Raw genomic sequence first — 72089 nt, 5'->3', positions numbered from 1 at the left:
TAAAATGAGAATAACCTTGACTCTCGCCTACCGGGACAACGTTGGATTCTTATTTTGATCGAATAAAAGGTTGCTAGAATGTTTAACATTTTAGACGAGCTGACAACTCTATTCAATGAATGGTAGCTTTGACTCTCGCCTACCGGGACACTGTATCAGTTTGTTGAAAACCTTGGAAATTATATAGGATTGTATGTTTTAGTATTTTCACTAGTCATTCCTACTTGCTATATGTTTATAATTTCTGAATTGTGTATGAATTTATATTGAACCATGTTATTTTCTGTTATTAAGTTGTAGTTTAATTTCGAATCTTCATTGTTGGTCTAACATGTTTGTTTTTCTAATGAGATAAATCCCTAATGGATTTTCACCATTAGACATACATAATAGTGTAAGATCTCGAAAGATAAGTATTGTATATGCGACATCTAACTGTTCATCAATTGATGACACCTTAGACTAGTATTTTTACAATATGAAACAAGAAGATTACATAAATAAGATTACTTTGTCTTTCGCTAATCGAAGCATCGTTGGATTCTTATTTTAAACGAAATTATCCTAATTCCTCTTAGCTTATTCATTTCGAATTAGCTTCAAAACATATCATTGGATGAATGGTCTATAAATCATTTCATGTCATTCTATATTTTCTCTTAAGAAATTAAATGACGCATATGATTATAATCCCGAAATTCTATTCCCAATTGATATAAATCCTCAATCTTAGAAATCTCCTACTTGTATGGGCAAATCTGACTTAGAGTTTGTATTAGTAGTGCTGGTCCAAGATAGAATTACTCATTATATTTGGTATAAATTTAAGTCTTTGACTTTAATTTTAGATTCCAAATAGAAATTTTCTTAAATTTCTAATTCCAGAATACAATACAGTTACACTTTCTCAAGGTTTAATATCCATCTTTTATTAATGGATTAAAACTGTATGGAATATGAGTTAGGTATTCTGTGACCAGGATCCACTTGAAGTATTCTAGAACTCTTTGATGTAACTAAACCTATGTCATCAATAGACACTACCACATTTTTTTTAATCTATGGCATTTGTATCTTGTTCATAGTGGATTTGACAAGATCAATCTCTGCAAAGAGTTAATATGCCTATATCCACTGAAAGTAGTTCATCTCATTCGCAGATGGATGTACATTCAGGGGTGGATATGAGTTTTTCGTTGTATTCTTAAAACGATAACTCTAGATTATACCTTTTAGCAAAGAAATTTGAAATGTTTGAAAATTTCATTAATTTCTAGCAATGGTTAAAACCATTAAGGTAAGTGGTTAAAGATCTTGCGAACTGATAGGGGTGGAGAAATAGTTAGTAGATATGCAGTTCAAAGATCATTAAATTGATTTTTGAATCATATCCAAACTTACCTCCCCAGAAATTTCGAGTTGCATATTGATGATTAGTTACTAGTCGTTGCATAAATCCTTCTATGGTAATACAATTTCAGAATGATGTAATGGTTGTATACTTAATGTAAATCATTACTAGATTCATGGATGACCTAATCAAAATCTTAAGAAAAGCTAGAACTGTTAACCATGGTTTGTTAGCTATTCTAAGTGATTAGGGGTGGACCATCCCATTGTCAATAGATAAGAAAGTGTTTGTTCAAACAAATACTACTTTTCTAAGATAATGACTAAGTCTGAAAACAAGTAGCAAATAAAGGAGATATTTATTTCTTGATTCCAAAAGTGTTCTATCATCTTATTTGACATATGATGATCACACTGCCCCTGTTGTCTTGTCACAACCGAAGAGATAAATACCATTTAGTTTTTCTTAGACATAATTCACGGTACCTTGTCGTAGTGGGAGAGTTTCTAGGAACTCACCTTCTTATGACTTGGGAGACACTAGTGATTTAAATCCATTGTGAGTTTAAACAAGTAATGGATTGTCAAGATAAGAAACTAAGAAGAAAGCCAATAGAACTATGGTTTAATCCATTCACATGGAATAACCTAAAGTTTTCTACTACAAGGACATAAAAGGAAATTTTCGTTTATAAGTCTATTCAATAGACTTAACAAAACTTCCTGTTCCTAGTATTATAGGTTTAAGTTTATCTAAACCTATGGCTTGTGGTATACCTGGTAATTACTTACTCTAATGCAAGCAACTTACTTTAGTAAGATGCTGAAGCATTTTCTTTCTAATGGCAATCTATAGAAGCTTCACAACTTCTTAGGCATAGATTTTATTTATCTAAGGAAAAGTCTTAACTATTCTAGAAAAGTTAAAGCCATGAAAGAATTTCTTATATCAACAGTGAGAGGTCTTAGATATGCTTTTGTATGCCTTAGACCAGACACCTGCTGTTGAGTGGGAGTAATGAGTAGGTATCAGATTAATCCAGGAGATGAACATTGGAAGACAATCAAGTAAATCTTAAGATAAAGAAGAGGAACTATATGTTAGTCTATAAGGCTGTGTTTAAAACTCTTAGACTACACCATATCAGATTTCGAAATTTGCCTTTGTGCTAGTAAATCTTTCTGATAAGATGGTGGTTACTCTGGGGGTGGAATAGTGATTTTGGAGAAGTGTAAAAACCTATCTGAAGTCTCTAGGTCTACCAGAGAGAGACTGAATGTTAAAGCTGCAGGAAAGGTACTTATTCAGTCTAAGGAAAGTTCTATACATCTTTGGCATCATTCCAAATTGCCTTAAACTACTAGTGTTAATTTCCTGATTAACCAAAATTAGTTGCCAAAGATATAGAATCCAGTATCCCAAGAGAGTAGACATATAGAGAGGAATTTCACATTATCAATGATTTTGTGATAAAGGAAGAGTAATGGTGGAGAAAAGGTTGTGGTTAATTCAACCTTTCAGATCCTATTACGAGAAGTTTACTTCTACTACACTTGATTTGTATATCGAGGTGTTTTGAAACGCACTTTTTGTTTTATATTAGTGCAAGTGGGAGTTTGTTGGGTTTTATGCCCTAAATAAAACTCATTTCAATATAATCAGATTTACTTATTAATATAGATCAGAAATAACATTTAATGTTGCATGGTTCACATGATTTATTTCATGATTATATGTACATAATGTATAAATTCATCTGAAACCCTTTTCACATATTTGATCCTGTTTATTGTGCCGTCAACACATTGGAAAGTAAACATGACTATGTGAATAAAGTTTCCTAGATTTATTAGACATAGGGTTTTACTGATATGATAATCTACAACAGAGTTTACTTGCATTTGGAGAAATGCTATGTTCTTTTAAGAGCATTGGTTAAAGTAAAGCTCAGGTTGGATGCATGGAGTATGCATCGGAAGGGACCGATATTTAACTTTGACTTAGATTTATTAAATTTACCGTAATATCTATTCAAGTCAATATCGCCTAGTTGATCCTAGATCAAATGATCTTAATCCTGTTATGATTAGGCTCAATCTTGAAAGGCTATTCGTGTTCTTTGATTTGTTAGTTAAGCCTACTTTTAGGTCAGGGTGACACGTACATTTTGGGAACACGGTAGTGCAATTGAGTGGGAGCGCTAGCATAAACATGGAATCTATAGCTTCTATCTGGCGAATAGTAAGCAAAGGATGATCTCCTTCGAGCTTGACCAAACGAACATAAATGGTGGAGTACTCATTTCACATAAGCTGAAATATCATTTATACGGGGTCAAGTGTTTTAAGGAATAAATACATTGTAGGGTGTTACGGTAATCTAATCCCTTTACAGTGTAGATCATTCATATAGAGGATCATTGATCACATTAGGATTATAACAATGGATAACTAATGATGTGTCTATATGGTGGAACATATAGAGCATTCTATATACTGAGAGTGCAATTCTAAGTTCTATGCGTGGATTCAACGAAGAATTAATAAGTTAGTGAATTTTAGTGCTAAATTCTTGATCTACTTATTGGAAGCTCGGTTATATAGACCCATGGTCCCCCCACTAGTTGAGATAATATTGCTTGTAAGACTCTTATAATTGGTTTTGATTAATCAATTATAATTCTCAAATTAGACTATGTCTATTTGTGAATTTTTCACTAAGTAAGGGCGAAATTGTAAAGAAAGAGTTTATAGGGGCATATTTGTTAATTATGATACTTTGTATGGTTCAATTAATAAATATGATAAATGACAATATTATTTAATAATTATTTATAGTTATTAAATAGTTAGAATTGGCATTTAAATGGTTGAATTTGAAAATTGGCATTTTTGAGAAAATCAGATGCAGAAAAGATAAAACTGCAAAATTGCAAAAAGTAAGGCCCAAATCCACTTGTATAGGGCCAGCCACTTTTGTAGGAAATTTAAACTGATTTTTTCATTATTTTAATGCCAAATAATTCAAACCTAACCCTAGTGGAATGCTATAAATAGATAGTGAAGGCTTCAGGAAATTTACACTTAAATTTCTACACTTCTGATTCAGAAAACCTGAGCCTTCTCTCTCCCTATCTTTGGCTGACCCTTCTCTTTCTCCTTCCCTCTTCAATTTCGAAAATCTTAGTGTGAGAGTAGTGCCCACACACAGCAAGTGATACCTCAATCATAGTGAGGAAGATCGTGAAGAAAGACTTTCAGCAAGAAGGAGGTTTCAGCATAAAAGATTCAGAGAAAGAGATCCAGGTTCAGATATTGATAATGCTCTGCTACAGAAAGGAATCAAGGGCTAGATATCTGAACGGAAGGAGTCATATTATTCCGCTGCACCCAATGTAAGGTTTCCTAAACTTTATATGTGTTTATTTTATCGTTTTAGAAAGTTCATATTTAGGGTGTTAATAAACATACTTGTGAGTAGATCTAAGATCCTGGTAAAATAAATTCCAACAGTAACTTAAGCTCCTTGAGTTCTGCTAGAGCCATCCTATATGGAGCTTTAGAAACAGGTTCGACTCCAGGTGCCAAATCAATTACAAAGTCAATCTCTCGCTGTGGTGGCAATCTCGGCAACTCCTCGGGAAACACATCAAGAAAATCTTTCACCACCCGGACTACCTCAGGCCCAAATGTTTCAGGTCTGCTGGAGTCAAACACCACCGCTAGAAATCCTACACAACCATTGCATAGTAAATCCCTAGCCCTCAGCAGAGAAATAACCGGGATCCGAGACCCCTGAACTGATCCAACATAAACAAATGGATCTTCACCTTCCGGCTGAAAAGTCACCATTTTACGCCTACAATCTATACTGGCTGAATACTTGGATAGGAAATCCATTCCCAGTATAATATCAAACTCAGTTAATTTCAATTCTATGAGGTCAGTACTCAATTCCCTATCTTCGATCCTAATCGGCATAGACCTAATGCGCCTATTAGAGATAACCAATTCCCCGCTAGGCATTAGGGTTCCAAACCCTCTTTCTAAAATATCACAAGGCCTACCTAAAAGGTCAATTACTCTTGTAGCCACATATGAACCTGTAGCTCCCGAGTCAAATAATAATGCAAATAACAAGTTGTTGACGGGAAGCTGACCTGTCACAACAGATGGACTGGCTGCAGCATCAGCTTGGGTAATGGCAAACACACGAGCAAGCACCGGTTTCACCTCAGCTTTCGGCTCCTCTTTCTTTGCCTGGGGGCAATCTTTCTTGAAATGCCCCACCATGCCACACAGAAAGCATGTCTTCCGGTTACACTCTCCCGGATGATGTTTCTTGCATAGTGGACACTCAGAGTAAGAGTAACCCTGGCGTCCTCCTCTGCCTTGGTTCCCACGGAACCGCTTGCCTTGCCCCGAACCACTAGAAGCCGGAACAATTTTTCTTTTCTGCTCAGTGGTGGAGTCACCACCATCCCTACCATAAACAGAAGTAGGAACAGTGGGGGTTCCACCAACACTCGGAGTCACCCGGGGCTCCTGAAGAAATTTCACTGCACCCTCGGCTCTCAAAGCCTTCTCAACCATCTCCGCATATGTGGTTGCTTCAGTAGTAGTAATAACCAGATCACGCCGAATCTTTGCACTCAAACCCGCTAAATATTTTTCTTTCTTGCTAAAATCAGTCGGCACAATTCCCGCCGCCAACTTAGCCAACCGATCAAACTTTGTCGTATATTCAGTGACTGACATTCCCTCAGTTTGAACTAAATCAGTGAACTCTTTCGGCTTTGCACTGCGGACTGCTTCATTGTAATAGTTGGAGTTAAATAACTCCTTGAATTCTTCCCAAGTCATCAGCGTGACGTCTCGAGTGAGGGTTATCAACTCCCACCACACGAGAGCGTCTTCCTGAAATTGGAAAGTAGCGCAGGTCACCCGATCATTTCCAACCACTCCCATAAAATTGAGGATGCGTTCAATCACTGAAAGCCACTGCTCGGCCTTCATCACATCAGGACCTCCCAGAAACAGTGGAGGTGCCTGTTTCCGGAACCTTTCATACAATGGCTCCATACGGTTGCCAACAACAGGTTGTTCTGCTGGCACCGTAGGAACTGCAACGGCCTGAACTACTTGAGGAGGCACGGCAGGAGGACCCTGCTGCCTCAATCTTTGGATCTCTTCATCTTGCTGGCGGATTCTATCTTGCATCTCAGCAAATCTTTGCTCCCAATCAGGAGGAGCTTGAGGTGGATTTACAGGGCGACCACCCTGAGCTCTTCCACGGCCACGACCGCGACCACGAGGATTTTGAGGATTCCCCTGACCGCCTCTGGTCTCGACCATGCCACCCTGACTTCTTGTATTTCGCGGGGCGTCCATTTAATAGGACTTAGATTGCGAATCCATAAGCCAGTCAGGTTAGACAGCGATCAAAACTTAACACCGCTCTTTAAAGACTTAAAAGGCAACACACTTTTTTATAATTAATTAATTAAAATCTAATATGCTTCCTAACATGCTTTCACATTCACATTTATTAAAGTACTAAACAAGTACGGGCTTACTGAACCGTGAACCGAGCTTTCTCTGATGAAGATTGTACATGTCTTGGCAAGCTTCGGTAGACAAACCTAGCGGCTCTGATACCAAAATTGTAACGCCCTAATGCTAAGGCACGCTACAGTGCTTTTTCAATTATTGTGCAATCTTTGCTAATCAAAGAAATTTCTCGAAAAACGTGTCAAATTAAAACTTTTGCTTTAAATATTAAACTTTGTAATATAATATAATATTTACAAATTCCAGGATCCCGATTTCAAACTTTGTAAAATTTACTGTTCAAACTTTACATTTCAAAATACTTAATTTTCAAGTCGCACAGCGACTTTCAAAATACATCTCCCAGATGTCCCGAGACCGAACACTTCAGGTCGCGCTGCTTGACATGTACAATCTCACCCGAGCTCAGGTTCATTCTTGTTCAGCCTTCGCCTTTCCTTTACCGACACACGGAAGCAGAAACTGTGAGTCAACAGACTCAGTAAGAAATGCAAATAACATACCATATAATTTCCGACCTGTAAATAGGCGCCCATACACCTATTTACAGAGCTTAACAGATGAGTATGAACGTTCAATACCAGGGTACAACCACTATACCACATACACATCATACCTCACTGTACGAGTGTTGGTAGGGTTTACCCCGATCACTTGGTAACACTGAGTGATGTACCACACACCTTAGCATTTCCCCGTGCCCGTGTTGGTATCACTGTGTCGTACTCACAATGACAAAAATCACTATACCAATGCACTCTATAACTTATTCATACAAGTGTTGGTAGTGCATAACATAATTCAAGCATGCATATACAATCACATATACACACATTCAGATTATCACATCATACATTATACACAGTTCTTACCTGTTTTCCGAATTCAAGTGTGCTGGCCGACCTGAACGAAATTCACGTGCTAGATGGATGCCCTAATCACAATAATAGCAACACAGATGAGTGACTCGCTAAATCACTTTCCGGGACATAAACTTGAAACTAAAAGTTTCCCTATCGATAAACCTCATGGCAATACCCTAAATATCTCAAAATTGGCCAAAACTAGGGTTCTGGAATTTCCCCCAACAGGCAGACCAGTTCCCAACCGGCAATCCGGTTCTGGGTGACCAATCGGTCGACCGGTTGCCACTGGTCCCCCAGAACCAGTCGACCGGTTCTGTGCTGGGAACACAAAAATCCATCCCCTTAACTCAATTTCATCCAAAACCTTACCAAACTCTCCAGTACACCTATACAATGCATAAACAATAGAATCCAAGCAGTAATTCACAGAACAAACCAATAAATCCAATTATGCCATTAAAGCTCAAAGCTTGAGTTTCAAAACTTAAGCTTGCTTAGAACTAAAATCAAGCATCAAAACCAGTAGCTAGGGACTCAAATCAACTCAAACTAACCCTTGAATTCTAACCCTAAGCAATTCAAACCTTAACAGCTCCTATTACCCCAAAACACCATTTCAACCTAACTTAAAAAAACTTGAAAACTAAGAAGGGTTCATTGGAACTTACCTTAGATTGATTATCTCCTATGAAATCCTTGCTGAAATCCAACAATCAACAACAAACTCCCTTGGTTTGTCTCAGGCGAAAGCAAGAGAGAGAGAGAGAGGTTCAAGAGAAAACTCCAAAATTCAATCTTTTCTTTTTCCTTGATTTTTCTTCAAATGAGACAAAAGGATTAAGTTAATCCCTTGCTGAAAATTAAATTGCTAGGTGTCAACTACTTGGGCAGCCACCTCACTCACCCTTAAACAAAAGACTAAAATGCCCTTTAGACTTAAAACTAGGGTATTTCTAAAGCTAGGGGTAAAATGGTCAATTTCCATAACCCCGCTCAATCCCGATAATTTATTTTCTCTAAACTATTTCCCACTATGAAATAGGGTTCTAAACTTACCCATGTGATCAATCTAGCCATCCATCGCATTTTCCGTTGTCGCCGAGCAAAAATTACAAAATTAACATATTTCACATATAAGCTAAATAATACCCCTAGAGTTTAATAAAATCTCGAAATTGAGAAATTATAACTCTAACATTTATTTCTAAATATTGGGGTCCACATTTAAAATTAATTCACAAATAATAATAAAATAATAAAAATTAGTGCTAATTGCCTTTACTAATCCACATTACTAGAGCGGTCATTACAAGACTTATTGACCAGGTCGATTTAATACTTTGGTATTTGTGATTATGAATGTCTTTTGTTGAGTTAAAAACAATATGACTGTCATAGTTCATTATCAAAAGTTAAATTGGACCGGTATGTTTAGATGCTATCAGAGAACTATCATTTTTAAAGTTGCCACAAATGTTTTCCTATTGTTCAACCCATGAGTCGTTTTCAAACAAAATTATTTTGATATATAATATATATGTATTAAAATTAATGTAGCCCAAGTTGGAGAATGTTAGACTTTTTATTTGGGCTTACATTAACTTTTATTGGTTTTATTAAAACTTGGGTTGATTGGATAGTTCTTTGCTGTGTTAGCCCATATTGTTGGTGATCAATAGTTAATGGGCTTAGCATCTGTGTGTAAAGTGTTGGAAATTATTTTACCAGGATCTTAGATCTACTGACAAGTATGTTGATTAACACCCTAAATATGAACTTCTAAAACGATTATGAAATAAACACATATAAAGTATTAGAAACCTCACATTGGGTGCAGCGGAATTAAATGTCTCCTTCCGTTCAGATCTCTAACCCTTGTATCCTTTCTATCGCAGAGTATTATCAAGATCTGTACCTGGATCTCTTTCTCTCATTCTTTAGTGCTGAAACTCCTTCTTATTGAATGTCTTTCTTCATGATCTTCTTCACTATGATTGAGGTATCACTTGCTGTGTGTGGGCACTACTCTAATCACTAAGAGGTTTCGAAATTTCAAGGAAGAAGAAAGAGAAGAAGGTGGCAGCTAGGTATAGAGAGAGAAGGCTCAGGCCTTTCTCTGAATGAAATCAGAAGTAAGTGTAATTTTTTCTGAAGCCTTCACTATCAATTTATAGCATTCCACTAGGGTTAGGTTTGAATTATTTGGTATTAAAATAATGAAAATATTAGATGATAAACACTATAAAAGTGGCAGGCCTAGGCAATATGGATTGGGCCTCAGTTTTTGCAATTTTGCAGTTTTATCATTTCTGCATCTCATTTTCTCAAAAATGCCAATTTTCAAATTCAACCATTTAAATGCCAATTCTATCTATTTAATAACTATAAATAATTATTAAATAATATTGTCATTTATCATATTTATTAATTGATCCATACAAAGTATCATAATTAACAAATATTCCCCTAAAACTCTTTCTTTACAATCTCCCCCTTACTTAGTGAAAAATTCACAAATAGACATAGTCTAATTTGAGAATTATAATTGATTAATCAAAACCAATTATATGAGTCTTACAAGCAATATTATCTCAACTAGTGGGGGGACCATGGGTCTATATAGCTGAGCTTCCAATAAGCAGATCAAGAATTTATAACCTAAATTCACTGACTTATTAATTCTTCGTTGAATCCACGCATAGAACATAGAATTCCACTCTCAGTATATAGAATGTCCTATATGTTCCACCATATAGACACATCATTAGTTATCCCTTGTTATAATCCTAATTTGATCAATGATCCTCTATATGAATGATGTACACTGTAAAGGGATTAGATTACCGTTACACCCTACAATGTATTTTATCCTTAAAACACTTCACCCCGTATAAATGATATTTCAGCTTATGTGAAATGAGTACTCCACCATTTATTTTTGTTTGGTCAAGCTCGAAGGAGATCATCCTTTACATACTATTCGCTAGATAGAAGCTATAGATTCCATGTTTATGTTAGCGCTCCCACTCAATTGCACTACCGTGTTCCCAAAATGTATGTATCACCCTGACCCAAAAGTAGGCTTAACTGACAAATCAAAGAACACGAATAGCCTTTTGAGATTGAGCCTAATCATAACAGGATTAAGATCATTTGATCTAGGATCAACTAGGCGATATTGACTTGAATAGATATTACGGTAAGTTTAATAAATCTAAGTCAAAGTTTAATATCGGTCCTTTCCGATATATACTCCATGCATCCAACCTGAAATTTACTTTAACCAATGCTCTGGAAAGAACATAGTATTTCTCCAAATGCAAGTAAACTTTGTTGTAGATTTTCATATCAGTAAAACCCTATGTCTGATAAATCTAGGAAACTTTATTCACATAGTCATGTTTACTTTCCAATATGTTGACAACACAATAAACAGGATCAAGTATGTGAAAAGGGTTTCACATGAATTTATAAATCAAATAGACAAGCAATTGATAAGGTGAACCAAAACATACACAAATGAATGAAAAATACTTTTGTTTCTTTATTGATGTTGAATAAAATGGATTACATTGAAATGGAGTTTTTTTAGGGCATAAAACCCAACAAACTCCCAGTTGCACTAATATAAAACAAAAAGTGCATTTCAAATAATCTCAACACCTTGATATACAAATGAAGTGTAGTAGTAGTAAACTCCTCGTAATAGGATCTGAAAAGTTGATTTAAACACAACCTTTTCTCCACCATTACTCTTCCTTAATCACAAAATCATTGATAATGTGAAATTCCTCTCTATATGTCTACTCTTTTGGGATACTGGATTCTATACCTTTGGCAACTACTTTTGGTTAATCAGGAAATTAACACTAGCAGTTAAGGCTGGTTAGAACTGTGCCACAGTTGTATAGAACTTTCCTTAGACTGAATAAGTACCTTTCTTGCAACTTTAACATTCAGTCCTTCTCTGGTAGACCTAGAGACTTCAGCGTTAGGTTTTATGCCCTAAATAAAACTCCATTTCAATGTAATCTATTTTATTCAATATTAATAAAGAAACAGAAGTATTTTTTCATTCATTTGTGTATGTTTTGGTTCACTTTATCAATTGCTTGTCTATTTGATTTATAAATTCATCTTAAACCCTTTTCACATACTTGATCATGTTTATTGTGTTGTCATCACATTGGAAAGTAAACATGACTATGTGAATAAAGTTTCCTAGATTTATCAGACATAGGGTTTTACTGATATGATAATCTACAACAAGAGTTTACTTACATTTGGAGAAATGCTATGTTCTTTCCAGAACATTGGTTAAAGTAAAGCTCAGGTTGGATGCATGGAGTATGCATCGGAAGAGACCGATATTGAACTTCGACTTAGATTTAATTAAACTTACTGTAAAATCTATTCAAGTCAATATCGCCAAGTTGATCCTAGATCAAATGTTCTTAATCCTGTTATGATTAGGCTCAATCTTGAAAGGCTATTCGTGCTCTTTGGTTTGTTAGTTAAGCCTACTTTTAGGTCAGGGTGATACATACATTTTGGGAACACGGTAGTGCAATTGAGTGGGAGCGCTAGCATAAACATGGAATCTATAGCTTCTATCTGGCGAATAGTAAGCAAAGGATGATCTCCTTCGAGCTTGACTAAACGAACATAAATGGTGGAGTACTCATTTCACATAAGCTGAAATATCATTTATACGGGGTCAAATGTTTTAAGGATAAAATACATAGTAGGGTGTTACGGTAATCAAATCCCTTTACAGTGTAGATCATTCATATAGAGGATCAATGATCACATTAGGATTATAACAATGAATAACTAATGATGCTTCTATATGGTGGAACATATAGAGCATTCAATATACTGAGAGTGCAATTCTAAGTTCTATGCGTGGATTCAACGAAGAATTAATAAGTTAGTGAATTTTAGTGCTAAATTCTTGATCTACTTATTGGAAGCTCGGTTATATAGACCCATGGTCCCCACACTAGTTGAGATAATATTGTTTGTAAGGGTGAATTTGTAAAGAAAGAGTTAATAGGGGCATATTTGTTAATTATGATACTTTGTATGGTTCAATTAATAAATATGATGAATGCTAATATTATTTAATAATTATTTATAGTTATTAAATAGTTAGAATTGGCATTTAAATGGTTGAATTAGAAAATTGGCATTTTTGAGAAAATCAGATACAAAAGTGTTAAAATTGCAAAATTACAAAAAGCAAGGCCCAAATCCACCAAGCCATGGCCGGCCACTTTTGTAGGCATTTTCAACTGATATTTTTATTATTTTAATGCCAAATAATTCAAACCTAACCCTAGTGGAATGCTATAAATAGATAGTGAAGGCTTCAGGAAAATTACACTTCTGACTCAGAAAAACCTGAGCCTTCTCTCTCTTCCTTGGCCGCCACCCTCTCTCTCTCTTCTTCCTTCATATTTCGAACTTACCTTAGTGATTAGACTAGAGCCCACACACAGCAAGCAATACCTCAATCATAGTGAGGAAGATCGTGAAGAAAGATCATCAACGAAGGAGTTTCAACATCAAGGATTCAGAGAAAGAGATCAAGGTTCAGATCTTGATAATACTCTACTACAGAAAGGATACAAGGGTTAGAAATCTGAACGGAAGGAGTCATTTAATTCGGCTGCACCCAATGTCAGGTTTCTTAAACTTTATACGTGTTTATTTCATCGTTTTACAAAGTTCATATTTAGGGTGTTAATAAACATACTTGTGAGTAGATCTAAGATCCTGGTAAAATAAATTCTAACAACTGGCCTCAGAGCCATGGTAATTGATTTACTTGCAAGAAATTTGGACTTTAAAACGATTGTTTGTTTGTTTTTGGATGGTATCATGTTGTATTGAGTGTTATTTGATGATTGATTGGTGTTTGGGAATTTTCGTTAAAAATAATTGAATATCTGTTTCTGGAATTATTTTTATTGGATATTATGGAAAAAATTAGAAATTTTTACATGAAAAATCACTTTTGCACAATTTATTACCAAAATACTCCTACACGCCTATATAAATTTTTTTACTTACAATGTTGGTTTTATTACACAAATACCACTTAGTCATCATTCCATGCACATACACGTGTGCTTTCCCCATCCATCATCAATCAAATCCTACTCTCTTCCCTCTCTTTTTTCATTTTCTTTTCATTTCATTTTCGATTTTTCATTTCTGTTTTCTAACTTCATTTGAATACAAGTAACCTCCCTTCATAAGATTAACCACCCATTATTGATCACGTTTTTCCCTCTTCTTTTTTGTTCATCCACGAATTTTCAACTTCCTCTTAGCCCACGATTTATCAACTGTTTTTCCCTTTCTGTTTCAGTTTTTTTCAATTTTATTTATAAGATGGCAATCACTCGTTCATCATCATCCCCTTCTCCAGTTCTCAAACAAAAATCAAAAATGGGCAAGAAATCTTTGGCCAACAAATCCAAGGGTAAACGCCCGATCATTGAAGATTATGATTCTGATTTTGAAGCTTCAATGCCCAAGCGTGGGAGACCCCATTCTTCGAAGAAAACGAAGCTCAACTTGGAGGAGCACACGGTTCCAGAAATTTCTGGGAAAAAAACTCTTGTATCTGCTGAAGATCGAACTCAGGTTGGTTTTCAGTTTCATTATCGTTTCCCCCTTTTCCTTCATTTACACTTTTCCCAGATTTTGGCATTTTTATGTTCATTCTGCTTTGTGTAATTTTAGGGTTTCATTTGCACATTTCGTTTCATGTTTTTAAATTTTTTAGTTATTTATTGTTGGTTTTGAACGTTTCATTTGGTTCTTCTCTGGGTGTTGTTCTTTAATTTGGTTTTGTTTTCTTTATTTTCAGTGTTTTTTTGTGCTTACAGGTTATGTGTTTTGTTTTCGTTTTTAGTGTTTTCAATCAGTCGTTTGTAGTTTCTTATAAGTTTTTTAATAGTTTGATAATGGTATGTTTTGATGTGTTTTCGATTTTCATTAGGTTTAGTTGTTTGCTGTTATATTTTGGGTTTCAAAACGATTTTCAAATCTTTGCTCTATATTTTTCTATAGTTGTATCTGTTTTGTAGTTTGTTTATTGTTTTTATATAGTTTTATTGTTCTTTTCATACTGTATTTTTGGATTTCCTTTAGGGTTAGTTGTTTACTGTTTTTTTTTATGTTTCAAAACGATTCCAGGTCTTTACTATTCTTTTCTGTGTAGTTGTACGTTATTGATAGTTTGTTTGTGGTTTGTTTATAGTTGTATTACAGTTTTCATACTGTTTTATTTAGGATTTATAATTTATTGTGGCCATTTTCGTTATGTTGTAGGTTTGGGACTACAAATTTAGTCCTTCTGATTTTTACAGATCTAAGTGTGTATGCAACAATGTTTATTCCGTGATAGATAATATTAAGAACACTTTATCTGTTAATTTGCTTTATTTGTTTCGTCAAACTCAGTTTGGGCATTTTCTGGATATGCCTGAGTTTGTTTTTCATCCGCAAGTCGTACATAGTTTATTACTAAGGGAAGTTTTCCAGCCCAATCCTAAAGAGTTTTGGGCTAAGGTTGCTGGCCGTTGCATACGGTTTAGTGCCGAAGAATTTTACCTGATATCTGGTTTAGATTATTTCGGTGATTGCAACAAGTTGTTGTTTTCACAGGAAACAAATCAATTGGTAGAAACATGTTTCCGTGGTGTAAAAACTATTGACCACAAAGCCATCGAGGATGCTTTTTTGGGTAGTCGGTGGGGTTTGGATGAGTCTATTGGTTTGAAAATGGCTGTTTTGTATTTCATTCAGTGTTTTCTTCTTAGCAATACTCCTGACAAAGAAGTGTCTAGGTTTGATCTAGATGTAGTGGATAGCGGTCGGTGGGACGAGTATTGTTGGGGTAGGGAATCATTTGAATTGACAATTGACTCATTCAAAGGTAGGATCCAGCATGGGATCATTATGAAAAATAGGAAGGCAGAGAAGGGAGGCTAATATGATGGCTGGTATAGGGCATTGGGATGTCCTTGGGTTTTCACGGTTTGGTTTTATGAATGCTGTCCTGCAATGGTGAACTCTTTCTGTAAGAGAGTTTCATCTTCTATACCAAGGATTCTGAACTGGAGCAACACCATCGTCACCAAAAATCCAACTCTTCGAGACTTGAAGGGCAAGATTTTTGATTTACCTTTGGACAAGGTAATTTACAGTATCTTTACAGTTTCTTTTCAGTTTTATTTATGTTGTTAATTTTTGGTTTTTCCAATTGTTTTAATTTTTTTCATATTATGTTTGATTATGTTGTTAAGTTGAAGATAAAAAACATGCGTCCTACTGATGAAGAGAGGCAACAACTTCAACTTGACGGTTTATTTCTCGATGAATCTATTGATGACCGTGGTGTAGCGAAGCAATCCTTTGAGGGTGGGTCATCTTCAAAGAAGTCTGATTCAGCAGATATTGATTGGATGAAATCTAAGTTGGAGATGGTCATTTCGAATCAATCATCATTGGCCGAGGATTTCATTTCATTGAGGTGCTTTGTTGATTTTAATTTCAAGTCCGTAATGACTGTAATTAAGGATATCCAGGAGAAGGTTAATGCCATTCATCGTCGTCCTTCTGATGAGGTATTTATTCATATTTTATTGTTTAGGTTTTTTGCATTTTTTTTTAAAGTTTCTTTACTGTTTTATTTAAGTTTCATTTATGTTGGTTGATAAAGGGAAAGTCATCGGATGAATTAGTAACTTAAGATTCTGATGATGATGCTGATGATGATGATGATGATGATGATGCCGAGGATGATGAGAAGCAATTGCCTGATCCAGAAAATATTGATTCCAACTCCGACGATGGTGGTGAGTGTGTTAAAGTTGGTGGGGATGCTGATGATGCTGACAAGGTTGTTACTGCTATTCCCGTTGCTGATGTGAATCCATCTGAGGCTGTTGGAGGGAGTGATAAAAATGTTAAGGATGTTGAGAAGCCGAAGGGCGATGAGTCTCGATTGAAGGGGGACGATTTCTTTGATGGGTTGAGCCAGCTTGAAATAGATGATGATCAAGTTGTGTTGGCTGGCTTGGAGGCTGTTGGTAAAATCCATGTAAGTTTATTTTTAATTGTTTTCAAGAAAACTAGGTTTTTTTTTGGTTGCTCAATAGTTTCTAGTCTGTTTTGCAACTGTTTTAATGCATTCTTTCTTTTTTAGGTCCCCGCACCCAATCCAGATGTTGTTGGTCAAAAGTCAGATGCCCTTCATACTGATGAAGAAACTGAGGACACTGTCTTTGATACACCTCTGTTGGATAAGAGGAAGCGTGCTCCGGCCTTGAAATCTCCATTTTGTTGATTTCGGGTCTGCTAATGTCGGGAGCACTCCAATGGAGCTTATGTCCTTAGGTTCTCAATCAGCTGGGGATGATAGGGATTTCAAAATGGTGACTTATGTGAAGGGCCTTTATGCTCTTAACGATGCGTTTGCTGATCCTGTATCTACCGAGATTGAGGCAAAATTTGACGCTTGGATTGGTGAAGGATTGCTTAAACATCCAAGGTGACTGTTTTTATTAAATCTGTTTTTGTATTATGTTTTATTTTTCAGTTTTGTTCCTGTTTCAATGCTATTTTTTTGCTGTTTTTTTGTTGTTGTAGGCATTATAATTGTTATGAAGATGGCGCAAAGAAATTTACCCCGGGTGTTAGGCTAGGTGTTGATTATGTTGAGGATAAAACTTGGTTTTATCATTTGGCTACATGCGACATGTTTATGAACGACTCGATAAAGTTTCCAATTTATATTGTAGTTATGATAGTTTGTTTTCAGTTGCTTTATAAATGTTTTTAAGTTTTGGTACTACATTTCAGTGTTTTTACAGTTGTTCAACCTTTTCATTTGTGTTTCTGTGTTGTTTTTTTTCTCAGCATATGAACACCATATTCTATTACCTTCAGAAAAAAGGTAAATATTCTTCCGCTGTGACGTTGAATTTCGCAACTACTGATTGTCTCTTTGATGATTCCATCCAAGCTTTGTACCACAAATATAACAAGGCCAAGTCAATGAAGACTAAGATGTCACACATTCACGCTGCCCACCCAATAGCGCATTACATCCGAGGTATGCACATTCCCTGTTCCAAGCCTTGGTATGAAGCCGATCATGTGTTATTCATCATCAATTTAAGAATGGAAAGTCATGGGGTTTTTGGGCGTCTTGACTTGAACGAAGGGATGTTGTTTCTGTACAATTCTTTGAGGACCGCGAAGATGAATGCCGCAGCTAGGAATGCGATGAAGGCTTATTCCGTGTTGCTGCCTTTGTTTTTCGATTTACTTAGGTTCTGGAAGAATAGGGCACAAGCTCCTGCCTCAGGTTCTGACCCTACAGCTCCCTTCAGAATCGTGGAGCTTAGTGGTCTTCCGTCTCAGCAGAAGAAGTGAGTGTTTCTTTTAAGTTTCTTTTATGTTGTTTTTTAGTTTCTAAACTGTTTACTTTTTCTTCTGTTTTTTATAGTGATTGCGGGGCATATGTTGCTGCCTTTGCTGAATTCTTTATCCACGGAAAGGATGTCCCTGCAGACTTTGACATCGAAGTTTATCGTACCCGACTTGCTTCACTTTTCTTCTCGTACGGCCAAAGGAAAATTGACGAAAGCATTGACAGCGAGGATGAGAAGCAAACCAAGTCTTCTAAGGCATCTAAATTGAAGAAATAGGATCTTTTAATTTGGTGACTCTTTTCTGTTATTTGTTGAATCTATTACCAGACAATTTTTAGTGTTATTGGTTGAATGTAAGTATTATATTTGATTTTATACTATGTACCTGGTTTAAAACTTTTAGGATATTTGACATTTACTCCTTATAATATCTTTATTGTATAGGTTTGTATTTCCCAAAGTTGTTTGTTTTTTTTAATCGTTCAAGTTCTTATATACGGTCGCACAACTATGGAGAAACTATTAACCAACTGAATACAAACAATGTTTTTATTTTTTCTAAATTGTGCTATGAATGTATTTTTATTCTTCGTATTCCATTAATCCTTTTCCCTTTATTTTAGTTATGTTTTATCAATTCTTGACTGACTGCCTTTAAAACTGTAAAGAAGAAGTCATTCCGGTACTTAATATTTACAAAGGGTCACAACTGTAACAAAACGATTTTGAAACTATTAAAAAACTGTTTCAAATTTCATAAAAATGAAATCCCATGTATTTAGAACATCACAGATCAACCTGTTTGAATTTGCACACAAAATTAAACAATTCAAATATTTCATATGTATCTATTTTATTGCTTGATTGTTGCATGTCTTTCGATTGTGTCCGTGTTGTCCACATTTGCTGCACCTGTTATGTTTTTTTGTATCCCATTCAGATAAAAACCTTCGTTTCCTTGGTCTTCCAGATCTTATTTTTTGGTTTGGTGGCAGAACAATGATATCTTTTATGTTTTGTGGCACATCCCAAGTTGTGTGATTGTGTACCGGATATGTTGAGCCGCTGTATGTTTCAAGCCATGTTCGCGTGGTGTAATAACCTGAACAGTAGTTGTAAACATTCAAGTTCATCTCTTTTATAACAGCAAGCACATGAGCACACGGTAACTCATCAAGTTGGAATCTGCTGCAACTGCATATTTTCTCCTTGAGGTTGATGACCCATGATCTGGTTAGTTCAACGACTTCGAACATGGTCTCGTTTATTGGTTTTACCTGCGGATTAAGTGTAAAACTGTTAATATGTATAACAACGACAAACAAACTATTAAGAAACTATAATGCAACTAAAATATTAAACATTTCATTACATTTTCTGTCAATGAGTCCACAAAGTTGTCGACTAATTTCTTCTCTGCTGTAGGTGTTAAAAATGTTGTTGTTTTCTGTGCTTTTTTCCTGTTTGTGTATGTCCATTGTTGTGATTGGTAGCTCTCTAGCTGCCAAGTTTGCTGCATTTAGAGATTCAGCAATGTTTGAAGTCATAGTTGAATACCTATTGTTTTTGCAGTGGTATCTTGACCATTTGTGGTATCCAACTTGTTGTAAATATGGTCTTACACGGATGTCCAAGCTGTCCAACTCGCTCATATGGTATTCAAATTTCCTCTCTGTGTATGCTCTGGCTAGCCGAAGAATGGTTTATCCGGCTTGCTTGCATTCTTCTTGAAGGTTGCTTTTAGGTTGCTTAACAGGTGGTATACACAATAGCAATGTGTGATTTCTGGAAATACTTGACAAGCTGCCTTACTTATGCTCTCATGTCTATCTGAGATCAAGCACTGTTCCTCTCTAATCCCATATGTTTCTCTCACTTTTGTGAAAAACCATTGCCATGAGTTGTTGTTTTCTGAATCCACAACAGAAAAAGGTAGTGGAAAAATGTGCCCATTTGCATCCTGTGTACAAGCAGAGAGCAATGTACCTCCATATGTTGATTTAAGGAAAGTTCCGTCAACAACTATTATAGGTTTGCATTTCTTCCATCCTTTTATTGATGCATCCAAAGGCGACAAACAAGTACTTGAAGCCGTTGTCATCCTCTCGTTTCCATGTGCACTATTGTTCGGGATTAGTTTTTTGCAACATGTGCAAAAAACCGAGCAAAGAACTCCGTATGATTCGTTGGCTTTTCCTCGTAATTCTTCTTGCGCGTGCTCTTTGCTTCTCCATGCTTTCATGTAGTTCATTCTCACCCCATACTTGTGTTTCATTTCTCCTCTGATGTCTTGTGGCGTTTGAGTTGTTTTTATGTTGGTGAACCGTGGCTTGATGTAGTTTCCAATCAATTTCGTTGTAGCTTGTCTCTTGTCGGCAAATCTGATGTTTAGATCACAAGTGTGTATCACCTTTCTGTCGTACTTTCGAATGATGAATGACTTTGTTGGCCCGTTTCTGGATGTTGTTAGTGCCCACTTGCATTTTGGATCCAAACAACAAATCTTGTATGTTCTTGCACATGATTTTTTAACTCTGAATTGGAAGTTGTTCCTAATTGCATAGAAACCAAGCACACTCTACAGTGTTTCTTTGTCTTTGTATATTTGTGCTTCTTCTATTTCAGGATGATGCGGATCTGTGATTAGTAGTTCGTCATAATCTGTGATTTTTGGTTCCTTTTTTCTGTTGTTTTCCAGTTGCTCAACCATCTCCTCTGCCACAAGTTTTGCATAGTCCATGAAGTCAAAACTTTCTCCCCCAAATTCCGGTACTGTAGCTTCAATTATATGTTGTTGATTTGTTGAGTCTTCTGTTGTTGCTGCATTGTATTCGATTGGTTGGAAGGCGCTTGTATGTGTAATTAATGAATTGTCATTTCCCAAGAATGATGCATCGATGGTTCTTGTTGGGTTGTTGATGAGATTCACACACATTGGGTATGTTGTGAAGTCGGGGTCTTTCAGTTTGAGTTGTATATAGAAATGCAGGCTTTGATCATCCTTTATCCTAATTGGTTGGTATCCTTCTTTCACTTGATATTTCAGTTGCAAAACAGTGTTTTCTTGGTTGCACTCCAGGACATCTTTGAGTTTCTGTTGCAAATCTTCATAGTTACAATTGGCTGAAATGTAATGTCCACTGGCTTCATAATTTTCATAATTCATTCGATCATCGAATTGTCCATAGTAGAAGACTAGGAATGGAATGTATTTCCTTTCCTGTGTTTTTGCAATGGTTATTAGTCCGAGGCAACGAATTTTAAAACTGGTTTGATTCTGTTATGAAATAGATTACAAACTTACTTCTATCTCTGTCCCTTTGTTCAAGCATTGTATTTCCTGTCCTGATTCCTGATTTTGCAATTTTTTTGTTGTTAATAAACTACAAAGAAACGAGAATAAAACTATTAAGAAACTTCATTTTAATTTTGCGAAACTAACCATTTCTCAAACTGTTCTGTCCTCTATCTTTTCCAAAGTAAATTCCTGCAAAAAAACGTAACGAAACTATTATTAAATGATTATGCAACTGTAAACCAACTTAAAAACCACAATTCGATCCCCAAAATTACGTAGTTCTTACTCATTGTCATTTTTCATCATGTTTATTCGAATCAGATCGATTTACAACTATTATAAAACTAATTTGCTACCATTAACATAAATCTTACCTTGTATATATGCTAGCTCTTTGTACTTGTCATTTGACCCTTCTTCATGATTTCTAAACCATTTTAAAATAATAATGCAACTGTAAGCCAATGCAAAAAAATTAAAATACCTTATTAGTATCCCGTGGTTCCTTAATCAGAATCAGTTCTTGTTTATTGTTTTTACCATATGAATTTCCTGTTGTACACCAGTGAATCAACCAGAATGCAACTAAAAATGACGTGTATCATTGTTGAAAAAAATTTCAGTTCATACCTTTTTTTTTGGATTTGAGGGGGAGCTCCAGATCTGTTAAATACAGATTTACATTGCTTCAATCTGAATTTTCGACGCTCGTTTGAGTGATATTGCACTATAAAAACCGAAATCAAATGTTGAATTTCAGTTTCTCCACGGTTTTCCTGGTCTTTTTTTTTTTAAATTTCTGTTTAGCTCGTTGGATTTGTTCGTTTCCTATTGAAATTCGACGGGATTTACAGTTGTTTTACGTTCGATCTGGTTTCATTCTGGTTGCGTAGCCGACTGCATCGATGGAGGTTCATTCATCCTCTCCGTTTGTGACGTGCGGCTGAAGGTAAGGGCAAGTGGTATTTTTGTAATATTTTCATTTAGGGCTGTACGAATGTTCATTGGGCCGGCCCACAGTATTGTTGTAATATTTTTCCCTTTTTAGAATATTCCTGTTTTTTTCCCAAAAAATTAAGCAAGTTACTTTTTTACAGAACTCAATTTCGATTTAATTTGAATTAGTTATGATTTTTTGAAGATTCAAAAAAATCGGAGTTGTGCTGAAACTTGCATGCGCGCGCGGAAATCATGCACGACATGATTCCGCCGCACAAACTCGCCCAGATCACACCCTTGCGCGCGCGGACGGGTATGCACATCATCCCGTCCGTACAGGTCGCATTTTTTTTCGTTTTTCTTCGTTTTTTCATGCTTTTTCATGGAATTAACTTCCAATTTTTTGTGTAGTTCTGTATTTATACTATTACTATTCCTAATTCAATTCTAATTATCATTATGAATTAGTTTAATATTTTTTAAATTTAATTCAAGATATTAGTGTAATTTGAATTTGAAAATAGTTAGTATTTATCTTTTTTGCTTAATAATCTATCTTATTTTTAAATTTAATTATATCTTATCTTATTTTTAAATTTAAAGTCAGATTTCAAATATTTTAAATTAATTTTTTTAAAATAATTTGACCTTATTTAAATTTAAAATAAGATAACTATAATCATGTAATTTTAAAAAAGATGTAAGATATTTTGCTAACTTTTAAATTTTGTTATTTTATTTATTTAAATTACATTTAAAATCTGAAAAAGATATTCATTTATCTTTTTTAATTTTTTATTTATAAAATAACATTTAAATTTTAAAAGTAGTTAGCAAATTTTAAAATGATATTTAGGTTGGTTGAAACCTAATTTTTCAAAAATTGTAGGTTTAATTTTAAATTTTAATTTTAATTTAATTTCAAAATTTTTTATTTCAATTTTTTTTTTAAATTTTCGAAAATTATTTTTTTTTTAATTAATTATTTAATTTCGAAATTAATTATTTAATTTAAAATTAAATAAATCCTACATCCAACTATCCAGCTAACCTTCTTGCAGGAGTATGTGTTATAGCTTGTGTGTAAGTTTACAAAACCTATTATTACTTGATTGCAAATAGCCATGGTTACTTTTTGCCAGATCTAATGATCTGATGGCTCCCCTGGTCAAGTTAATAATTTGTAACAGGTAAATTTACAATCTTCTTTCATCTGTGTATGACCTAGCAACATGATAGGACCCATCAAAAGTGTGCCTGTGTGAGCCTATGTGTTTAATTTTATTATAGATGCATATAGGTTGTTGTTGCTAAAAAAAATTATCATAGTTCTTGATAGAATTTATTTAGGCCCATTTAGTTTTTGGGCCTATTCAATTAATAACAGTTCTTCATTTTAAGGTTAAATTCCTCTCTTTTGGGCCTTGTGTGAGAGTTGGGAGCCATAGAAGTGGGTACGACATACTGAACCCAGCACCACCTCACATGAACCACCCTAATTGTGAAAGCCCATTTGCCTGATTTGAATAAACTGTACTAGGTTAATTACACTAGTTTAACCTAATAAAATTGATTAGCAACATAATTAATTTCATTTATTTTGAAATTAATTTAAGAAAACCATAGTTTAAAGAATTTTATATTCTAAGCTAAACTATATGTATTTTCTTGTATTTAATTAAATATAGAATTATAACCATCTAGATTCTTTCTGAAGCTTAATTTAAATTTTTCATTAAGTATTCCTATTTAAGTTGATAATTAGTTATCTACAACTAACCAACTTTAATCTGAATATCTTTTGGATTTAAAATTTCAAAATTAAGTTGAGGAATTTTAGGCATTGGTTATTAAGATTCTTTAAATATTTTTTTTAAGTTAATATCTTTTCGAATATTAACTTAAAATGGAATATCTTCAAAATTAAGTGGTTACAACTTAATTTTAAATTTAATTAAATCTGATTTGAAAGTATTTAAGTTGATTTTCTTTAGATTCTTCTAAAACAACTTAAACAAGATATTTTCAAATTTGTTCCATTTATTTTTCGAATTTAAATAATAATTGAAAATTAATTAAAGTTGATTTTTTATTTAAACCAACTTTGATTTGTAATTTTTCATTATTACATTATGGAACTTGTTCGATATTTATTTGAATTTATTTTTCAAATTTAAATAATAATTGAAAATTAATTAAAGTTGATTTTTTATTTAAACCAACTTTAGTTTGTAATTTTTCATTATTATAATATCGAATTAAATGATTATACAAAATACAGATTTATATATATATATTTTTTAAATAATGAGCTTTTAAACAAGAGACATTCGATCTCCATTGTGGGTTTTACACCGCGTTTGTTTTAGTGAGTAATCCTCCCTAATGGAGGAACGTTCATTAGCAATTTCGCACCGTTTAACCTTGCATGATAAGTAGTTTGTAAGTGTTTTGTATGGTATAGATCACCCTAATGGTGGCAACCATACTTGAATTGCAAATTATGAAATAATGGTGGAAGCTCATAAGATAGAATTGCCTTGACTCTCACCTAAACGGGACAACGCTGAATTCCAATCTTGATCGAATAAAAGGTTGCTAGAATGGTTATCATTTTAGATGAGCTGACAACTCTATTCAATGGATGATGCTTTGACTCTCGCCTAAATGGGACACTGTATCAGTTTGTTGAAATACCTTGGAAAATAAACTATGTTAGATTTAGTATTTCTATAACATATGTCATTAGTTGTTATTTTCTGAACAGCGTATGAATTTATGAGCCAAAACCTTACTTCTGTTTTATTGATGTGTTGTAGTGTCATTGTGAATAACCCTCACCCCGATCCTCTCCTAGTTACTATCTTAGCAAAAGAACTCTATAGTGTGAAAATGCATCCTGGTAGTTGCATTAACTCGCACCTGTTGATGATGAATCTGAAGTTCCAAAAGGCAAATCTACTAGGAATTGATTTATCAAGAGAACAATGGGTCCAACTCATCCTTAATAGTCTTCCTCCGGAGTATAATGAATTTGTTATCTCTTACATGATCAACAATTCTAACTCCTCCGACATGGACAAACTCGAAGCAGAATTACGAGCCCATGAACAGAATTTGATTGCAATGGGTCCCCCTCGGTTTGCAATCCATAATCGAAGGAAAAGGACTAGGTATGAAGGATCTAGCAAAACTGCTTCTTCAAGTACAATTATCAGACATGATCTTCTATGTTCGAATTGTAATGAAAAGGGACATCATGAAGAACGATGTCCTAGGCTTCTAAACAATTCAAACGAAGGTAATGCTTTTGTCTTTGAATCATGTGTTTTAGAGAACGACCAATCCATCTGGATTGTTGATTATGGGTCTACTAACCATGTATGTTCTTCACTGCAGTTGCTTAAAACTTGGGAAAATCGTCTCGGGAGAGTTAAAGCTTAAAGTTGGCAATGGCGAATTAGTATCGGTCAAAGCTAGAGGAAAAGCCCGCATCAAGTTTCAACAAAGATTTTTAATTTTAGAAAATGTTTTATTTATTCCAAACTTTAGTAGAAACTTGATTAGTGTCTCATGTTTGCAAACACAATCTTATATATTGAATTTTTCGAGTACAAATTGTACAATTTCTCGTAATGGATTTCAAATATGTGTTGCTATAATGGAACAAGGGCTTTATGTTTTAAGACCGAGTACTCAAATCTCACTAAATAGTGAACTTTTCAAAGGTAGCTAGACCTAGAAACCTCAAAAGAAAAGAGATTGATAATGATGATCAAACTTATCTATGGCATTTACGTTTAGGTCATATAGGCTTTGATAGACTCAATAGGCTCACCAAAGACGGTCCATTGAAAAATGTCGTCTTAGGTGAACTGCCAGTATGCGAGTCCTGCCTAGAAGGAAAAATGACTAAACGTTCTTTCTCTGCAAAGGGAAAGCGTGCCAAAATCCCTCTAGGGTTAGTGCATTCCGATGTTTGCGGACCTTTGAATGTCAAAGCCCGAGGTGGTTATGAGTATTTTGTCACTTTCATTGACGATTTCTCTAGATATAGTTTTCTTTACCTAATGCAAAAGAAATCTGAAACGTTTGAAAAGTTTCAGGAGTGTCATGCTTTGGCCCAAAACCAATTAGGTAAATCATTAAAGATCTTGCGAACTGATAGGGGTGGAGAATATATGGATATGCAGTTCAAAGATCATTTAATTGAACTTGGAATTGAATCCCAATACACTGCCCCAAGCACTCCACAACAAAATCGAGTTGCACAAAGAAGAAATCGCACTCTTTTGGAAATGGTTAGGTCTATGCTGAGTTATTCAACTCTATCTACGTCCTTCTGGGGATATGCTATACAGATGGCAAATGACATTCTAAATGTTGTTCCATCTAAAGCAGTCCCTAAGACACCCGTCGAACTTTGGAATGGTCGTACACCTAGTTTACGCCATTACAGAATTTGGGGGTGCCCTGCTCATGTCTTAAGAAAGAAAGAAGGCAAACTTGAATCACATACCGAAGTATGCATGTTTGTCGGAAATTCTAAAGAGACTAGGGGTGGACTGTTTTATAGTCACAAGGATAACAAAGTGTTTGTTTCTACAAATGCTACTTTCCTTGAAAAGAACTATATTAAAGACTACAAACCGAAAAGTAAAGTTATTCTAGAGGAATTGCTATCAGATATAAGTCCTTCCAATGTTCCGTCCTCTTCCATTCGTGAAGAAGACAATCCCACTCCCTCAGTTGAACAAACTGAGAAATCTACTACTAAAGTTTCTGTTGAGAAGACAACCGTACCTCGTCGTAGTGGGAGGGTTTCAACAAAACCTGCTCGTTATGGCTTGGATGGTGAAATCAATATGATCGTAGGTGACAGTATTGATGACGATCCATTAACCTATAAACAGGAAATGGCTAGTCCGCAACGGAAACGATGGTCGGCCGGCATGGATTGAGAAATGGATTCTATGAAAAAGAACAAAGTCTGGGAAAATGTAGACGCACTTGACGACTATAATCCGATAGGATGCAAGTGGGTTTACAAGAAGAAAAGAGGAGCTGGAGGCGAAGTCGAAACTTTTAAAGCTAAACTTGTAGCCAAGGATTATACCCAAAGAGAAGGCGTGGACTATGAGGAAACTTTTAGTCCTGTTGCCATGCTCAAATCCATCCGAATTCTTCTCTCCATAGCTGCTGCTTTCGATTATGAAATCTGGCAAATGGATGTCAAGATTGCCTTCCTTAATGGGGTACTTGAAGAAACCATCTATATGGAGCAACCAGAAGGTTATGTTCTTCCTGGGCAGGAAAAGAAAGTTTGCAAATTAAACAAGTCTATCTATGGACTTAAGCAAGCTTCTCGCTCATAGAACAAAAGGTTTGATGAAATCATCAAGACCTACGGCTTTCTTCAGAATGAAGATGAACCTTGTGTTTACCAACTCAAGGAAGACCAAATAGTAGTATTCCTGGTCCTTTATGTTGATGACATTTTGATTATTGGAAACAATGTCAAGAAAATGACTCACATCAAGGAATGGCTCAACACTCAATTCGATATGAAAGATTTGGGTGAAGCAGCCTATGTTCTTGGTATTCAGATTATTAGAAACCGGAAGAACAGATCTCTTGCTCTCTCTCAAACAACTTACATAGACAAAGTCTTAGAGAGATTCTCCATGAACAACACCAATGGGGCAAACATGCCTTCTAGATATGGTATTCGTCTATCTAAGGGACAGTCACCGACTGATCCTCAAGAGATAGAGGACATGGCGAAAATTCCCTATGCCTCTGCAGTTGGAAGTCTAATGTATGCAATGTTATGCACTAGGCCTGACATCTGTTATGCTGTTGGAAACGTGAGCAGGTATCAGTCTAATCCAGGACATGAACATTGGAATGCAGTTAAGTATATTCTGAAATACTTGAAGAGTACAAGGAATCTTGTGTTAGTCTACAAGGGTGGTGCTTTAAATCCCATAGGCTACATTGATTCAGATTTCCAGGCAAGTCTTGAAGACAGTAAATCTACATCTGGGATGGTGTTTACTCTTGGGGGTGGAGCAGTGGTTTGGAGAAGTGCTAAACAAACCGTGATATCTGACTCAACTATGGAAGCTGAATACATAGCAGAAGCCGAAGCTGCTAAAGAACTTGTCTGGTTGAGAAAGTTCTTCACCAGTATAGGTGTTGTTCCTGGAATGGAAAAGCCTCTGGTCTTACTTTGTGATAACAATGGAGCAATAGCAAACAGTAAAGAACCTCGAGGCCACAAGAGAAGCAAACACATTGAAAGGAAGTATCACATTATCAGAGAATACGTGGCAAGAGGGGATGTACTAGTTGAGAAAGTTGACACAGAGGATAACCTAGCTGATCCATTTACCAAAGTCCTTGCCGTGACAGCCTTTGAAAAGCACCGTCAGAATTCAGGATGAATTTATATGTACTAATTAGTTTTATATTAGTGCAAGTGGGATTTTGTTAGGTTTTATGCCCTAAATAAAACTCCATTTCAATGTAATCTATTTTATTCAACATCAATAAAGAAACAGAAGTATTTTTCATTCATTTGTGTATGTTTTCGTTCACTTTATCAATTGCTTGTCTATTTGATTTATAAATTCATCTTAAACCCTTTCCACATACTTGATCATGTTTATTGTGCTGTCATCACATTGGAAAGTAAACATGACTATGTGAATAAAGTTTCCTAGATTTATCAGACAGAGGGTTTTACTGATATGATAATCTACAACAAGAGTATACTTGCATTTGGAGAAATGCTATGTTCTTTCTAGAACATTGGTTAAAGTAAAGCTCAGGTTGGATGCATGGAGTATGCATTGGAAGGGACCGATATTGAACTTTGACTTAGATTTAATTAAATTTACCGTAAAATCTATTCAAGTCAATATCGCCAAGTTGATCCTAGATCAAATGTTCTTAATCCTGTTATGATTAGGCTCAATCTTGAAAGGCTATTCGTGTGCTTTGATTTGTTAGTTAAGCTTACTTTTAGGTCAGGGTGATACGTACATTTTGGGAACACGGTAGTGCAATTGAGTGGGAGCGCTAGCATAAACATGGAATCTATAGCTTCTATCTGGTGAATAGTAAGCAAAGGATGATCTCCTTCGAGCTTGACCAAATGAACATAAATGGTGGAGTACTCATTTCACATAAGCTGAAATATCATTTATACGGGGTCAAGTGTTTTAAGGATAAAATACATAGTAGGGTGTTACGGTAATCTAATCCCTTTACAGTGTAGATCATTCATATAGAGGATCATTGATCACATTAGGATTATAACAATGGATAACTAATGATGCGTATATATGGTGGAACATATAGAGCATTCTATATACTGAGAGTGTAATTCTAAGTTCTATGCGTGGATTCAACGAAGAATTAATAAGTTAGTGAATTTTAGTGCTAAATTATTGATCTACTTATTGGAAGCTCGGTTATATAGACCCATGGTGCCCGCACTAGTTGAGATAATATTGTTTGTAAGACTCGTGTAATTGGTTTTGATTAATCAATTATAATTCACAAATTAGACTATGTCTATTTGTGAAATTTTCACTAAGTAAGGGCGAATTTGTAAAGAAAGAGTTAATAGGGGCATACTTGTTAATTATGATACTTTGTATGGTTCAATTAATAAATATGATAAATGACAATATTATTTAATAATTATTTATAGTTATTAAATAGTTAGAATTGGCATTTAAATGGTTGAATTAGAAAATTGGCATTTTTGAGAAAATCAGATACAAAAGTGTTTAAATTGCAAAATTGCAAAAAGCAAGGCCCAAATCCACCAAGCCATGGCCGGCCACTTTTGTAGGCATTTTAAACTGATATTTTCATTATTTTAATGCCAAATAATTCAAACCTAACCCTAGTAGAATGCTATAAATAGATAGTGAAGGCTTCAGGAAAATTACACTTCTGAATCAGAAAAACCTGAGCCTTCTCTCTCTTCCTTGGCTGCCACCCTCTCTCTCTCTTCTTCCTTCATATTTCGAACTTACCTTAGTGATTAGACTAGTGCCCACACACAGCAAGCAATACCTCAATCATAGTGAGGAAGATCGTGAAGAAAGATCATTAACAAAGGATACAAGGGTTAGAGATCTGAACGGAAGGAGTCATTTAATTCCGCTGCATCCAATGTAAGGTTTCTTAAACTTTATACGTGTTTATTTCATCGTTTTAGAAGGTTCATATTTAGGGTGTTAATAAACATACTTGTGAGTAGATCTAAGATCCTGGTAAAATAAATTCTAACATTCAGATAGGTTTTTTTACACTTCTCCAAAATCATTATTCCACCCCCAGAGTAATCACCATCTTATCAGAAAGATTTTCTAGCACAAAGGCAAATCTCGAAATCTGATGTGGTGTAGTCTAAGAGTTTTAAATACACCCTTATAGACTAACATATAGTTCTTCTTCTTAATCTTAAGATTTACTTGATTGTCTTCCAATGTTCTTCTCCTGGATTAATCTTATACCTACTCATTACTCCCACTCAACAGCAGGTGTCTGGTCTAAGGCATACTAAAGCATATCTGAGACCTCTCACTGTTGATTTAAGAAATTTTTTCATGACTTTGTCTTTTCTGGAATAGTTGAGACTTTTCCTTAGATAAATAAAATCTATGCCTAGAAGTCGAGAAGCTTCTATAGATTGCCATTAGAAAGAAAATGCTTCAGCATCTTACTAAAGTAAGTTGCTTGCATTAGAGTAAGTAATTACCATGTATACCACAAGCCATAGGTTTAGATAAACTCAAACCTATAGTACTAGGAAGAGGAAGTTTTGTTAAGTCCATTGAATAGACTTATTCACAAAAATTTCCTTTTATGTCCTTGTAATAGAAAACTTTAGGTTACTCCATGTGAATGGATCAAACTATAGTTCTCTTGGCTTTCTTCTTAGTTTCTTATCTTGACAATCCATTACTTGTTTAAACTCACAATGGATTTTAATCACTAGTGTCTTCCAAGTCATAAGAAGGTGAGTTCCTAGAAACTCTCCCACTACGACAAGGTATCGTGAATTATGTCTAAGAAAACTAAATGGTATTAACCTCTTTGGTTGTGACAAGACAACAGAGGCAGTGGGATCATCATATGTCAAATAAGATGATAGAACACTTTTGGAATCAAGAAATAAATATGTCCTTTATGTACTACTTTATTTTCAGACTTAGTCATTTTCTTAGAAAAGTAGTATTTGTTTAAACAAACACTTTCTTATCTATTGACTATGGGATTGTCCACCCCTAATCACTTAGAATAGCTAACAAACCATGGTTAATAGTTCTAGCTTTTCTTAAGATTTTGATTAGGTCATTAATGAATCTAGTAATGATTTACATTAAGTATACAACCATTACATCATTCTGAAATTGTGTTACCGTAGAAGGATTTAGGCAACGACTAGTAACTAATCATCAATACGCAAATCGAAATTTCTGGGGAGGTAAGTTTGGATATAATTCAAAAATCAATTTAATGATCTTTGAATTGCATATCTACTAACTATTTCTCCACCCCTATAAGTTCACAAGATCTTTAAACACTTACCTTAATGGTTTTAACCATTGTTAGAAATTTATGAAATTTTTCAAACATTTCAAATTTCTTTGCATAAGGTATAATCTAGAGTGATCGTTTTAAGAATACGAAGAAAAACTCATATCCACCCCTGAATGTACATCCATCTACGAATGAGATGAACAACTTTCAGTGGATATAGGCATATTAACTCTTTGCAGAGGTTGATCTTGTCAAAATCACTATGAACAAGATACAAATGCCATAGATTAATAAAAATGTGGTTGTGTCTTTTTGATGACTTAGGTTTAGTTACTTCACTGAGTTCATAGAATAGTGCAAGTGGATCCTGGTCACAGAATATTAAACTCATATTCCATACTTTAATATACAGTTTTGAATCCATTGATAGAAAATGGTTATTAAACTCTTGTGAAAGTGTAACTGTATTATATTCTGGAATTAGAAATATAAGAAAATTTCTGTTTGGAATCTAAAATTAAAGTCAAAGACTTAAATTTATACCAAATATAATGAGTAATTGACCACCACTACTAATTTAAACTCTAAGTCAAATTTGCCCATACAAGTAGGAGATTTCTAAGATTGAGGACTTATATCATTTTGGAATAGAATTTCGGGATTATAATCATATGCGTCATTTAATTTTTTTAAGAGAAAATAGAATGACATGAAATGATTTATAAACCATTCATCCAATGATATGTTATTAAGCTAATTCGAAATGAATAAGCTAAGAGGAATTAGGATAATTTCGTTTATAAATAAGAATCCAACGATGCTTCGATTAGCGAGAGTCAAAGTAATCTTATTTATACAATCTTCTTGTTTCATATTGTAAAAATACTAGTCTAAGGTGTCATCTATTGATGAACAGCTAGATGTTGCATATACAATATTTATCTTTCGAGGTCTAACACTATTATGTATGTCTAATGGTGAAAATCCATCAGGGATTTATCTCATTAGAAAAACAAACCAAGTTAGACCAACAATGAAGATTCGAAATTAAACTACAATTTAATAACAGAAAATAACATGGTTCAATATAAATTCATACACAATTCAGAAATTATTAAACATATAGCAAGTAGGAATGACAAGTGAAAATACTACAACATACAATCCTAAATAATTTCCAAGGTTTTCAACAAACTGATATCAGTGTCCCGTTTAGGCGAGAGTCAAAGCTACCATCCATTGAATAGAGTTGTCAGCTCATCTAAAATGTTAAACATTCTAGCAACCTTTTATTCGATCAAGATTGGAATCCAGCGTTGTCCCGTTCAGGCGAGAGTCAAGGCTATTCTATCTTATGAGCTTCTACCATTGTTTCATATTTTGCAAGTCAAATACAGTCGCCATCATTAGGGTGATCCATACCATATAAAACACTTACAAAGCTACTTATCTTTCGAGATTAAACGGTGCAAACTTGCTAATGAACGTTCCTCCATTAGGGAGGATTACTCACTAAAACAAACGCTGTGTAAAACCAACAATGGAGATCGAATATCTTAATAATAAATTTAACGCTCATTCTTTAAAATGTATTTTCATTATTATTTATAATAAAATATATTCATTAAATATCGAATTTAGAATTAAAATTCTAAATTAGAATTTAATTTAATATTTATAAAATTATACTTAGATGGTGATTGAAATAAATTGAATTATTCCCATCTCAGTAGTAATTTTGATATATAAATATCAAGAAAATTTTTTAAGTTGTATTAATTAAAATTAATTTGCAACTTAAAATAAATTTTCATGAGAATATATTTATTGTATTTTGAAAAAGAAAGTATAAAAGCTTTATATTTTCGAAATACTTAAATAATAATTACTTAGAAAAATACTTCAAGCAAAAATATCACCTATCTAAATTTTCCTTTAACTAATTCATTCAATTTCTAATAATATACTTTAATTCATTTATTTTAAATTAATCAATAAATGAAAAAAATCATTGATTTAAGTTGGTCTAAGAATTAATTAAAATAAATAATTAATTTAGAACTTAATCTATTTTTCAAGATAAATTCAAAATCATCTTGCATTATGAAATGCAATTTCGAAAATTGATTAATAAAATAAAGAAAAAAAATATATTTTGAAAATTATTTAAATTTAGTTTAAAAAATAAATTTCAACTAAAAATTTTCTATTTAATTAAGTGTCATGAAAAAGAAATATTTAAGTATCATGATGAAAATCAACTTAGATATTTAATTTTCAATTTAATTAAATGTATTAAATTCAAGAAATAAATAATTAAGTGTAGAGAAGGCTTAATTATTAATCTCTAGTTTAATACTAAAAAAAATATACTTAAAATAAACTGTACCAAAATTAATTATTTAAATAATTAATTTCACAATGTATAATATTTTCCTATTTAATATTAGAAATAATAAGTAGTCTAGAAATAACAATCTAGAAAATATCTTATTTGACTAAGTATCTTTTCCACAAAATTTGAAAAAATATCTAATTTAAGTTGTATTAGAAAAAATCTAGAACTTAAATATTTTCAAATTTAAATTTAACTAAATATCAAAAATTAAGTTGTAACAACTTAATTTGAAAATATTCCATTTTAAGTTAATATTTCAAAAAATATCAACTTAAAAAAAAAAATATCTAAAGAATCTTAATAACCAATTCCTATAATTCCTCAACTTAATTTTGAAATTTGAAATTCAAAAGATATTCAGATTTAAGTTGATTAGTTAGAGATAATTAATTTTCAACTTAAATAGGAATATTTAATGAAAAATTTTAATTAAGCTTCAGAAAGAATAATTCTATATTAGGTTATAATTCTATATTTAATTAAATACAACAAAATACATATAGTTTAGCTTAGAATAAAATTCTTTAAACTATGGTTTTCTTAAATTAATTTCAAAATAAATGAAATTAATTATGTTGTTAATCAATTTTATTAGGTTAAACTAATTTAATTAACCTAGTACAGTTATTCAAATCAGGCAAATGGGCCTTCACAATTGGGGTAGTTCATGTGAGGGGGGGGGTTGGGTTCAATATGTCGTACCCACTACTATGGCTCCCAACTCTCACACAAGGCCCAAAAGAGAGGAATTTAACCTTAAAATGAACAACTGTTATTAATTGAATATACCCAAAAACTAAATGGGCCTAAATAAAATCTATCAAAAACTATGATATTTTATTTAGCAACAACAACCTATATGCATCTATAACAAAATTAAACATATAGGCTCACACAGGCACACATTTGGATGGATCCTATCATGTTGCTAGGTCATACACAGATGAAAGAAGATTGTAAAATTTACGTGTTACAAATTATTTACTTGACCAATGGAACCATGAGTTAAATTCAGATCATTGGATCTGTCAACAAGTTAACCATGGCTATTTGCAATCAAGCAATAATAGGTTTTATAAAACTTACAAACAAGCTAAAACACATACTCCTGCAACAAGGCTATCTAGATAGTTGGATGTAGGATTTATTTAATTTTAAATAATTAAATTTTGAAAAATAATTAAATAAAAAATAATTATTTTCGAAAAAAATAATAATATAATAAAATATATATATTTTCGAAATTAATAAAATAATATTTAAAATTAAACCTACAATTTTGAAAAATTAGGTTTCAACTAACCTAAATATCATTTCAAAATTTGCTAACTACTTTTAAAAATTTAATGTTATTTTATAAATTAAATATTCAATAAAAATAAAAAAGATAAATAAATATCTTTTTCAGATTTTATGATTTAATTTAAATAAATAAAATACAAAATTTAAAAGTTAGCAAAATATCTTATTTCTATTTAAAATTACATGATTATAGTTATCTTATTTTAAATAAGGTCAAATTATTTAAAAAATAATATTTCATTTAAAATTTAAAATCTGACCTTAAATTTAAAAATAAGATAAGATATAATCAAATTTAAAAATAAGATAGATAATTAAGCAAAAAAGATAGATATTTACTATTTTCAAATTCAAATTACACTAATATCATGAATTAATTAAAAAAAAATTAATTAATTTAATTATGATATTTAGAATTGAATTAGGAATAGTAAATGTCTAAATACAAAACTACACAAAAAATCGGAAGTTAAATCCACGAAATAGCATGAAAAATCGAAGAAAAACGAAAAAATTGCGAGCTGTAGGGACAGTATGCATTGCATACTGTCCGCGCTCGCGCATCAGCATGCATGACCGAGAAACCTCGACGCAGGAGGCTGTTAGCAGTCTCCCCGCATTCGCGAGGCTCGGTTTCAAACAAGAATCCTGTCTGTGAGCATGTTGTCCGAAGGTTGCCCCTCGTCCGCGCGCGTGTGATGATGCACGATTCCTGATATTTTTCGAAACTTCAAAAAATCATAACTAATTCAAATTAAATCGAAATTGAATTCTATAAAAAAGTAAATTGCTTAATTTTTTCCATACTATCCAATAAAAATACTTCCAGAAATAGATATTCAATTATTTTTCACGAAAATTCACAAACATCAATCAATCATCAAACAACACTCAAAACAACATGATACCATCCAAAACACAAACAAATCGTTTTAAGTCCAAATTTCTTGCAAGCAAATCAATTACCATGGCTTTGAGGATAGTTTTTGTTAATTATTTTACCAGGATCTTAGATCTACTCACAAGTATGTTGATTAACACCCTAAATATGAACTTCTAAAACGATTATGAAATAAACACATATAAAGTATTAGATACCTTACATTGGGTGCAGCGGAATTAAATGTCTCCTTCCATTAAGATCTCTAACCCTTGTATCCTTTCTATCGCAGAGTATTATTAAGATCTGAACCTGGATCTCTTTCTCTCCTTCTTTAGTGCTGAAACTCCTTCTTGTTGAATGTCTTTCTTCATGATCTTCCTCACTATGATTGAGGTATCACTTGCTGTGTGTGAGCACTACTCTAATCACTAAGAGGTTTCAAAATTTCAAGGAAGAAGAAAGAGAAGAAGGTGGCGGCTACGTATAGAGAGAGAGGGCTCATGTTTTTCTCTGAAGGAAATCAGAAGTAAAAGTGTAATTTTTTCTGAAGCCTTCACTATCTATTTATATCATTCTACTAGGGTTAGGTTTGAATTATTTGGTATTAAAATAATGAAAATATTAGATGATAAACCCTATAAAAGTGGCCGGCCTAGGCAATATGGATTTGGGCCTCACTTTTTGCAATTTTGCAGTTTTATCATTTCTGCATCTCATTTTCTCAAAAATGCAAATTTTCAAATTCAACCATTTAAAGGCCAATTCTAATTATTTAATAACTATAAATAATTATTAAATAATATTTTCATTTATCATATTTATTAATTGATCCATACAAAGTATCATAATTAACAAATATGCTCCTAAAACTCTTTCTTTACAATTTCGCCCTTACTTAGTGAAAAATTCACAAATAGACATAGTCTAATTTGAGAATTATAATTGATTAATCAAAACCAATTATATGAGTCTTACAAGCAATATTATCTCAACTAGTGGGGGGACCATGGGTCTATATAACTGAGCTTCGAATAAGCAGATCAAGAATTTATAACCTAAATTCACTGACTTATTTATTCTTCGTTGAATCCACGCATAGAACTTAGAATTGCACTCTCAGTGTATAGAATGCTCTATATGTTCCACCATATTGACACATCATTAGTTATCCATTGTTATAATCCTAATTTGATCAATGATCCTCTATATGAATGATGTACACTGTAAAGGGATTAGATTACCGTTACACCATACAATGTATTTTATCCTTAAAACACTTAACCCCGTATAAATGATATTTCAGCTTATGTGAAATGAGTACTCCACCATTTATTTTTTATTTGGTCAAGCTTGAAGGAGATCATCCTTTACTTACTATTCGCCAGATAGAAGCTATAGATTCCATGTTTATGTTAGCGCTCCCACTCAATTACACTACCGTGTTCCCAAAGTGTAGGTATCACCCTGACCCAAAAGTAGGCTTAACTAACAAATCAAAGAACACGAATAGCCTTTTGAGATTGAGCCTAATCATAACAGGATAAAGATCATTTGATCTAGGATCAACTAGGCGATATCGACTTGAATAGATATTACGGTAAGTTTAATAAATCTAAGATAAAGTTCAATATCGGTCCCTTCCAATGCATACTCCATGCATCCAACCTGAACTTTACTTTAACCAATGCTCTAGAAAGAACACAGCATTTCTCCAAATGCAAGTAAACTTTATTGTAGATTATCATATCAGTAAAACCCTGTGTCTGATAAATCTAGGAAACTTTATTCACATAGTCATGTTTACTTTCCAATATGTTGACAACACAATAAACAGGATCAAGTATGTGAAAAGGGTTTCAGATGAATTTATAAATCAAATAGACAAGCAATTGATAAGGTGAACCAAAACATACACAAATGAATGAAAAATACTTCTGTTTCTTTATTGATGTTGAATAAAATGGATTACATTGAAATGGAGTTTTATTTAGGGCATTAAACCCAACATAAAGTCTACGTGAAGTAGAAGTGTGGGCTTTTCTAGTTAACTGAAGCCTTTGATGAGCAGGCCCAACTAGGGTTATGTAGCTAAGTCCTCTCCCTAACTTTATCAATACATATTGTCTCATCACAATTGTATACATTTTGATAATCAGATAAATAAACTGCTTCTGATTTAGAGATCTAGGGAGGAAGGCTTAGTTTGAAGTATTGCACTATTGAATTAAGGTAATTGCTATGGATTGAATTGAGGTAATTTCTATGGATCAATCAGGTACGCATACCTAATTATTATATATTATTATTGTGTTCTATGTTGTATACAAATTGATCTTTAGTTTATTATTAGTTTTCTAACAACTTCTTGATATTGAAACTAAACAAGTTTATATTTCAAGAGATGTTGTCTTCTATGAAAATATTTTCCCCTTATTTTCAACATCTCCTCCATCTGAAATAAGTCACTTGTTACCTGACATTGTTCTTCCTACAAACAAGGTTTTACAACAAGAGAATCATGCTCACAAAACCTTGCATATCTCACAAGCACCGTCTGGTTTACCACCAGCAACAACCTCACACCACTACACACCTGCTGCATCAAAGAACAAACAACATAAACCAACTTCCATTGGTTCTGGTACACTAGATCCCATACCAGCAGCCTCCACACCAGGAAAAACTAATCTAGTTTTACAAATCCTGGTACAACATCAGCACCACAAAAAGTTGTTTCTCCTCATTCTGGCACTTCAGCGTCCAAACCAGAAGCCTCTAAACAAGAAAATAACAACTTGGATGTGACTACAGTAGCTCCCACAACAACAAACATCACCCGAACCATAAGAACTGGTATAGTTTTGAACAAACCAAAGCACCTAACAGACTACATCTATTATCATCCATCTTCCAGTGCTCATCCAATTAAGACATTCCTTTCCTACAACAGATTACACCCTCAATTTAGAGCAGATGTCCTTGCAGCCTAATCTAAAGTTGAACCTCAAAGTTATGCTGAGGCATCTCAGTTTCGACATTGGCTTCTTCCAATAGATAAAGAAACTGATGCCCTCAAAAGAAACAATACTTGGATTGTCACTAAGCTCCCACCTGGCCACAAAGCCATTGGTTACAAATGGGTGTAAAAAGTTAAATATGATGAGAGTAGGGTTGTTGAAAGCTTCAAAGCTCGCCTAGTAGCCAAAGGCTACACTCAAAGGCATGTCATTGATTACTCCCAAACATATGCCCCTGTGGCAAAGTTTAACACCCTCAAAAAAATTTTAGCTCTTCCAGCCATGTACAATTAGAATGTACACCAATTAGACATCAACAATGAATTTTTTCATGGGGATCTCCATGAACAAGTATAGATGAAAATTCCCCCAAGATATAAAGCACCTCTTAACACGGTGTGCAAACTAAATAAAAGCATTTATGGTCTTAAACAGGCTTCGAGGCAATGTTTTAGTAAGCTTAGTCACACCCTCATTTCAGATGGCTTCTCTCAGTCTCTCTCTGACAATTCTTTGCTCATCAAAAGAATAACACCATCTTTTTAGCTATTCTAATATATGTAGATGACATAATTGTTGCTAGCAACAATGACTATTGTTATCCCAATTTTTGCACTTTGACGTGGCATCGCATAATGGTGACACGTGGAATCCACTTGGAGTATCTGCTCGGAGGGTGCAATCCGAGCACGATGCCTCGCCGGCATGCCTAGAGCAAAGCATTCAGCAATCAATGCAGAGCAACCAACAATTAGCGAATTCAGCTTTCGCATTGAGTCATCAACGAAATTCCTATTACTTGGGGATCAGATTACAGAGATATGGCATACCCACGATCCCACGATCAGTGTATTCTGCATTAATCCCACGATCAATGTATTCCGCATTTATCCCACCATCAGTGTATACTTTATGGATTGTGTAATCTTTCTGCTTATATCCACTGTAACGAGAGGGGAAGGACTTCCTCTCCAAGTTCACAGCCCTATAAATAGCGATGCATGTTCACTGGGCAAAAGGTCGCAAATAGTTTAGTCGAGACTATACCCTAAAGATATTATCTAAGAATACATATTCAGAGATATTGTTGTACGAGCTATAAGAAAAGGAACATTTCTCCTTGTTCTTAAGTCAATACAAGTAACAAGGATTAGACTATTACCGAACTGCTCGGGGCTGAACCTGCATAAAATTCTTTTGTCTTTATATTGCTTTATTATATATAGATTGCTATAAATCACTTATTTCTTACTAAATCAGACTCGTTGTCGTTGGCTAAAAGCGAGGTCAACATTTTGGTGCGTTCATTGAGAGAAGAATCAAGAATTGCTCTTTATTCAAAATCTAACCATAAATACAATGGTGCAGACTCGTAGTGGCCTGACTGATCCAACAAATTCATAGACGGTGGATCCTGCATTGCAGCACCCAGGAAACACAAGGGTCCCGCCAGCTGTCAATCCTGGACAGCCGACAAACGTGGATAACTGTGTAACTCCTATAGATGAAATCGTGCATGGTGTGCAAGAGACTGGGAATAACAGTTCCGCACCCAACCAGGGCATTCATAACACAACTATTCCGCCTGGAACCAACACCCAGACGACCATCGGAGATGCTAATGAGGTACAAAATCTCCATGACGCTCTTGGACTCATGCAGGGTCATAACAATACCCTACATCATGATTAGGACGAACTCCGCACTGCGGTAAATCTTGCATTCGAAGAACAAAGGCGTATGTTTACCGAGTGGATAGATAGAGAGATGGAGGCATTAAGGGCTCATCATACAGAGATTGAAAATCGTAGTCGACAAGCTACCGTGTTGATACGAAAAGCCTACCAAACTGTAGGTCAGCAACATCTGAATATCATTCCCCTGGGTGAGACGGACAAAGATCCAGCGATGAATACTTCCCAGACTGCAAATGGTCAACCGCCCAATCCCTGGTCACGAGTTCCACTCGTGGGCCTAGCGGTAGGTGGCAAACCTTGTCTAATAATTCATCAGGAGAAGTCATACCTAATGGTTCCAACCAAATCAATGGTGCCATTCCACCCGTCAACCAAGCAAATCAATCGCTGAGGCAGTCAGGCGCTTTTGTATTCGAAAGGTTGGGGGTGACCCATGACCTAAGGAATGATCTGAATAGAAGGAGGGGAGTAGACGATCAGAATGTCACGACGATCGTGCAGCCCGGAGCCCGTACTTAAATTCCCGATAAGAAAGATGCTGACGAATTCAAATTTACCAGAAGCCGAGCAGGTTAGCCCAGCCGTACAGGCACAACTAGACGAATTGAATGATATGTTTCACAGCATGGCTGAACAAAGAAACAATGATCTTGAGCTGGACTGAACATGTGTAACTCCTTTCTCACTTGAGATCAATCTCCTGGCATTGCCTCACAAGTTTAAAATGCCAACATGGAAGATGTACACAGGGAGAGAAGATCCCCTTTCCTATCTCAAGGACATCGAAATGCAAATGGATTTGCAAGGGGTACGAGGAGATGTATATGTTGGGTTTTATGCCCTAAATAAAACTCTGTTTCAATGTAATCCAGATTATTCTATATCAATAAAGTAACAGAAGTAATTTTTCATTCACTTGTGTATGTTTTGGTTCACTTAATCAAATGCTTGTCTATTTGATTTATAAATTCATCCAAACCCTTTTCACATACTTGATCATGTTTATTGTGTTGTCAACACAGTGGAAAATAAACATGACTATGTGAATAAAGTATTCCTAGATTTATCAGAACACTGGGTTTCACTGATATGACAATCTACAACAGAGTTTACTTACATTTGGAGAAATAATATGTTCTTTCCAGAACATAGGTTAAAGTAAAGCTCAGGTTGGATGCATGGAGTATGCATTGGAATGGACCGATATTGAACTTTGAATTAGATTTTGAAACTTACCGTAAACATCTATTCAATTCAATATCATAAGTTGATCCTAGATCACATGATCTAAATCCTGATATGGTTAGGCTTAATTTCAAGAGTGTTATTCGTGTTCTTTGATTTGTTAGTTAAGCCTAAAACTTGAGTCTGGGCAATACATACATTTTGGGAACACAGTAGTGCGATTGAGTTGGAGCGCTAACATAAATATGGAATCTATAGCTTCTATCTGGCGAATAGTAAGCAAAGGGTGATTTCCTTCGAGCTTAACCAAACGAGATAAATGATTGAGTACTCATTTCACTTAGTTGAAATATCATTTATACAGGGTTAAGTGTTTTAAGGATAAAATACATTGTAGGGTGTTACGGTAATTTAAGTCCCTTTACAATGTAGATCATCCATATAGAGGATCATTGATCACATTAGGATTATAACAATGGATAACTAATAATGTGTCTATATGGTGGAACATATAGAGCATTCTATATACTGAGAGTGCAATTCTGAGTTCTATGTGTGGATTCAACGAAGAATTAATAAGTCAGTGAATTTAAGTGGTAAATTCTAGATCTGCTTATTGGAAGCTCGGATATATAGACCCATGGTCCCCTCACTAGTTGAGATGATATTACTTGTAAGACTCATTTAATTGATTTTAATTGATCAATTAAAAATTCTCAAGATGGACTTGTCAGTTTGAGAATTTAGCACTTATTAAGGGCAAAACAGAAAATAGAGATTTTGAAGGGCATATTTATTAATTAGGAAACTTTAATTAGTTTCATTATTAATAAAATAAATGATAATATATTATTTGATAATTATTTTTAATTATTAAATAATTAGATTTATCATTAATATGGTTGAACAATGGAATTGGCAATTTTTCACAAAAAGGGAAACTATCAAGTGTAGGAAAAGGAAAGTTGGAAAAGTGGCAAGGCTTGTTTCCACATTGCCTAGGCCGGCCACTTACCTTCCTTTTCCCTTTGATTTTCTCAGTTCAAAATGTCAATCATAGCCCTTGGTGGTCTTCTATAAATAGAAGGCAAAGGCTTCAGAGTTTCACATATCTGTATAACTGAAAAAGCTTTTTTCAGCATTATTCTGAAAGAATTTTCTCTCAGAAAATTCTCTCTGAGCCGCCACCCTCTTTCTCTCTATTCCTTCACTGTTTCGAAATGTATGAGTGCTAGAGTAGTGCCCACACACATCAAGTAATACCTCAATCATAGTGAGGAAGGCTGTGTAGATTTCAGAGACAACAAAGAAGGACTTTCGGGCTCAGATCTTGATTATACTCTGCTACAGAAAGGAATCAAGGGTTAGAGATCTGAGTGGGAGGAGACATATATATTCCGCTGCAATCACTGTAAGATTTCTGATACTCTTATGTGTTTAATTTCATATCGTTTTAGAAGTTCATATTTAGGTTGTTAAATCAACATACTTGTGAGTAGATCTAAGTTCCTGGTAAAATAACTTCCAACAACTGGCACCAGAGCCATGGTAATTGATTTGCTTGCAAGAAATTTGGACTTAAAATGATTTGCTTGTTTTTTGGATGGTATCATGTTGCTTTGAGTGTCATATTGATGTTTGAATGTTGTTTGTGAATTCTGGAAAAAAATGGTTACTGTATTTATTCTGTAATTATTTTTGTTGGATAGTTTGGAAAATTCTAAGCAATTTACTTTTTTACAGAACTCGATTTCGATTTAATTTGAATTAGTTATGATTTTTTGAAAATTGAAAAATCGGGGTTACGAGCAACTCATCACGCGCGCGGAATGGCTGCTTGCAGCCTCCCTGCACCGTGATCTCTCGGTCATGCACCTTGGATCCGCGCGCGGATGGCCATGCACAGCATGCCATTCGTACAGTTCATCCAATTTTCCAATTTTTTCGATTTTTCATCCTATTTCATGGAATTAAATTCCGGTTTTTTGTGTAGTTTTGTATGTTGATTTTTGTTTTTCAAATTTCAAATCTAATTATCAGAAATAAATTAATTTTAATTTTTAAAATTAATTTTAGATATTAGTGTAATTTGATTTTGAAAATAGGAAAAAATCAAGTTTTGCTTACGTTTTTCTTATTTCCTTTAAAATTTGATTATTTTTTTTTTTTTAAGGTCAGATATTAATTTTTTTTGGTAACTTGACCTTAATTAAAATAAGATCACAATAATCATGATAATTTTAAAAGAGGAAATAAGGTATTTTTGTTAACTTTTAAATTTTGTTATTTTTTAATTAAATTAAATTGTAAAACAAGAAAAGGGTATGTATTTACCATTTTCTATTTTATTACTTAATTTATTAAATAACATGAAATTTAAAAGGAAAGTTAGCAATTTATTTTGAAATGACATTTAGGTTACCCAAAACCTAATTTTTCAAAATGGTAGGTTTAATTTTATTTTATTTTTCGAAATAAATGATTAAAATTAAATAAATCCTACATCCAACTATCCAAATCTAACCTTGTTGCAGGAGTATGTGTTTTAGATTGTTTGTAAGTTTTCTAAAACCTATTATTGCTTGATCTAAATTGCCTTGGTTAACTTGATGATAGATCAGTTGATCTAATTTTAACCAAAGGTTCAATTGACGATAGATGAAGTAAATAATTTGTAACAGGTAATTTTTACAAACTTCTTTCATCTGTGTATGACCTAGCAACATGATAGGATCCATCCAAATGTGTATGCCTGTGTGAGCCTATATGTTTAATTTCTATTATAGATACATATAGGTGGTTGTTGCTAAATAAAATATCATAACTGATAGATTTTATTTAGGCTCATTTAGTTGTGAGCCTATTCAATTAATAACAGTTATTCATTGTAAGGTTAAATTCCTCTCTTTTGGGCCTTGTGTGAGAGTTGGGAGCCTTAGAAGTGGGTGCGACATACTGGACCCAGCCCCCCCTCACATGAACAACCCCAATTGTGAAGGCCCATTTGCCTGATTTGGATAACTGTGCTAGGTTAATTATATTAGTTTGACCTAATAAAAGATTGATTAGCAACATAATTAATTTCATTCTTCCTTGAAATTAATTTAAGAAAAACATAGTTTGAATAGTCATATTCTGGAAAGCTATATGTATTTTTCTTGTTTTAATTAAATATGGAATTATAACCATATAAATTCTTTCTGAATCTTAATTTTATAATTTCATTAAATATTCCTATTTAAGTTGAGATTTAGTTAATTCTATCAAATCAACTTGGATTTGAATATTTTTGAATTTCCTATTATAAATTAAGTTGAGGAATTTTGGCAATTGGTTATTAAGATTCTTTAGATATTTTTTAAGTTGATATTTTCTAAATATGGGAACTTAAAATGGAATATCTTCTAAATTAAGTGGTTACTACTTAATTGGTAATATTTAATTAAGTCATTGTTTGAAGAATATTTTAAGTTGGGTATTTAGATTTTCTAAACAACTTAAATAAGATATTTTTCAAAATTATTCCAATTTTGAAATTTAATTAAAGTTTTTACTTTAATTTGTAATATTTCATTATTGAGATATGGAATATGAATGATTAAACAAAATACATGTTTAAATAATGAGCTTTAATCAAAGAGAAATTCGATCTCCATTGTTGGTTTTACATAGCTATTGTTTTAGTGAGTAATCCTCCCTAATGGAGGAACGTTCATTAGCAAGTTAGCGCCGTTTAATCTCGAAAGATAAGTACTCTTATAGGTTTACTTATATGGTTCATGACCACCCTAATGGTGGCAACTATGTAAGACTTATAAGAATACGAAACAATGGTAGAAGCTCATAAGATAGAACTGCCTTGACTCTCGCCTAAACGGGACAACGCTGAATTCCAATCTTGATCGAATAAAAGGTTGCTAGAATGTTTGACATTTTAGATGAATTGACAACTCTATTCAATGGATGATGCTTTGACTCTCGCCTAAATGGGACACTGTATCAGTTCGTTGGAAACCTTGGAAAATAAACTATGTTAGATTTAGTATTTTTATAACATAAGTGATTATTTATTTTCTGAACCTGTGTATGAATTTGTAGAACCAAAACCTTACTTCTGTTTATTGATATGTTGTAGTGCCAATATGAATAACCCTCATCCCGATCCACTCCTAGTTAGTATCTTTGCGAAAGAACTCAATAGTGTGAAAATGCATCCTGGTAGTTGCATTAACTCGCACCTATTGTTGATGAATCTGAAATTCCAAAAGGCAAATCTACTAGGAATTGATTTATCAAAGGAACAATGGGTAAAACTCATACTTTATAGTCTTCCTCAGGAGTATAACAGTTTTGTTCTATATTATTTATTGAACAATCCTAACTCCTCCGACATGGACAAACTCGAATCTGAGTTGAGGGCCCATGAACGGGATCTGATTGCAATGAGACCTCCTAGCATTGCAAGCTTTAATCAGAGGAAGAAGATTAAGCATGAGGGCTCTAACAAAGCTGCTTCTTCAAGTACAAATATCAGACATCATGTTCTATGTGCGAATTGTAATGGAAAGGGACATAAAGAAGAACAATGTCCCAGGCTTCTAGACAATTCAAACGAAGGTGATGCTTTTGTATTTGAATCATGTGTTTTAGAGAACGACAAATCCTCCTGGATTGTTGATTCTGGATCTACTAACCATGTATGTTCTTCATTGCAGCTGCTTGAAACTTGGGAGAATCTTCACCCAGATGAGTTAAAGCTTAAAGTTGGAAATGGCGAGTTGGTATCAGTTAAAGCAAGAGGAACAGCCCGAATCAAGTTTAATTCTAAGAAGTTTTTACTTATAGAGAATGTTTTATATATTCCTAATTTTAGTAGAAACTTGATTAGTGTTTCATGTTTACAGACACAATTTTATATATTGAATTTTTCGAGTTCAAATTGTTCAATTTCTCGTAATGGATTTCATATATGTGTTGCAAACATGGAACGAGGGCTTTATGTTTTAGGACCTGATACTCAAATCTCACTAAATACTGAACTTTTCAATGTAGCTAAACCTAGAAGCCTTAAGAGAAAAGAGATTGATAATGATGATCAAACTTATCTATGGCATTTACGTTTAGGTCATATAGGTTTTGATAGACTCAATAGGCTAACCAAAGACGGTCCATTGAAAAATGTCGTCTTAGGAGAACTGCCAGTCTGCGAGTCTTGCCTAGAAGGAAAAATGACCAAACGTTCTTTCTCTACAAAGGGAGAGCGTGCCAAAGAATCCCTAGGGTTAGTACATTAAGATGTTTGCGGACCGCTGAATGTAAAAGCCAGAGGAGGTTATGAGTATTTCGTCACTTTCATTGACGATTTCTCTAGATATAGTTTTCTTTACCTAATGCAAAAGAAATCTGAAACGTTTGAAAAGTTTCAGGAATTTCATGCTTTGGCTCAAAACCAATTAGGTAAAACATTAGAGATCTTGCGAACTGATAGGGGTGGAGAATATATGGATATGCAGTTCAAAGATCATTTAATTGAACTTGGAATTGAATCCCAATATACTGCCCCTAGCACTCCACAGCAGAATGGAGTTGCAGAAAGAAGAAATCGCACTGTCTTAGAAATGGTTAGGTCTATGCTGAGTTACTCAACTCTGTCTACGTCCTTCTGGGGATATGCTATTCAAATGGCAAACGGCATTTTAAATGTTGTTCCATCTAAAGCAGTCCCTAAGACACCCGTCAAACTATGGAATGGTCGCACACCTAGTTTGCGCCATTATAGGATTTGGGGGTGCCCTGCTCACGTCTTAAGAAAGAAAGAAGGCAAACTAGAATCGCGAACTGAGGTTTGCATGTTTGTCGGAAATTCTAAAGAGACTAGGGGTGGACTATTCTATAGTCACAAGGATAACAAAGTGTTTATCTCTACAAATGCTACTTTCCTTGAAGACAACTATATGAAAGACAACAAACCGAAAAGTGAAATTGTATTAGAGGAAATGCTCACAGATACTGTTCCTTCAAATGTACCATCTTCTTCTACTCAAGAAGAGGAACATCCCACTCCCTCAGTTGTAGCAACTGAGAAAACTACTACTAAAGCTCCTGTTCAGAAGGTCACCGCTCCTCGTCGTAGTGGGAGGGTTTCTACGAAACCATCTCGTTATGGCTTGGATGGTGAAATCAATATGGTCGTTGGTGACGGTATTGATGACGACCCATTGACCTATAAACAGGCAATGGCAAGTCCGCAACGGAAGCGATGGTCAGCCGGTATGGATTCAGAAATGGATTCCATGAAAAAGAACAAAGTCTGGGAATATGTAGAACCACCTGAAGATTTTCGTCCAATTGGATGTAAATGGGTCTACAAGAAGAAAAGAGGTGCTGGAGGCGAAGTCGAAACTTTCAAAGCTAGACTGGTCGCCAAGGGTTATACCCAAAGAGAAGGTGTGGACTATGAGGAAACTTTTAGTCCTGTTGCCATGCTCAAATCCATCCGAATTCTTCTCTCCATAGCTGCCGCTTTAGATTATGAAATCTGGCAAATGGATGTCAAGACAGCCTTTCTTAATGGGCTTCTTGAAGAAACCATCTATATGGAGCAACCAGAAGGTTATGTTCTTCCTGGGCAGGAGAATAAAGTTTGCAAATTAAATAGGTCAATATATGGGCTTAAGCAAGCTTCTCGCTCATGGAACAAAAGGTTTGATGAGATCATCAAGACCTACGGCTTTCATCAGAATGAAGATGAACCTTGTGTTTACCAACTCAAGGAAAACCAAGTAATAGTATTCCTGGTCCTTTATGTTGATGACATTTTGATCATTGGAAACAATGTCAAGAAAATGACTCACATCAAGGAATGGCTTGACACTCAATTCGACATGAAAGACTTGGGTGAGGCAGCCTATGTTCTTGGTATTCAGATTGTCAGAAACCGGAAGAACAGATCCCTTGCTCTCTCTCAAACAGCCTACATTGACAAAGTTCTTGAGAGATTTTCCATGACCAATACCAAAGGGGCAAACATGCCCTCTAGACATGGTATCCGTCTATCTAAGGAACAGTGTCCTACTGATCCTCAAGAGATAGAAGACATGGCAAAAATTCCTTATGCTTTTGCAGTTGGAAGTCTAATGTATGCTATGCTATGCACTAGACCTGACATTTGCTATGCAGTTGGAATCGTGAGCAGGTATCAGTCAAATCCAGGAAGGGTACATTGGAATGCTGTTAAGTATATTTTGAAATACTTAAAGAGTACGAGAGATTATGTATTAGTCTACAAGGGTGGTGCTTTTAATCCCTTAGGCTATACAGACTCAGATTTCCAGGGATGTCTTGAAGACAGGAAATCTACATCTTGGATGGTGTTTACTCTTGGGGGTGGAGCAGTGGTTTGGAGAAGTGCTAAACAAACTGCGATTTTGGATTCTACCATGGAGGCAGAATACATAGCTGCGGCTGAAGCAGCTAAAGAGGTTGTCTGGCTAAGGAAGTTCTTCACCAGTCTTGGTGTAGTTCCTGGAATGGAAAGGCCTCTAGTCCTGCTTTGTGATAACACTGGAGCTATAGCCAACAGTAAGGAACCTCAGAGCCACAAGAGAAGTAAGCACATAGAAAGAAAGTATCATATTATCAGAGAATATGTTGCAAGAGGGGATGTACTGGTGGAGAAAGTGGATACGCAGGATAACTTGGCTGATCCATTCACCAAAGTCTTGGCAGTAACTTCATTCGAAAAGCACCGTCAGAATTTAGGATTAATTGAAATGTACGGATTTGTTTTATATTAGTGCAAGTGGGAGTTTGTTGGGTTTTACGCCCTAAATAAAACTCTGTTTCAATGTAATCCAGATTATTCTATATCAATAAAGTAACAGAAGTAATTTTTCATTCACTTGTGTATGTTTTGGTTCACTTAATCAAATGCTTGTCTATTTGATTTATAAATTCATCCAAACCCTTTTCACATACTTGATCATGTTTATTGTGTTGTCAACACAGTGGAAAATAAACATGACTATGTCAATAAAGTATTCCTAGATTTATCAGAACACTGGGTTTCACTGATATGACAATCTACAACAGAGTTTACTTACATTTGGAGAAATGTTATGTTCTTTCCAGAACATAGGTTAAAGTGAAGCTCAGGTTGGATGCATGGAGTATGCATTGGAATGGACCGATATTGAACTTTGAATTAGATTTTGAAACTTACCGTAAACATCTATTCAATTCAATATCATAAGTTGATCCTAGATCACATGATCTAAATCCTGATATGGTTAGGCTTAATTTCAAGAGTGTTATTCGTGTTCTTTGATTTGTTAGTTAAGCCTAAAACTTTAGTCTGGGCAATACATACATTTTGGGAACACGGTAGTGCGATTGAGTGGGAGCGCTAACATAAATACGGAATCTATAGCTTCTATCTGGCGAATAGTAAGCAAAGGTTGATTTCCTTCGAGCTTAACCAAACGAGATAAATGATTGAGTACTCATTTCACTTAGTTGAAATATCATTTATACAGGGTTAAGTGTTTTAAGGATAAAATACATTGTAGGGTGTTACGGTAATTTAAGTCCCTTTACGGTAGATCATCCATATAGAGGATCATTGATCACATTAGGATTATAACAATGGATAACTAATAATGTGTCTATATGGTGGAACATATAGAGCATTCTATATACTGAGAGTGCAATTCTGAGTTCTATGTGTGGATTCAACGAAGAATTAATAAGTCAGTGAATTTAAGTGGTAAATTCTAGATCTGCTTATTAGAAGCTTGGATATATAGACCCATGGTCCCCTCACTAGTTGAGATGATATTACTTGTAAGACTCATTTAATTGATTTTAATTAATCAATTAAAAATTCTCAAGATGGACTTGTCAGTTTGAGAATTTAGCACTTATTAAGGGCAAAACAGTAAATAGAGATTTTGAAGGGCATATTTATTAATTAGGAAACTTTAATTAGTTTCATTATTAATAAAATAAATGATAATATATTATTTGATAATTATTTTTAATTATTAAATAATTAGATTTATCATTAATATGGTTGAACAATGGAATTGGCAATTTTTCACAAAAAGGGAAACTATCAAGTGTAGGAAAAGGAAAGTTGGAAAAGTGGCAAGGCTTGTTTCCACATTGCCTAGGCCGGCCACTTACCTTCCTTTTCCCTTTGATTTTCTCAGTTCAAAATGTCAATCATAGCCCTTGGTGGTCTTCTATAAATAGAAGGCAAAGGCTTCAGAGTTTCACATATCTGTATAACTGAAAAAGCTTTTCTCAGCATTATTCTGAAAGAATTTTCTCTCAGAAAATTCTCTCTGGGCCGCCACCCTCTCTCTCTCTATTCCTTCACTGTTTCGAAATGTATGAGTGCTAGAGTAGTGCCCACACACATCAAGTAATACCTCAATCATAGTGAGGAAGGCTGTGTAGATTTCAGAGACAACAAAGAAGGACTTTCGGGCTCAGATCTTGATTATACTCGCTACGTAAAAGGAATCAAGGGTTAGAGATCTGAGTGGGAGGAGACATATATATTCCGCTGCAATCACTGTAAGATTTCTGATACTCTTATGTGTTTAATTTCATATCGTTTTAGAAGTTCCTATTTAGGTTGTTAAATCAACATACTTGTGAGTAGATCTAAGTTCCTGGTAAAATAACTTCCAACAGAGATGTATATTGCAGAATTTTCCTCGCTACCCTGTCGGAAGCCGCTCAGCAATGGTATTTTAAGTTAGCTCCTGGAAAGTTTAGTTCATGGAAAACCTTCTCTTAAGAATTCCATGCACAATTCGCCTCCTCACGCCAACTTCCATTGCATCTAAGAGACTTGGTCGAAGTTAAACAAAGACAAGACCAGCCTCTCCAGGCGTATATCAGCAGATTCATGACAGAGGCGACCAAAGATTCACGAGTAACTGAAGATGGAAAGTTATCCGCAATGCTGGGGGGCATTGAAGTCCTCGGCGAACTTTGGAAGGATATAAGGAAGAATGGGCCGGTAGACTCAATGAGTGATTTTCTTCACCATGCCGAATGCTTCATCAAGCTCGAAGAAGTCATTCAACGAGTGGAAGGTGAGCAAAAGCCTGGCAAGTCAAAGGCTCCTTCTACTGGAACATCCGCCCAACTTCCCCATTACCCAAATAATTCAAGTTCAAATGGTAAACTTTCCAACAATAACCATAGGCAAGGGAATGGGAAGAAAGGAAAGTTCACTGGCAAATCTGAACAAGCTCCCTGGGAAAATCAAGCCAAGTACACTGCATTCACTATTTTGACTGAAGATATAGAAACTGTGTACATGGCAACTCAGTTGCTGGCCCCATATAAGAAGCCCGTACCCATGAAGAAAGATGTCAACAAGAGGGGCATGACATAGTTTTGTCGATTCCATGGAGACTACGGCCACGACACTAATGAATGCAACAACTTGATGCAGGAAATTGAATTCCTGATAAGGAAAAACAACCCACACCGGCAGAAGTATGTCAAGACCGATCAGGGTCATAGGAACGACAATAACCAAGATTTGCTACCTCCACCGGTAGATGGGCATCTGCAAGTTATTGTTGCAGGCCCGCACATTGCTGGAGATTCGGGCAAAGCTCTGGAGAGGTATGCCCTAATAGCACATCACGAGCAAGAAGAAGTTATCTTGGTCATGGAAGAAAGGAATCCCAAAGTTCCACGAGCAGAAGAGCCAAACATAACCTTCAACGAGGAAGACGTTGTCAAAATTAAATTTCCTCAGAACAACCCATTGGTCGTGGAAGTCTAGATAGCCAATAAAATGGTGGCCAGAACCAGGATCGATAATGGAGCCTCTTCCGATATCTTATTCAAAATTGCTTATGAAAAGATGGGACTCCAACTCAAGGATTTAACCGCATGCGTCCAGCTTGTCTATGGTTTCTCCGGTCAAGGAGTTGCACTTCTAGGACAAATTTGTCTACCCCTCACTGTTGGACAAGCTCCGACGAGCATGACTGTCATGGCACAGTTGCTGATATTAAATGTTCCTTCAGATTTTAATGTAATGCTAGGTCGGCCGGCCTTGTATGACTTAAAGGCTATCATATCAATATTTCACTCATGCCTGAAATTTCCAACAAAGAATGGGGTAGTGTGTCTAAGAGGAAACCAGCAGTTTTCTCGGGAATGTTACAACCTTGCAGTGACCAAGGCTAAGAAGGAAATATCCTCCGGCCAGAGCACAGACAAGGGAAAAAACATTTCCAAGTAGGGAACTGTTGGATTTATTTTACCAGGATCTTAGATCTACTCACAAGTATGTTGATAGACATCCTAAATATGAACTTTCTAAAACGATAATAAACACATATAAAGTTAAGAAAATCTTACATTGGGTGCAGCGGAATAATATGTCTCCTTCCACTCAGATCTCTAACCCTTGTATCCTTTCTGTTCCAGAGTATTATCAAGATCTGAGTCCGAATGTCCTTCTCTTTGATTTTGATCCTTCACAATCTTCCAAACTATTATTGAGGTACTACTTGCTGTGTGTGGGCACAACTCTTTCACTAGGGTCATTCAAAATTGGAAGAGTAAGAGAAGAGAAAAGGGGTTCGGCTATAGAGAGAAAAGGGAAGGCTCAAATTTCGGTTTCCTGATTGCTTAATTGCTTGTTTTGGTGTGAGCCTTCACTTTCTATTTATACACAACTGCTAGGTTTAGGTTAGTGATTAATTGGCATTAAAATAACAAAAATAATAATTGGAAAATGCATGCACAAGTTGCCGGCCATGTTGTTATTGGGCCTCACTTGGATTTTGTAGTTTCCACAATTTTATTTCTATTTTCTAAAAAATGCCAACTTTCCAATTTTAACCATTTAAATGCCAAAACTAATTATTTAATAACTAAAATAGATTATTAAATAATATTATCATTTAATATAATTATTAATTAGACATATAGAGTCTCTTAATTAATAAATAAACCTAGAATCTTACAAGCAGTATGGTCTCAACTAGAGTGGGGACCATGGATCTATATTACTGAGCTTCCAATAAGTCAAACCGAATTTACAAAGTAAATTCCATAACTTATTAATTCCTTGTTGAATCCACTCTTAGAACTTTGAATTGCACTCTCAGACTTATATAGAGCATTCTATATGTTCCACGATATAGATATGTTATCTCATTTAACCATCGTTATAATCTTATTGTGATCAAAGATTCTCTATATAGATAATTTACATCGAGATGGGATAAATTTACCGTGTTTACCCCTCAATGTATTTGGCCCCTTAAAACACTTAGCTACCTGTAAATGATGTTTTAGTGATCTAAGATATAGTCACTGAAAAAAGAGCTCATCCATTTACTTCTATTTAGCTAAGCTCAAAGGGAATCATCACTTGACTTCTATACACAAGTAGAAGCTATAGATTCCATATTTATGTTCAGCGCTCCCACTCAGTCATACTATCATGTTCCCAAAATATACGTATCACCCTGACCCAAAAGTAGGCTTAACTAATAAATCAAAGAACATGAATAGCACTCCTGAGATTGAGCCTAAGCATATCAGGATTTAGATTCTTTTAATCTAAGATCAACTAGTGATATTGACTTGGAAAGATACAACGGTAAGTTTATAATATCTTGACTAAGTACAATATCGGTCCAGTCCAATGTATACTCCATACATTCGAAACTAGTATACTTTACCAATGTCCTCGAAAGAACATAACACTTACTCCAAGTGTAAGTATACTTCATCGCTGATTATCACATCAGTGTAAATCCAAAACACTGATGAAACAGGGACTTAGTCTTTTGAATCATATAATCACAATCACATTCCACTGTGTTGACAATACTATAATTATGAATAAATATATGTTCTGGACTTAACTGATTTTGTGTATATATTAAATATATATATTAAACCATAAGCATGTAAAATACATGTTAACATAATCACTTCAAATCTCTTAAATTGATAACTAATCAGATTGTAATGGGTTTTATTTAGGGCACAAAATCCAACAGGGACTTCTTAAGGCGGGGATGAAGATGTGGATCCTCAACTTGGGGACCCAAGCAGCAATGTTGGACCTGTAGAAGAATTAGAGGAGATCGAGATCGATCCAGATATCCCGACCAGAAAGATGAAGATTGGAAAAGGTGTGTTGCTCCAAGTAAAATCAGAATTGATAAAATTTCTGAGAGCAAACCTAGACGTTTTTGCCTGGTCACATTCGGATATGGTTGGAATTGATCCTTCTATTATTTCACGCGTTCTGAATATCGATCCCAACTTCCAGCCAGTTCAACAAAAACGAAGGTTGCTGGACAAAGAACGAGCAGTAGCCCTAAAGGAAGAAGTTGAAAAGCTACGCAACAACAACTTTATAATTGAAGCTTTCTACCCGGCTTGGGTTGCAAATCCTGTATTAGTGCCCAACCGAACAAGAATTGGCGAGTCTGTATTGATTTCACAGACATCAACAAAGCATGCCCCAAAGACTATTTTCCACTACCAAGGATTGATCAGCTCGTAGATGTAATAGCAGGGCATGAAATATTAAGCTTCATGGATGCTTACTCAGGCTACAATCAAATCAAAATGCATCCACCAGACCAAGAACATACAAGTTTTTAAACAGATATGGGTCTATATTGCTACAAAGTAAGGTCGTTTGGTCTGGAAAATGCTTGAGCTACATACCAAAGATTAGTAAACAAAATGTTTAAAGACCAGATCAGGCAAAATATGGAAGTGTACGTGGATGATATGCTCGTCAAATCCAGAAAGGCTGGGGGGCACATAGACAACCTGGACAAATGCTTTAATGTCCTCAGAGAGTACAATATGAAACTAAATCCCTTAAAGTGTTCCTTTGGAATAAGCTCGGGAAAGTTTCTAGGCTTCATGGTCAATGCCCGAAAAATTGAAGCTAATCTAGAGAAGATTCAAGCCCTCCTGGATATGAACTCGCCAATAAAAACCAAAGAAGTGCAAAGCTTGACTGGTTGGATCGCCGCGCTCAGTAGAATTATTTCAAAATCAACAGATAAGTGTGTCCCATTCTTCAATATCCTATGAGGAAGCAAGCAGTTCGAGTGGACGGAGGAATGTGAAAAAGCTTTCCAAGAGCTAAAACACAACTTGTAAAACCTCCCGTACTCTCAAAACCTCTGGACGGAGAAGAACTGGGAATATACTTAGCTGTCACAAAACATGCCGTGAGTGCTGTGCTAATCAGATAAGAGAACAACGTAGAACAGCCAGTCTACAACATCAATAAAAGACTCATTGAGGCCGAGGGCCGATGCCCATTGATGGAAAAACTCGCTTACTACCTTATTCTAGCAACAAGAAAGTTAACGCCTTATTTCCAAGCTCATCCTGTTCGGGTATAGACTGACCAACGATTACGCCAAATATTCCAAAAGCGAGATGCTTCTGGACGGCTACTCAAGTGGGCAGTAGAGTTAGGCCAGTATGAAATCACTTTCCAACCCCGAACAGCAATTAAAGGCCAAGCCTTAGCAGACTTTGTGGTAGAATGCATAGGCAAGAAAGAAAGCATACTAGAAAGGAACCCCGAGCTAGTACAAACACCTCAGCCAAGTAACAATGAAGATAAGCTGACCTGTAAACTACATGTAGATGGGTCAGCTACAGATCAGCTATCTGGTGCAGGAATTCCCCTTGTCACGCCTGAGGGCAACACCTACACGCTGGAGTCAAGTTCGGATTCAAAGCATCTAACAAGAAAGTTGAGTACAAGCTCTAATTGCTAGGTTAAGGCTAGCCCAGGAGATGAAGGCCTAACACATTGAAATCTGCAGTGATTTACAGCTGGTGGTAAATCTTGTATTCGGAGAATACGAGGCTCGGGGGAGAAAAGATAATAGCATATCTGAGCAAAATACATGATCTGCTCACACAATTCAAAAGCTACGGTCTCAGAAAAATTCCAAGGGAAGAAAATACAACTGCAGACGCATTAGCTCAATTGGCAAGCAGCAATGTAAGTGACAAGGCGAATTTGGTTCCTATCCAGTTCCTTGAAGAGCCTAGCATCACTGGCATGGAAGAAATCGAAATGATTGATACTTCCCCAAACTGGATGACACCAATAGAAGCCTACCTCGACTCTGGGAAACTCCCAGATAATCGGAATGAAGCTTGAAAAATGAGAAGGAAAGCTGCACGATATATCATAGTAGAGGGAATTATGTACAGAAGAGGATTCTCAATGCCATTGCTATGCTGCCCGTAGAACTCGATCCACCTTCCCACAGAAGATTGATGTACAATCAAGATACCAATAACATACTCCAGGCCGAATCACTTGATGAAATCAAAGAGAAATGAGCCACTTCAAACTCAAAGTTGATGGCCCATCAACAAAAAGTAGCTCGATATTTCAACAAACAAGTGAAGGCTCGGAAATTTTCGTGGGAGATATGGTTCTGAGAAGGGTATTCCTAAACACCAAAGACAGTACGGCAGGTGTACTTGGACATAACTGGGAAGGACCATATCAACTGGTCAAAGTTCTCGACTCCTGAGCATACAAATTAGGTAAGTATGACGAAAAAATGCAACTCGTTCTAGTACCACGGTATGCAACTCGTTCTAGTACTCAGGTCAGGTTACCACCATTTAAAGTATAGTTTCTTATTTCTGCAATTTGTTTTATCTCATGTTAAGCTAAAAGATCAGATTGGATCAAATAGCTCTGATGTAAGTTACTACGGTAACAAATACATTTTTCGATCAATAAATGAATAAAGATAGTTATTTCAAAATTCAAATTGAGTCGAAATTATCAGCATGTTTCTAATTTACCATCCAGTGCGTACAAAAGGTTTGGTCAAACCCAAAACACCGAACAGAAAAAAAAAGAGATAAGTGACCAAGAGTCATACGTCTACTCGGTCACATGAGGGGTACCCATACCTGTACAAAGCATTTAGTAAAACAATCACAATTGCACAAAGATTATAAACATAGAATGAAATTCATTAAAGATAACAAAAGCATATAATACCGGGATTAAAAGCTGCCCGGTCAGCCTGTTGTCTAAAAAATGAAAAATAATTCCAAGTTTAAAGACCGCTTGGCCGGTCATGATGTCTTAGAAAAGGCCTTATGGCCGAATAAGATATATAAAAATAAAAAGATAAAAGGAGAAGTGTTTAAACAGCTGGAGTCCCAGGCTCTTGGTTTGGGTCTTCTGTGCCAGTAGGAGCTGGAGGATCTGTTGTTTGAAAGGGAGGTACATCATCAGCTTGGCCGGAGGTAGAAGCAGCCACCTCAGTTTCACCATAAACCACTTGGGAAGCGCAAACCTCAAGGTACATGTCCTTAGCGTCACTCAAGTAGTCAAAGTTGGCCTGAGGATTAGCCTTCCAAAAGTCATAGAAGAGCTCAAGATCGGCTGTCTCTAGAGCATTAACCTTCTCTTTCAGCCTCACCCCCTCGGCTCCTCCTCCTTAGACTTCTTCTCCTCCTCCACCCAACGAAGAACTGCTCGAAGAGAAGTCCTCTCATCCTGAAGACTATTCACTTTAGCAGGTAAGGTTTCGATGGTCTCCTCAAGACAGTCAGAAACCTCGAGATCCTTAGTCAGCTCAGCTATCTTCTTTTGGGCGGGAAATAGCTTCTTGTTGGCTTATTCCAGCTCCATCCGAAAAGCTCCAAGTTCTACCCTGGCATCGTCAGCGTCCTTCTTGGCCAAGTCCACCTCCCCCCTCATAGTGTTGGACAGAGTCGTGTTCCTGGAAGCGGCAGACTTAGCCCGGGAGTAAGTTTAGGCCAACTTCAAACCGAGCATTTGAGCTAAGTAAAGAAGATTAAAGGGAAGTGTCAAGAAAGACTTACCCTGGTGAATTCCTTCAAAACTCCGCCCATCAGCAGCTCCAAAGAAGAGTCATTGCCAGCACCAGCCAGTTGCTCACTAACCTCAGGAACCAGCCGGTTTATATAGTGGGCAAGCATATCTTTGCCCTTCTTGGACTGTGGAAGCATCGACAAAGGTGGAGTAGGGGCCCCCAGCTGTTCGGGTTCACTTCTGACCAGCTCAGACCCTGTTGGGATTTATGCCCTAAATAAAACCCATTTCAATATAATCAGATTTACTAATTAATAAAGATTAGAAATAATATTTTATGCTGCATGGTTCACATGATTTAATTCATGATTATATTTAACGTATAAATTCTATTAAGTCCAAAACATATTTATTTGTTAATGATTATAGTGTCGTCAGCACAGTGGAATATAATCATGTTTATATGTTCGAAAGTTTTAATTCCATGATTTGTCAGTTCACTAGATTTAGACTAACATGATAATCAGCGATAGGTATTCTTACACCTTGGATAAGTGTTATGTCCTTTCCAGGGCATTGGCAAAGTTTACCAGTATCGGATGTATGGAGTATACATTGGATGGGACCGATATTGAACTTTGATTAGATATGTTAAATTTATCGTAATATCTATTCAATTCAATATCACCTAGTTGAGCATAGATCAAATGATCTTAATCCTGGCCTGATTAGGTTCGATCTCAAGAGTATTATTCATGTTCTTTGATTTGTTAGTGAAGCCTACTTTCGGGTCAGGGTGATACGTACATTTTGGAACATGATAGTACAATTGAGTGGGAGCGCTAATCATAGATATGGAATCTATAGCTTCTATAGGTATGTAGAAGTGAACAATGATTTCCTTCGAGCTTGCTAAATAGAGATAAATGATTGAGATCTCATTTTAGTGATTATATTATTTCACTAAAATATCATTTATAGGTGGCAAGTGTTTTAAGGATAAAATACATTGAAAGGGTGTAACGGTAATTTTCTCCCTATGCAATGTAAATCATCTATAGAGGATCATTGATTATTGGGATTATAACAATGGATAATTTATAGCGTATTTATATCGTGGAACATATAGAGCGTTCTATATGACTGAGAGTGCAATTCTAAGTTCCAAGAGTGGATGCAACAAGGAATTAATAAGCTAGTGGATTTACTTGGTAAATTCTTGATCTACTTATTGGAAGCTCGGTTATATAGGCTGATGGTCCCCATTCTAGTTGAGACCATACTGCTTGTAAGACTCAGTCAATTGATTCTAGTTAATCAATTATAATTCTAAAATTACACTATGTCTAGTTTATGAATTTTTCACTATGTTATGGCTTGATTGTGAAGAAATAGTGTTTTGGGGATTATTTGTTAATTAAGAGACTTTATGGAGTCTAATTAATAAATATTATAAATGACAATTTTATTTGATAGTTATTTTAATTATTAAATAAATAGTATTGGCATTTATAGGTTTGAATTGGAAAATATAGTATTATTGAAAGAAGAATAAGTAGTTGAAATAAAGTGGCAAAATTGTAACTAGAGATTGGCTCACTTAAGTGTACGGCCAAGTGTGATTTATGGCCCAATATTTTATTCTTTTTTAATCCATTTCATTCAACCCTAACCCTATTGAAGAATAGTATAAAAGGAAGGCTATGGTCTCATTATCCTTCTTCTTTCTTCTTTAATTTCGAAAACACTATAGCCTATCTTCACAAATATTTTTTCAGCCATTAGTGAATGAGTGAGTGCCCACACGCATCAAGTGGTATCTCAATCATAGTGTGGAAGATTGTGAAGAATCCAATCAACAAGAAGGAGAATCAGCATCAAGGAAGGAGAGAAAGAGATCCTGGTTCAGATCTTGATAATGCTCTACTACAGAAAGGAATCAAGGGTTAGAGATCTGAACAGAAGGAGTCATTATATTCCACTGCACCCAATGTAAGGTTTTCTTAAACCCTTATGTGTTTATTTCATTGTTTTAGAATTCATATTAGGATGGTAATGAAACATACTGGTTAGTAAATCTAGGTCTTGGTAAAATATTTCCTACAACTGGTATTAGAGCCATGGTAATGATTTACTTTCATGAAATATGAATTAAAACGATGATATGTGTTGATTTGGATGGTTTCATGTTGGTTTATGTGTTTATGTGATGAATGTATATGTTGTACGAATTTTTTCTATCAAAAATATTTTTTCTGTTTTTAAAAATATTTTATTTGGATTCGTTGTGAAAAATTAAGCAATTTTTCGTTTTTACAGAACTTGATTCCGATAAAAATTGAGAAAGTTAGGAATTTCAGAAAATTGGGTGTCCATGGGTGCTCAATCGCACGCATCAGGCTTCAGACAAGGAAGTCGTGCGCGCGCGTGAGCCTCAAACAAGCATTGTCTGAACCCGTGCGTCTCGCCCAGGACCCTACTGTCCGCCCACGAAAATGCTGCAGGCGCCGAGATGAGCAGCACATGGGACCCTGCAAAGTCCCTCCTACGCGCTCGTAAGGCCTCTCGTGCAGCCTCCTGGGGCTGCTCGTGCAGCCTTGCTGCCAGCTCACCCCAACAACCCGATTTTCATGGGACTTTTCCCAAAAATCCAATTTTTTGAATTTTCAAACCCCAAATTTAAAATAAAATATTATTTTTAAATATATTTGAACTTAAATATCATATTTTAAATTAATAATATTTATTTTTAAATAGATTATTATTAATTTTGATATTTTGAGGTTTAAATTTAATAATTGATTATGTTATTTTTTAAATTATGGTCAGATTTAAAAATTGGTTAATTTCTTTAATATTTATATATTATTTAATAATAAGATCAGATATTTTGATATTTAACACATTTTAGATTAAAAGATATCTTTATCTTTTTTATTTGAAATATTATATCAAAATTACCTTATATGACAAATTAAATAATTAATAAATTTGAAATTAACCTAGATATTTTTAGATATTCTAACCATAATATTTTCAAATTCAAAAATTTGTTATTTTGTTAAATATTTAATTGTTTATAAATTATAAGTTTAAAAATGATATTTTACTTTTTTATATCATTTTAGTTATTGGAAATTTATAAATTTTATTTTTTAAGTATTTAAATAACTTAGATATTTTTGTAGAAATTTGAATTATGCTTAATTTGAGATATTTTGACACGTAATTAGGATAATTATTATTTTATTTTTAAATTAATAATTATCTAACCAAATCTATTTTAAAATTGGTTTATTTTATTATTTTAATTTTATTAAATTATAAGATCTGAAAATGACATTGAAGGGTTTTTTTTTAAATTATTGATCTTATTTGATATTTAATTTAATTTGATAAAAATAATTCAAATAAACCTAGATATTTTAAATTAGTTTTCATTTTTGAATTTTAAATTTTGAGATTTTTAAGGTTGTTTCTAACAACCCTAAACTTTCAAATTTTAAATTGGTTAGTTTAAAAATAATAATTTAATTATATTAATATCTTATTTCACAACTGTTACATGGACACTTTTTATTTATTTAATAATATTGTTTATTAAAAAGAACTTTTTTTAACAAACTTATTATTTATTTGATCTAAATTACTATGATTAACTTGTTGACAGATCCAATTATCTGATTTTAATCATAGTCCAATTGTCAATAGATCTTATAAATAATTTATAACAGGTAAATTTTGTACTTCTTTCATCTGTGTAAACCTAGTAACATGATAGGGCCCATCCAAATTATTTGACGTATGTGAGCCTATATGTTTGCTATTGGGCTTAGATGTATATAGGAAGCCCATTTAAGTTTTACTAAGTAAATGGACTAGCTTCCTAAAATAAATTTTGACATAAGTAAATTTATTTAGGCCCAATTAGATTCGGGCTTATTCAATGAATAACAATTGTTTATTTAAAGGTTAAATTCCTCTCTTTTGGGCCTTGTGTGAGAGTTAGGGGACCAATAGCAATGGGTACGACATACTGAACCCAGCTCTCCCTCACATGAACTACACCAATTGTGAAGGCTCATTTGCCTTATTTAAATAATTGTATTAGGTTAATTATATAAGTCTAACCTAATTAAAATTGAATTAGCAACATAATTAACTTTTAAAATTATATGAAATTTATTTTTCATTTAATTTTTTAAAGTTAATTTTAGAAAAATACTTAGTTAATTGATATATATTATAGATAGTTATTTCTAGTACTAGTTATATTTTCTAATATTTAATTAGGAAAATATTTTAAGTTGTAAATTAATTATTTATTTTAATTAATTTTGGACCAACTTAATTATAGAATATTTTTTCCTAGTATTAAATTAGAATTAATAATTAAGTTTCTTTTATACATAATTATTTAATTCTTATATTTGATACATTTAATTAAATTAAAAATTTAATTTTTTAAGTTGATCTCATTCTTGATACTTAAATATAATTATTTTCATGGTATTTAATTAAATAGAAAATTATTTTAAGTTGGAAATTTTAATTTCAAGCAGCTTCAATTTGAATAATTCTCAAGATATATTTTATTTTATTTTATTAATAATTTTTTTTATATTTCGAAATTGTATTTCATAAATGCAAAAAAATTTCGAATTTTATTTGAAAAATAGATTAAAGTTGAAAATTATTTATTTTAATTTTGGATCAACTTAAATCTATAATTTTTTCATTTAATGATTAATTAAAATAAATGAATTAAAATATATTTTAATTAGAAAATGAATTAATTAGTCAATGAAGTTCTAGATAGATATTATGTGTTTTGCTTGAAGTATTTTTCTAGTGATATTTAATTAAATAGAAAATTAATATTTAAGTTGATTTTCGTCATGATACTTAAATATTTGAAATTTTTCTTAATATTTAATTTAAAAGGAAAATTATATTTATGTTGAAAATTAATTTTTACTAATTAATTTGGACCAACATAAAATTTGAATAATTTTTGAGGTTTATTTTATTTGATTTTAGGGCATCTTCGAAAATTGTATTCTTATATACTTTAACTTTTCGAAATACAATATATATTTATAGAAAATTAAATTTGAGTTGTAAATTAATTCAAATTAATTTTGAAACAACTCAAGTTGAATATTTTTCTAAATATTTATTGAAGATTATTACTAAGATGGAAAATAATTCATGTTATTTTTCATATCCATCTAAGTATAATTTATAAATATTAAAATTAAAATTCATATTTAGAATTTTATTCTAAATTAGAAATTTTAATTAAATAAATATATATTTAAAATAAATATATTAAAATAAACATTAGAAGAAAATACACTTTAAATAATAAGCTTTATTATTATTAGGATATTCGATCTCCATTGTTGGTTTTACATAGTTATTGTTTTAGTGAGTAATCCTCCCTAATGGAGGAACGTTCATTAGCGAATAACGCCGTAGAATCTCGAAAGATAAGTACTTTTTTTGTAAGTGTTTATTTTAGTATGGATCACCCTAATGGTGGCGACTTTAATAGGGCTTACAAAAGATATGAAACAATGGTAGAAGCTCATAAGATAGAATGGCCTTGACTCTCGCCTAAACGGACAACGCTGGATTCTGATCTTGATCGAATAAAAGGTTGGTAGAATGTTTATCATTTTAGATGAGCTGACAACTCTATTCAATGGATGGTATCTTTGACTCTCGCCTAAATGGGAGACTTATATCAGTTTGTTGAAGACCTTGGAGATTATTTAGGATTGTATGTTTTAGTATTTTCGCTTGTCATTCCTACTTGCTATGTTCTAATAATTTCTGAATTGTGTGTGATTGAACCATGTTATTTTCTGTTATTATTTGTAGTTTCATTTTGAATCTTCATTGTTGGTCTAACTAGGCTTGTTTTTTTAATGGAAAAATCCCTAATGGATTGTCATCCATTAAACAAACATACTAGGGTTAGATCTCGATAGATAAATATTGTAAATGCGACATCTAGCTGTTTATCAATTGATGACACCTTAGACTAATATTTATAATATGAAACAAGAAGATTATACAAATAAGAATAACTTTGACTCTCGCTAATCAGAGCATCGTTGGATTCTTATTTGAATACGAAATTATCCTTATTCCTCTTAGCTTATTCATTTCGAATTGGCTCAATCATATATCATTGGATAAATGCTTTATAAATCATATAATGTCATTCTATATTTTCTCTTAAGAAATTGAATGACGCATATGATTATATTCCCAATATTCTATCCCGCAATGATATAAATCCTCAATCTTAAAATCTCCTACTTATATACGCACACTTTAGGCAAATTAGACTTATAGTTAGATTAGTAGTGGTGGTCCAAAAAGAAGAATTACTCATGTATTTTTGGCAAAAATTTAAGTCCTTGACTTTAAATTTCAGATTCCAAATAGAAATTTCTTATATTTCTATTTTCAGAATACAATACAGTTCAACTTTCAGAAGTTTTTAATATCCATCTTCTATCAATGGATTCAACTGTATGTTAAATTATGGAAAATGAGTTTAGCATTCTGTGACCAGGATCCACTTACACTATTCTAAGAACTCTGTTATGTAACTAAACCTAAGTCATCGAAAGACCACAACCACATATTTTATAAATCTATGGCATCTGTATCTTGTTCATAGTGGTTTTGACAAGATCATTCACTGCAAAGAGTAAATATGCCTATATCCACTCTAAGTATAATCATCTCATTCACAGATGGATGTACATTCAAGGGTGGATATGAGTTTTCGATATGTTCTTAAAACGATCACTAGATTTTACCTTATGCAAAGAAATTTGAAATGTTTGCAAAATTTCATGAATTTCTAAGCAATGGTGAAAAACCATTAAGGTAAGTGGTTAAAGATCTTGCAAACTGATAGGGGTGGAGAAATATGTGGTTGATATGCAGTTCAAAGTGTTGGATCTTAGATCTACTCACAAGTATGTTGTTTAAACACCCTAAATATGAACTTTCTAAAACAATAAATTAAACACATATAAAGTTAAGAAAACCTTACATTGATACAGCGGAATTAATGTCTCCTTCCACTCAGATCTCTAACCCTTGTATCCTTACTGTAGCAGAGTATAATCAAGATCTGAGCCCGAATGTCCTTCTTCTTCAAGTTTGATCCTTCACAGTCTTCCAATCTATGATTGAGTTACTGCTTGCTGTGTGTGGGCACTTACTCTCTCACTAAGCTTCGAAATTGATGAAGGAGAAAAGAGAAAGATGATTTCGGCCAGGTATAGAAAGTGGGGAAGGCTCAGTTTTTCTGAAGAGAGAAATTTCTGTCAGATTACTAATGAAAGCATGTTATGTGACTGAGCCATCACTTTCTATTTATAGGCAACTACTAGGTTTAGGTTAGGAATTATTTGGCATTAAAATAATGAAAATATTAATTTGAAATCCCACAATAAGTGCCCGGCCATGGTGTAGTATTGGGCCTCACTTGATTTTGCAGTTTTATCAAATTTTATCTCTATTTTCTCAAAAACGCCAATTTCCCAATTCTAACCTTTTAAATGACAAAACTAATTATTTAATAACTAAAATACATTATTAAATAATATTGTCATTTAATTTAATTATTAATTAGACATATAAAGTCCATTAATAAATAAATAAACCTAGAAACTCTTTTCTTTACAATTTCACCCTGCTTAGTGAAAATTCATAAAATTAGACATAGTCTAACTTTAGAATTATAATTGATCAATCACGAATCAATTAATGAGTCTTACAAGCAGAATGTTCTCAACTAGAATGGGGACCATGGATCTATATGCTGAGCTTCCAATAAGTGAACCAAATTTACCAAGTAAATTCTTACTTATTAATTCTTCGTTGAATCCACTCTTAGAACTTAGAATTGCACTCTCAGACTTATATAGAGCATATTGTATGTTCCACGATATCAATATGCTATCTCATTTAACCATTGTTATAATCTTATTGTGATTTAAAGATCCTCTATATAGATGATCTACATCGAGATGGGATTTCTTTACCGTTCTCACCCCTCAATGTATTTTGCCCCTTAAAACACTTAGCTACCTGTAAATGGTGTTTAGTGATCTAATAATTAGTCAGTTAAACAAGAGCTCATCCATTTACTTCTATTTCCTAAGCTCGAAGGGAATCATCACTTGACTTCTATACACCAGTAGAAGCTATAGATTCCATATTTATGTTCAGCACTCCCACTCAATCATACTATCATGTTCCCAAAATATATGTTTCACCCTGACCCAAAAGTAGGCTTAACTAATAAATCAAAGAACATGAATAGCACTCCTGAGTTGAGCCTAAGCATATCAGGATTTAGATTCTTTTAATCTTAAGATCAACTACTGATATTGACTTGGAAAGATATGTATAACGGTAAGTTTGTAATATCTTAACTTAGTTGCAATATCGGTCCAGTCCAATGTATACTCCATACATTCGAAACTAGTATACTTTACTAATGTCCTGGAAAGAACATAACACTTACTCCAAGTGTAAGTACACATCATCGCTGATTATCACATTAGTGTAAATCCAATAACACTAATGAAACAGGGACCAAGTCTTTTGATTCATATGATCACAATCACATTCCACTATGTTGACGATACTGTAATTGTGAATAAACATATGATCTGGATTTAACTGATTTTGTGTGTAAATGTAATAAACATATTAAACCATTAGCATGTAGAATTCATGCAAACATCAATCACTTCAAATTTCTTATATTGATAACTAATCAGATTGTAAAGAGTTTTATTTAGGGCATAAAACCCAACACAAAGATCATTAAGTTGATTTTTTGAATTATATCCAAACTTACCTCCCCATAAATTCGATTTGCATATTGATGATTAGTTACTAGTAGTTGCCTAAGTCCTTCTAGGGATATACCCCAGTGATAGGAAAATTTTAGAATGATGGAATTGTTGGGTACTTAGTGTAAACCCTTCGGTGGTTCAGACCTGTCCGAGCTTCCTCCCGGAGACTCCTTGGACTAAGCAGCTTTTGGGGTAGAGGGGTTTGCAGCCGTTAGCTCCTCAGAAAGATCAATTTACCTCCCCAGCAGGCATCTTTTCCTTAGAAGAGGACCCCTCACCGCCTTTAGACTTCTTGGCCGGAGGAGAGGCGCTAGAGCTTCCGCCCATTCTCTTCCTCAGAGCGTCAAGTATCTGCTGAGACATGTCTGTACGGAACGAAAAATAACATGGTTAGAAAAAAAAACAAACATCAGAAACATAAGGCATAACAGTCAAGAAGCTCAAAAACAAGACAAAGTAGTATGCAGGGTGACTGCCCAAACAAGACTCGAAAGTCCATCATCACCTGACATCGCTCTTATTTCAGACACAACGACTTTCCCTTTTCCGAACACGGGAGGGGACGGTCGAGCAGGTGAGATGGGCTCCCTTACGTGAATTGCATGTTCAACAGGCTTGGGCAGGGCCGGAAGTTTCTGTTGGGTTTTGTGCCCTAAATAAAACTCATTTCAACTAAGTGAAATGAGTACTCGATCATTTATCTCGTTTGGTTAAGCTCGAAGGAAATCACCCTTTGCTTACTATTCGCCAGATAGAAGCTATAGATTCCATATTTATGTTAGCGCTCCCACTCAATCGCACTACCGTGTTCCCAAAATGTATGTATTGCCCAGACTAAAGTTTTAGGCTTAACTAACAAATCAAAGAACACGAATAACACTCTTGAAATTAAGCCTAACCATATCAGGATTTAGATCATGTGATCTAGGATCAACTTCTGATATTGAATTGAATAGTTGTTTACGGTAAGTTTCAAAATCTAATTCAAAGTTCAATATCGGTCCATTCCAATGCATACTCCATGCATCCAACCTGAGCTTTACTTTAACCTATGTTCTGGAAAGAACATAACATTTCTCCAAATGTAAGTAAACTCTGTTGTAGATTGTCATATCAGTGAAACCCAGTGTTCTGATAAATCTAGGAATACTTTATTCACATAGTCATGTTTATTTTCCACTGTGTTGACAACACAATAAACATGTTCAAGTATGTGAAAGGGGTTTGGATGAATTTATAAATCAAATAGACAAGCAATTGATTAAGTGAACCAAAACATACACAAGTGAATGAAAAATTACTTCTGTTACTTTATTGATATAGAATAATCTGGATTACATTGAAACAGAGTTTTATTTAGGGAATAAAACCCAACAAACTCCCACTTGCACTAATATAAAACAAATCAGTACATTTCAATTAATCCTAAATTCTGACAGTGCTTTTCGAATGAAGTTACTGCCAAGACTTTGGTGAATGGATCAGCAAGGTTATCCTGCGTATCCACTTTCTCCACCAGTACATCCCCTCTTGCCACATATTCTCTGATAATATGATACTTTCTTTCTATGTGCTTACTTCTCTTGTGGCTCCGAGGTTCCTTACTGTTGGCTATAGCTCCAGTGTTATCACAAAGCCGAACTAGAGGCCTTTCCATTCCAGGAACTACACCAAGACTGGTGAAGAACTTCCTAAGCCAGACAACCTCTTTAGCTGCTTGAGCCGCAGCTATGTATTCTGCCTCCATGGTAGAATCCGAAATCGCAGTTTGTTTAGCACTTCTCCAAACCACTGCTCCACCCCCAAGAGTAAACACCATCCCAGATGTAGATTTCCTGTCTTTAAGACATCCCTGGAAATCTGAGTCTGTATAGCCTAAGGGATTCAAAGCACCACCCTTGTAGACTAATATATAATCTCTTGTACTCTTTAAGTATTTCAAAATATACTTAACCGCGTTCCAATGTACCCTTCCTGGATTTGACTGATACCTGCTCACGATTCCAACTGCATAGCAGATGTCAGGTCTAGTGCATAGCATAGCATACATCAGACTCCCAACTGCAGAAGCATAAGGAATTTTTGCCACGTCTTCTATCTCTTGAGGATCAGTAGGACACTGTTCCTTAGATAGACGGATACCATGTCTAGAGGGCATGTTTGCCCCTTTGGTATTGGTCATGGAAAATCTCTCAAGAACTTTGTCAATGTAGGTTGTTTGAGAGAGAGCAAGGGATCTGTTCTTCCGGTTTCTGACAATCTGAATACCAAGAACATAGGCTGCCTCACCCAAGTCTTTCATGTCGAATTGAGTGTCAAGCCATTCCTTGATGTGAGTCATTTTCTTGACATTGTTTCCAATGATCAAAATGTCATCAACATAAAGGACCAGGAATACTACTACTTGGTTTTCCTTGAGTTGGTAAACACAAGGTTCATCTTCATTCTGATGAAAGCCGTAGGTCTTGATGATCTCATCAAACCTTTTGTTCCATGAGCGAGAAGCTTGCTTAAGCCCATATATGGACCTATTTAATTTGCAAACTTTATTCTCCTGCCCAGGAAGAACATAACCTTCTGGTTGCTCCATATAGATGGTTTCTTCAAGAAGCCCATTAAGAAAAGTTGTCTTGACATCCATTTGCCAGATTTCATAATCTAAAGCGGCAGCTATGGAGAGAAGAATTCGGATGGATTTGAGCATGGCAACAGGACTAAAAGTTTCCTCATAGTCCACACCTTCTCTTTGGGTATAACCCTTGGCGACCAGTCTAGCTTTGAAAGTTTCGACTTCGCCTCCAGCACCTCTTTTCTTCTTGTAGACCCATTTACATCCAATTGGACGAAAATCTTCAGGTGGTTCTACATATTCCCAGACTTTGTTCTTCTTCATGGAATCCATTTCTGAATCCATACCGGCTGACCATCGCTTCCGTTGCGGACTTGCCATTGCCTGTTTATAGGTCAATGGGTCGTCATCAATACCGTCACCAATGACCATATTGATTTCACCATCCAAGCCATAACGAGATGGTTTCGTTAAAACCCTCCCACTACGACGAGGAGCGGTGACCTTCTGAACAGGAGCTTTAGTAGTAGTTTTCTCAGTTGCTACAACTGAGGGAGTGGGATGTTCTTCTTCTTGAGTAGAAGAAGATGGTACATATGAAGGAACAGTATCTGTGAGCATTTCCTCTAATACAATTTCACTTTTCGGTTTGTTGTCTTTCATATAGTTCTCTTCAAGGAAAGTAGCATTTGTAGAGACAAACACTTTGTTATCCTTGTGACTATAGAATAGTCCACCCCTAGTCTCTTTAGAATTTCCGACAAACATGCAAACCTCAGTTCGCGATTCCAGTTTGCCTTCTTTCTTTCTTAAGACGTGAGCAGGGCACCCCCAAATCCTATAATGGCGCAAACTAGGTGTGCGACCATTCCATAGTTCGACGGGTGTCTTAGGGACTGCTTTAGATGGAACAACATTCAAAATTTCGTTTGCCATTTGAATAGCATATCCCCAGAAGGACATAGACAGAGTTGAGTAACTCAGCATAGACCTAACCATTTCTAAGAGAGTGCGATTTCTTCTTTCTGCAACTCCATTTTGCTGTGGAGTGCTAGGGGCAGTATATTGGGATTCAATTCCAAGTTCAATTAAATGATCTTTGAACTGCATATCCATATATTCTCCACCCCTATCAGTTCGCAAGATCTTTAATGTTTTACCTAATTGGTTTTGAGCCAAAGCATGAAATTCCTGAAACTTTTCAAACGTTTCAGATTTCTTTTGCATTAGGTAAAGAAAACTATATCTAG

General features: G+C 34.5%; 1 protein-coding gene across 1 annotated transcript; it reads left to right on the top strand.

Annotated features, from left to right (window-relative positions):
- Positions 1–28255: 28255 nt before the first annotated feature.
- Positions 28256–39430, top strand: LOC133035677 (secreted RxLR effector protein 161-like). The gene is made up of 2 exons (XM_061111768.1): positions 28256–28732; positions 39125–39430. Exons 1-2 carry the CDS (start codon positions 28256–28258, stop codon positions 39428–39430), a joined length of 783 nt encoding a protein of 260 aa, XP_060967751.1.
- Positions 39431–72089: the final 32659 nt, after the last annotated feature.

Source organism: Cannabis sativa, chromosome 1 (genome assembly GCF_029168945.1).
Source record: "Cannabis sativa cultivar Pink pepper isolate KNU-18-1 chromosome 1, ASM2916894v1, whole genome shotgun sequence".
Classification (NCBI taxonomy): Eukaryota; Viridiplantae; Streptophyta; class Magnoliopsida; order Rosales; family Cannabaceae; genus Cannabis; species Cannabis sativa.
This window is presented reverse-complemented; position numbering and strand designations above follow the sequence as displayed.

What these genes read in the sequence shown, in the direction of transcription:
- LOC133035677 (XM_061111768.1), top strand. Translation starts at nt 28,256, where the DNA reads ATGGCGAAAATTCCCTATGCCTCTGCAGTTGGAAGTCTAATGTATGCA. An exon ending in GTGATAACAATGGAGCAATA is followed by an intron (nt 28,733 to 39,124) that starts GCAAACAGTAAA and finishes CCTACAAACAAG; the next exon opens with GTTTTACAACAAGAGAATCA.